The 72,089-nt window shown below is 46.5% G+C and overlaps 1 protein-coding gene across 1 annotated transcript; it reads right to left on the bottom strand.

Annotated features, from left to right (window-relative positions):
* Positions 1-19,064: 19,064 nt before the first annotated feature.
* On the bottom strand, positions 19,065-71,602 carry DPYSL3 (dihydropyrimidinase like 3). The gene is made up of 14 exons (XM_007666397.4): positions 71,478-71,602; positions 49,529-49,617; positions 43,569-43,753; positions 39,035-39,199; positions 38,296-38,357; positions 37,003-37,083; positions 29,981-30,049; positions 28,687-28,807; positions 27,579-27,735; positions 24,511-24,652; positions 23,346-23,516; positions 22,065-22,244; positions 21,518-21,680; positions 19,065-19,764 (listed from the first exon to the last, which is right to left on the bottom strand). The coding sequence occupies exons 1-14, from the start codon at positions 71,514-71,516 to the stop codon at positions 19,676-19,678; spliced, it is 1,713 nt and encodes a 570-aa protein (XP_007664587.1). The 5' UTR covers positions 71,517-71,602; the 3' UTR covers positions 19,065-19,675.
* Between the last annotated feature and the right edge of the window lie 487 nt (positions 71,603-72,089).

The raw sequence follows: 72,089 nt of genomic DNA, 5'->3' as shown, positions 1-72,089 counted from the left end.
TGTGTCTATCAAGTCTAATGTACTGTACTCTCCTTAGTGCTTAGTATAGTGCTCTGTACATGATAAATGCTGAAGAAATATCACCGATCGATTGATCTAGTGCCCGGGAGTCTGCTTCTTCCTAACTGATGTTTGTTTAGCGCTTACTGAGTGCATAACATTGTACTAAGTGCCTAAGGAACACACAACAGAAGCAAAACACATGTTCCCTGCCTTCTGAGGAATGAGGAATTTACAATCCAAGAGGACTCCCCCAATTGAGTCCTCTTTCCCCCTTCTCCCTCTTAATAATAATGATAATGTTGGTATTTGTTAAGCGCTCACTATGTGCCGAGCACTGTTCTAAGCGCTGGGGTAGACACAAGGGAATCAGGTTGTCCCACGTGGGGCTCACAGTCTTAATCCCCATTTTACAGACGAGGTAACTGAGGCACCGAGAAGTTAAGTGACTTGCCCAAAGTCACACAGCTGACAAATGGCCGAGCCGGGATTTGAACCCATGACCTCTGACTCCAAAGCCCGTGCTCTTTCCAGTGAGCCACGCTGCTTCTCCCTCTTCCTTCTCCTTCCCCTATGCACCTGGATCTGTACCCTTTAAGCACTTGATATTCACCCCACCCTCAGCCCCAAAGCTCTTACGTACACGTCCTCAATTTATTTATTTATATTAACGTCTGTCTCCTCCTCTCGACTGTAAGCTCCTTGTGGGCAGGGAATGTGTCTACCAACTCTGTTGCATTGCACTTTCCCAAGTGCTTAGTACAGTGCTCTGCACACAGTAAATGTTCCATAAATATCGTCGATCAGTCAGACAGTCTATCATATTTATTGAGCGCTTACTGTATGCGGAGAACTGAACTAAGTACTTGGGAGAGCGCAATTTAACAATATAATGGACACCACGAGCTTACACTGATTGATTAATGGGGGACACAGACAAAAATTATTCACAAATGATGGGAGCAGGAGGAGAACCGGGATAAAATAGTAGAGCATATGGATGAGGATGCTAAAACAGAATAAATAATTGAATTTAGAAATGAAGACACAGATAAAGGGAGCGAGGAGGGGTCTAAGACCTACTGGTGGTGGTTCTTGGGTGGATCTGGTTTTCTGTGGGAGAAGATCACGAAGATCAGATATGAACAGGTGTCCTGAGTGCCAGGGCAGTTATGAAATGATTAATCCCTTGGGGTCTGTGGTGGAGGTCCATCGCCTTAGGCCGTAAGCTAGTGTGTCGGCGGGGATCGCGTTTCCAACACTACTGAATTGTACTCTCCCAAGCCTTTAGTACAGTGCTCTGCACCCAGTAAGTGCTCCATAAATGCCATTGATGATGATGATGAAGATGATGATTTTGAAGATGACTCTCCCCATGCCATGTCTGGGTGTGAGCAGCTGGTGGTGGTCCCTTCCTCAAAGTTCTTGAAACCTCTTCTGCAGGAGGCCAAGGCTACCGGCTCCTGGGGGACGGGAGTTGGGAGATCAGTGTGGAAGGGGAGATGGGCATGTTTGGAATCAATCCATCGTATTTATTGAGTGCCGACTCTGTGCGGAACACTGCATTAAGGCACATAGTAAGCGCTTAACAAATGCCATTCTTCTTCTTATTATTATTATGCACTTGTGAGAGGACAATATTACAGAGTTTGTGGATTTGTTCCCTGCCCACAGTGGAAGGAACTAGGTGAGACAAGGCTGTCGGTGGCTTTTGACAGGTATTTCCTCACGCTGATGATCTGGAACTTCAGCTCCTTGTTACAGCCGTCTAGCAGGTTTCGATTGATTTGGGCTGTTTTTCCTGTCCCTTTTTTCCTGCTTTCTTCTTCACCTCTTCTGTCCATTGTCCCTTTACAAGCCTCAGGGCTGACTGACACTGAGTCCATCCTAACAGACTGGCCTAGTGGAAAGAGCATTGGTCTGTGAGTAAGGAGAACCTCTGTTCTAGTCCCAGTTTTGCCCCAACATGCTGTATCACTGAATTCCTCTGTGCCTCAGTTTCCTCATCTGAAAAATGGGGCTGAGAGATTATGAGCTTTGGGTAGCACAGGGACTATGCTTGATCTGTTAACCTTGTCTCTATCGTGGAGCTTAGTATATTGTAAGCCCTTAATGAGAAGTAGCCTGGCTTAATGGAAGGAGGGTCATGGATTCTAATCCCACTTCTTCCACTTGGCTGTGTGACTTTGGGTAAGTCACCGAACATCTCCATGCCTCAGTTACCTCATTTGTAAAATGGGGATTAAGACTGTGAGCCCCACGTGGGACAACCTGATTCCCCCGTGTCCACCCCGGCGCTTAGAACAGTGCTCGGCACATAGTAAACCCTTTACAAATACCATCATTATTATTATTGAATGCCATACATTATTATTATTATTATTCACAGTAATAATAATGATATTTGTTTAGCTCTTACTATGTGCCAGGCCTTGTACTAAGCCCTGGGGGAATGGTAGTCCCCATTTTATTCATGTGGTAACTGAGGCACAGAAAAGTGAAGTGACTCGCCCAAGGACACAGAGCAGACAGGTAGCGGGGCCGGGTTTAGCACCCAGATCCTTCGACTCCCAGGATCACGCTCTATCCATTAGACCATGCTGCTTCTCTTAATTAATTTGGGCAATAACAATAATCATATTCCTAATGATCAGGGGCACATTGGCGTATCCACCTAAGCTAAGAGGGAATTTTAAATCCTGAAAATGAACATTTTCAAACAGAAAATGATCATTCACAAGCATTCATTCCAATCATTCATTCGCAATTATTTATTCACCTTCATTTATTCATTCATCCATTTACATTCATTCATTCGTTCATCACATTCATTCACAATCATTCACAATGCTGTAAGTGTATAACAGTTAAATTTACTACATGTTATATATCGAAGGTCCATCCAGTGGGCTAAGCTGTCTCTGGGGTAGATATCTGTAACTAGATGAGACCCAGAACCTGTCCCATCCGAGACCCGTAGTTCCGAGGGTGGGAGAGCAGGCATTTTATCCCCACTTTACAGATGAAGAGGCTGAGCCCCAGAGTGGCTAAGTGACTTACGTGGCTAATTGATCACCCAGCAGGCCAGTGGAAAACCTGGGACCAGAACCTGGCTCTCCAAATTCCCATTCCCATATTTTTTTCATTAAGCCGAGCTATCTCCTCAAAAGGTAATGGAGTGGAATGACGGGAGAGAAGAGAAAGATTAATAGAGGGAGGGAGGGAGCCTGAGAGAAAGGGAGAGAGAGAGGGAGAGATTATGAATGGAGCTGATCGAAGGGAAGAGGTAAAGCTTATCTGACTTATTTTAGTCCTCTCAACTAATGTTTTGACATTAGCTATCTAATCATTTTTGGCCCCTGCCATGACCCGTGCTAGCATTTAAAGCAGGAGATTCACAATCCGAAAATCATTCTAAATCATATTTTTTTTTTAGGATAAGAGGGGCGATTGTGCTAAAGGAGGCCCATATACCCACTGACCTGATATCCTCTTCCAAACCTGATGTATTATTTGGAGAAATATCCTCTGTCAGGTGGATGGAGTGAGATTAATTAAGACCTGTGGTTATCCATGAAGCCAGATTGTAAAAAAAAAAAAAAAGATATGAATGAGAAGAGAAGGTGAAGGGGAGAGAGGAATATGAGTGCATGAGCCAAGCTTCCACAGAGTCCAGCCTGGGTCTGCCTCATCTGAAATTCCATCTCCCGCTATGACACGGATTGTTCGCTCCTCTAGATTGCAAGCTCGCTGTGGGCAGGGAATGTGACTGCTTATCGTGTGCTGTACTCTTCCAAGCACTTAGTAAGTGCTCTGCATGCAACAAGTGCTCAATAAATACGATTGAATGAATGAAGGAAAGGACATTGGGAGGGCATCCATCTTGACGTACGTATGATGCCCCCAACATCCCTAACTCTCCCCTCTAGAACTCTAACCTTTCCTCTAGTAGCAGTAAGACTCCCCTTGGGGAAAGTTCTCCCGGAGGTCCAGGGCAGTGATGAACGTGTGATTGGGCGGGCCGGGATACTTTGCCCCACTAGACTGTCAGCTCCTTGTGGGCAAGGGACAAGCCTACCAACGCTTTTTCATTCCCAAGTGCTTCGTACAGCGCTAGGCACAAAGTAAGCACTCCACCGCTTGCTTGTTTGATTGATAACTCGCTGTGGTTATTGATCGATAACTCGCTGTGGACCACGACCATGGATTTATCCTTGAACCTTCCACCGGCACGACTTCCCGTGGGAATGAATGTCATGCTGTTACCATCCACTGGGTGAAGAAGCATTTTCTTCCTTTGCTCGGAACCTGATACCTTCCAGCTTCAGTGGGCGTCCCCTCGCCCCGGTGTGGGATTCGGTGGGTAATTTCACTGCCTTCACGGTTTTAAAGACTCCAAACCCCCGTCTGAATCCTTCCAGCTGGATGAATCCTATTAACCTTGTAGTCTGTCCTCTTACATAGGATGCTCCTACCCCTTGATCGGAATATAGAAGGACTATCTCAAGCAAGCCTAGGATGGAGTAGTTCAAGACCAGCGGGGAAGCAGACCCTCTCACCGGTTTGATTCACCACCCCGAGCCCGTTGGTTGAACCTAATCCTTAACGTGGATTTTTAAAAAAATAAATAATTAAAAAGGACAATATCCCTCCGTTTACTGAATGTCATAACAAAGGAGTTGGGAGGAAAACCAAGACATCGTCTGCCCAAAGAGGAGAGCATTTGGACGGTGTAAAGTCACTAAATAATTCAGCACCTATTTGAAAATATAGTGGTTTGTAATTTCGACAGAACCATCTTAGTGTGACTCCATGTTGTGTGGAATTTTAAAAGGATGCTTTCGAGGAGACCGATTTCGAGGAGAAATGTGGGCATTGGGTGCGGGAGGTTGGCGGGGATAGGAGGGGGGAGTCTAATTAGGCTGCAGTGTTTACTCAGATTTGAAATTTTCATGAGGTCGCTGAAGGTGAGCCCCAAACGATTTTATACCACCTTCTAATTTCTCTCCTGTGGGCCTGATTTCTGGTGGTGGAGGACCGGTCCACCTGGAGAGGGGAAAATCTCGTCCTGTCACGTGCTGTCGAGCCGTCTCAGACCCCTAGAGCCTCCATGGACACATCTCTCCCAGATCGCGCCACCTCCATCTGCAATCGTTCCGGTAGTGGATCCATGGGGTTTTCTTGGTAAAAATATGGAAGTGGTTTACCATCTCCTTCTTCGGCACGTTAAACTTGAGTCTCCACCTTGGACTCTCTCCCGTGCCGCTGCTGCCCAGCACAGGGGAGTTTTGACTTGTAGCGAATCGCCTTCCACTCGCTAGCCACTGCCCAAGCTAGGCATGGAGTGGGTAACCTTTCCTTGACTCTTCCTCCTGTACTTGAGACTGATAAGGTACTGGAAAATCTCCAGGTGTGATCCTGAGAGGGGGAAGCGAAAGTGGGGAATATTTAATTATAATTCCAAGCTGGGCTCTGACATTGGCCAACGCAGTGGGCTTGGCTCTTGCTTTGTAAAAAGGACCGATGCCATTGCCCAGCGGCTCAGGAGATTCATCCAATCATATTTATTGAGCGCTTACTGTGTGCAAAGCACTGTACTGATCGCTTATGGCGGAATGGGCCCCCGTGCTCCTCACAAATAGCTCTCTCACTAAACTGTAAGAGTCTTCATCATAATTGGTATTTACTGAGCATTTATGATGTTCAGAGCACGCCTCTTCTCCCAAACTCTTCTGCACCACGCCTGACTTGCTCCCTTTATTTATCCCCCTTCCCAGCCCCACAGCCCGTATGTACATATCTGTAATTTTATTTATTTATACTAATGTCTGTCTCCCCCTCTAGACTGTAAACTCATTGTGGGCAGGGAACGTGTCTGTTATATTGTACTCTCCAACAGTGCTCTGCCCGCAGTAAATGCTCAATAAATACGTTTGACTGGCTGACACTGTACTAAGCGCTTGGAGAAATATAGTGCCACAAAATTGGCGGACATATTCCGTGCCCACAACGAGCTTACAGTCTAAAGGAGGAGGCAGACATTAATATAAATAAATAATTGATAATATATAATTTAAAGATATGCATATAAGTGCTGTGGGGTCCCTCCCGGACAGGGATCCTACTTACCAATTCTATTATATTGTACTCTCCCAAGCACTTAGAACAGTGCTCTGCACACGGGTAGTGCACAATAAGCAGAACAAGAAGCATCCTAGCGGAAAGAGTATGGACCCGAGAGTCAGTAGGACACGTGTTCTAATTCTGGCTCTGCCACCTGTCTGCTGTGTAACTTTGGGCAAGTCACTTAACTTCTCTGTGTCTCAGTTTCCTAAACTGTGAAATGGGGATTAAAACCTACCCCCTCCTACTTATATTGTGAGCCCCATGTGTCACAGGGACTGTGTCCAACCTGATAAATTGGCATCTACCCCAGCACTTAGATCAGTGCTTGACACCTAGTAAACGCTTAACAAATACCATAAAATAAAATAAAAAACAATAAATACCACTGATGGATGGATTGACCGGGTAGGACCTATCCTACTGGTGAGTGTGGGTAGACACAGAGAGTCTGAGGTGAGGAGATGGGTGGAGAGGGGCAGTATACAGGGGCGAAAGGGTGAAAGTGAGGTGGAGTGGGCTGGAATGGAGCTGTGAACCATCCATTCCAGTGTGAATGTTTTTTGTTTGCTTTTATCAGCGCCTGGACTGGGGACTTCACTTCTTTCCCATCCTTCACTCTTTGCCCTTGAGGAGCTGGCAATCATCTGGGGAAGACCAGAAATCTCAGCATCGAAACAAGAGTGAGAGCATTGCGATACGTGATTAAAAATCCAGAGTGGAGCGGGGATTCCTGTGGCTACAGTATAAGAGAGGTAAGGTGAGCAGCTATCGTGTCCCCATTTCACAGGTGAAAAACTGAGGTATAATGAGATTCAGTGATTTGCTCAACGTCACAGAACAGGCCAGAGGCAGAGCTGGGATTAGAAGCCGGGTCTCCGGTCACCTGGTTCCATGATCTTTCGACTAGGGCGAAAGCATTAGATGGGCCAAAATCCAAGGTCAAGCCCAACTTAGCCCACGGAAGTCCCTGCCCATAGCTGGCCTAGACGATTAAGATACCGTGACTGTGTGCCTTCAAATCCGAGTAAACATCACAACCTAATTAGACTCCCCCCTTCCCGTCCCCACCAACCTCCCACATCCAAAGCCCAAATCGCTCCTCGAAATCAGTCTCCTGGAAAGGCTCCTTTTAAAATTCCACACACCATGGAGTCGAACTAAGGTGGTTCTGTCGAAATTACAAACCACTATACTTTCAAATAGCTGCTGAATTATTTAGTGACTTTATACTGTCCAAGTGCTCTGCTCTTTGGGCAGCCCGTTCCACCTGGCTTTCACCCCTCGTTTCCTCTCCCCCTTCACCCATTTCCTCACCTCAAACTCTCTGTGCCTGCCTACCCCGTCCAGCACGATAGGTTCTAGCCAAATAATCCATCCGTCAATGGCATTTATTATTTGCTTGTTTTGTTTTATGGCACTTGTTAAGTGCTTACTATGTGTCAAGCACTGTTGTAAGTTCTGGGGTAGATACAAATTTATCAGGTTGGACCCAGTCCCTGTCCCACATGGGGATCACTAAGTAAGAAGGAGTTGATTTTAACTTGTTCCAGGTGGGTATGGTGACTGAGAGCCTGGAGCTGGGAGAGGCTTGAGAGGCCCTGTGGATCGAGGGGTCATGTTGGGGGTAGTGTGGGGGATAATGTGGGGTCAGAGGGGTAAACAGAACTGGGCAAGGAGCTAATGGAGCCTCCTCGTCCTCTTCCTCCTCCTCCTCCTCTTCCTCCTCTTCTTCCTCCTCTTCCTCCTCTTCTTCCTCCTCTTTCTTGTCTTCCTCCTCTTCTTCCTCCTTCATTCTCCTCTTTCTCTTCCTCCTCCTCCTCCTTTCTCCTCCTCTTCTTTCTCCTCCTCCTCCTCTTCTTCCTCCTCTTCCTTTTCCTCCTCCTTCATTTTCTCCTTTCTCCTCCTCCTCTTCTTCTCCCTCCTCCTTTTCCTCCTTCTTCATTCTCTCCTTTCTCCTCCTCCTCTTCTTCTCCCTCCTCCTTTCTCCTCCTCCTCCTCTTCCTCCTCCTCTTCCTCATTTCTCTTCTTCATTCTCCCTTCTCTTCCCCCTCCTCTTCCTTCTCCTCCTCTTCCTCCACTTCTTCCCATTTATCTTCTTCCTCATTCTCCTCCTCTTCTTCTGGGCAGCCCACCACTGCCAAGAACTTCAGAATATAGTCCAAGAACTATGGGCGTGAACACCGCTGAACTTTTTTCCTGATAGCAGAGGGCTCACAGTTCTCGAGAAAGCAACTGCTGCAGCAGTGGGAAGCAGGGTTAGAGATGGAGTTTGAGTCTCCAGAAACCTTGGGTCCAACCTGATCTAAGGGGGATGGAGAACTAGGGTTTGAATCTCTATTTTGCAGATGAGGAAACTATTTATTGAGCACCTACTAGTCATCAAAAACTGTTCTAAGCACTGGGTTAGGACAAGTTAATCAGGTTGGATGTAGTCCCTGTCCACAATGGTGCTCACAGTCTAAGTAGGAAGGAGAGCAGTTATTGATCTCCATTTTGCAGATGAGGAGATGGAGGCACTGAGAAGAACCCAAACTCACTCAGGAAGCAAATGGCAGAACTCACGCCCTCTGACTCTCTTCACTAGGACCCACTGCTCTCCATTAAGGCCAGGAGGATCCCCTCCTCTCCCCATGGCTTTGCTGGGGGAGAGGGGCACGTTGTAGGGGGGTTAATCAGGGAACTCCTCCTGGAAGAGGTGGCTTTTTGGAAGCCTTTAGAGGAGGAACTGAACAGGGTTTGGCTGATCCAGGTGAGGAGGGTGTTCCGTGCTGGGGGGAAAGCTGTGAACAACAGGCCCGTGACGGAAGAGAGGTGCATGACGTCAAGGTAGGTTGTTAGCTGGGAAAGATAAGTCCAGCCTATATTCTCCTCCTCCACGTAGAGGCTGGGCAGACAGTAGCTTATAGAAGCAGCGTGGCCTAGTGAGAAGCAACGTGGCCTAGTGGCCATGAAAGTCAGAAGGATCTGTGTTCTTATCCCAGCTCCGCCACTTGTCTGCTAAACCGTGAGCTTGCTGTGGGCAGGGAATGTGTCTGTTGATTGTTATATCGTAGTCTCCCAAGCACTTAGTACGGTGCTCTGCACCCAGTAGACGTTGAATACGTATGATCGAATGAAAGAAGCTTAGGCAAGTCACTTCCCTTCTCTGTTGCCAGTTGCCTCATCTGTACAATGGGGATTAAGACTGTGAGCCCTAAGTGGTACAGGGACTGTGTCTGACCCAATTATCTTATATCTACCCCGGTGCTTAGTACAGTGCCTGGAACACAATAAGTGCTTAAATTATATTGTATAATTTATTATAGAATTATATAGAATATATACATTATTATTATATTTATGTTATAGGGTAACATTTGCCCTCTAGACTGTGAGCTCATTGTAAGCAGCGAATATGCCCATTAATAATAATAATAGTAATTACGTTGGTATTTGTTAAGCGATTACTATGTGTCGAGCACCCTTCTAAGTGCTGGGGTAGATACAGGGTGATCAGCGTGGGGAAGCAGCGTGGCTCAGTGGAAAGAGCCTGGGCTTCGGAGTCAGAGGTCACGGGTTCGATTCCCGGGCTCTGCCACTTGTCAGCTGTGTGATTGTGGGCAAGTCACTTAACTTCCCTGTGCCTCAGTTACCTCATCTGGAAAATGGGGATTAACTGTGAGCCCCACGTGGGACAACCTGATGACCCTGTATCTACCTCAGCACTTAGAACAGTGCTCTGCACATAGTAAGCGCTTAACAAATACCAACATTAATTAATCAGGTTGTCCCACATGAGGCTCACAGTTTCAATCCCCATTTTACAGATAGGGTAACTGAGGCACCGAGGAGTTAAGTGACTTGCCCAAAGTCACAGTTGCCAGGTGGCAGAGCCCGGATTAGAATCCATGACCTCTGACTCCTAAGCCCGTGATCTGTATTGCGCTCTTCCACGTGTTCAGTACAGTGCTTTGAGCACAGTTAGTGCTCAATAAATACGATTGAATGAATGGTCACAGCTCCGGTGGATTTCTGCTCCCTCCTTTGCATGGCAGTCCTCGCCCTCCTGCTTTCCCGACTAGTTTTCCAGAGAAGGATGAGCACTTGCAAAGCCGGGGCCGAGAGAGGAAACAGTTCTGACACAGCAGCCGGGGGAAGAGCACTAATTATCCTGCTCAGCGTCCTCATGCCACACGGTCTCCTCCATAAAGAGGGAGGATATGATGTAGGATAAGATGGAGGACAAGGGAGAGCCAAGCACCTAAGCGCATTAATAATGCACACAGTGCCAGCAGCAACCAAGAGAGGGACCAGGTCTGGGGAACTGAATTTCCTAAAGCTTTTTAATGGTCTTTTTCTATTAATGTCAGGTGGTTGCCCCCTTTTTCAGAGGAGGAAGTTTACCGGAATTCCTGGGGCTCCGGGACAATAGCTTAACTGGTGAAGTGTGCTTCCGAAAGAGAAATGTTCACGGGTTTGGTGGGCATCGATCCTATGGGAGATGTCTTTTCTTCGGATGCCTCCAGTGAAGGCCCAGTAAAGTATGCTTGTCTGCAAGGAGGGAGGAAAAACATAAATACAGCATTTATTAAGGCCTTTCAATGTGCAAAGCACCGGACTGAAGATGCAAGGACACCAGGCGGTCCTCTGCAGTGTTTACTTTGGTAGAGAGGGGTGAGAACGATCTGCTTTATTTGTTTGCCTTAGATAACTGTAGGTGAATAGAGCATGGGCCTGGAAGTCGAAAGGTCACAGGTTAGATAAATTAGGGCATTGTGAGGAGACACATGATAAGGTTCTTTGTGGAAATCTGCAGAACCCGAATCGTTGCTTGGCTTCTTGCTTCATTCATTCATTCAACTGTATTTATTGAGCGCTTACTGTGTGCAGAGCACTGTACTAAGCACCCTGTTAGACTCAAAAATCAGAAATGACCAGGAACATTAGCCAATCTGATATGACTAGGACAGATATTAAGATACTGACGGACAAAATAATCTCTCTGTCTCTCGATCCCTCCATCCCCACGCCCGACCCCGGATTCCTCCTCCCACCCTTCCTTTGAAAGTGAAAACAGAAACCAAAAAAATAGAGAATAGTTTAAAAAGGGAAACGAGCAAAGCTGCCAGCCAAACCAATGGTTTGTTGTCCTGGTGTTGGTGATGAGATTGACAAGACAACATGAAGCTTTCAAAGGAAATCTGCCAGGCAGCACAACATGCCCGAGGCTCAGTCTGCCTCCAGGGCTTGCAGCAGGTAGGAATTGTGGCTCCCGTAATGCCCCACACGCATGCCTGCCCGGCTTAAAATCGCAGGACGTGATGCATTCCTCTTGCAGCAGCCAGGCCCATGATACCCTGGGCAGTTCAGGTGTTTCTGTCCAAGGGGAAGCCATTCATTCATTCAGTCGCCTTTATTGAGCAATTATTGTGTGCAGAGCACTGTATTAAGCACTTGGGAGAGTACACTAGAACAATAAACAGACACATTCCCTGCCCACAACGAGTTTACAGTCTAGAGATGAGCTTACAGTCTCCAGATGTTTCCAGGGGACCACCCAGTGGTGCTATCTGGGAGCAAAGATTTGGGTTAGGAAGGAGCTCTGAGGGTGTCAGTGATAATAATAATGGCATTTGTTAAGTGCTTACTGTGTGCCAAGCACTGTTCTAAGCACTGGGGTAGATACTATTTAATCAGGTTCAACACAGTCCCTGTTCTACTTGTGGCTCCCAGTCTTAATCCCCATGTTACAGACGAGGTAACTAAGGCCCGGAGAAGTGAACTGATTTGCCCAAGGCCACACAGCAGACAAGTGGCAGAGCCGGAATTAGAACCCAGGTCCCGCTGACTTCCAGGCCGGCGCTCTATCCATGAAGCCACATTGCTTCTCATCTAAGTCATACTGCTTCTCGGTATCGTAAGAGGCACAGCTAGTTTATAACAACCCCACTAGCCAACACTTCATTTGATTGTATTTACTGAGTACTTACTCTGTGCAGAGCACTGTATTAAGCACTTGGGAGAGTACCAAACAACAATAAATAGGCAATTCCCCATCCACAGTGAGTTTACAGTCATCTCCTAGCCCTGGCTCCTTGCCAAATTGGAATACGTCTCCTGTGGGGAGGGGCAGAAGAAGGCTTCAGTTAGAGTTCCCAAGATTTGGAACTTGTCGCCTGCAATGTGCACGGAACAGGGCTGGGAAGCTGTGGGTGCACCAGAGTAATAATAATAATAATGTTGGTATTTGTTAAGCGCTTACTATGTGCAGAGCACTGTTCTAAGCGCTGGGGTAGACACAGGGGAATCAGGTTGTCCCACGTGGGGCTCACGGTCTTCATCCCCATTTTCCAGGTGAGGCAACTGAGGCCCAGAGAAGTGAAGTGACTTGCCCACAGTCGCACAGCTGACAAGTGGCAGAGCCGGGATTCGAACCCATGACCTCTGACTCCATGGGAAAGGACTGGAGAGGGAAGGCTGGACGGTGTTTTGCTAACTGCCCCTCCAATTTTCCCGTGTTAACTTCTGCAGAAAAGAGTCAGCTGCAGTTGCTTCAAGTCTCTGCTCAAAGATCGAACAAGGGACATCCTAACCCACCCGGGCAATGGTGTCATCTTGAGGTATGGTGACTCTTCCAGGTAATGGCTTTGGCTCCACCGGCTTTTGGGATGGGATCCCGGTTGTATATCCACGATCACAACTGGAAGGAAAATACTGACCTGAGATGAGAGATGTCATTTAAATCCTGGGATGGAGGCAACTGATCCTGTGAGAGTCCAGGGAACACACCGCACAGCATTCCAGGAATGCGATGTTCAAAACGGCCACCCAGTTGAAGCTGGAGGGGGGGCATCTGGAAGCTCCTTGTCCCCACGGGGAGCGGCTGTGCGGATGAAATCCTGATTGATCCGTCTGTTGTCCATTTCTCAGTTTGACAGGAACGGTGTCCATGAAATTTGGAAAATTAATTGAGCTACGCGGTGTGTTCCCTATAAATTGTAAGCTCATTATGGGCAGGATACGTGTCCTGATTCTGTTTGATTGTTACTCTCTCAAGCACTTTGTACAGTGCTCTGCGCACAGTAAGTGCTCAGTAAATATGACTGATTGATTGATTGGAAATAGTTTGGATCCAGCTGCGTGGACGAAGCCTTTCTCATCATGGGGGAAACTCCGATCTGTCCATTCTCGATTGTCAGTCTCACACGGGAGCAGTGCCCATGAAACTTGGAAATCAATTGAGCTTTGTGGTGTCTTACTTCGAGGCTGTGTGGAAGCACAGTGATCTATAATAATAATAATGATGATGTTATATGTTAAGCACTTACTATGTGCCAAGCACTGTACTAAGGACTGGAGCGGATACCAGAAAATCGAGTTGGACACAGTCCCTGTCCCATACGGGGCTCACCGTCTCAATCCCCATTTTACAGGTGAGGTAATCGAGACACAGAGAAATGAAGTGACTTGCCCAGGGTCTCATAGCAGACATGGGGTAGACAGCAGACAAGACTAAGCCTTGCATTAGTCTCTTCTCATCCAACCGTTCCCTCTGAGCTGTTTTATTTCTAGTCCTATTTGATTGTCTCCTAATCACCTTGTTTAAATGAACAAGAGTAACTACGGTGAATGGAGAACACGATGGGCCTTTATGCCTGGACTTCATTTTGTCTGGCCAAGCCGCCATTTACTCAAAGCCGGAACATCACATATCCTCCTCTCTCTTTGTTCCGTCCTATTAGGAAGTTTGGTTTGTCAAAGTCTCGAGACAGCCAGGGCAGGATTCTTAACCTGCTTATCATTAGCATTTTCCCAACAGATCCTTAAAATGGAGGGAACCAGACAGGGTCTAATAATTGCCCCAAGTAGAATTTACTGCTGTGTGTATTAATGCGGCTTAATGGATAGAGCCCGGGCCTGGGAGTTAGAAGTTCATGCGTTCTAATCCCGGCTCTGCCACTTGTCTGCTGTGTGGCTTTGGGCAAGTCACTTCACTTCTCTGGACCTCAGTTACCTCATCTGCAAAACGGGGATTGAGACTGAGCCCCATGTGGGGCAGGGACTGTGTCCAACCCGATTTGCTTGCATCCACCCCAGCGCTTAGTACGGTGCCTAGCACATAGGAAGCACTTATCAAATACCATTATTATTATTACTATTATACACTGATTTGTGCTCTTCGTTCACATGTAAAGCTAGAATACTGTACCATCTGTATATAAATAAATTTTGTATTGCTTGAAGTTGAGCTGGCCTTGACTATTAGAGGAAAATCTGGCCATCAACCACCACTCCCTGCTAGTATTTAGAAGAAATGCTAGTAGAAGTGACCTTGTCTCTGACATATCCTTATGGACAAAATACAAAGTCCATGAAGTTTCCTTCCATAACTGTAAACTTGATATGGGCAGGGAACATTCCCGCTGATTCTGCTGTTTCAAACTCTCCCAAGCACTTAGTACAGTGCTCTGCACATAGTAAGAGCTCACTAAATACCACTGATTGATTAGAAATGGTCATGGGTAAAAAAAAAATGTTTATAATGGTGTGAGTTTATAATGGTGTGATAAGATCCAATCTTCTCTACTGGATTTTAGGGAAGCAGCATTGCTTAGTGGACAGAGCACGGGACTGGGAGTCAGAAGACCTGAGTTCTAATCCTTGCTCCTCCACATATACGCTGCGTGGCCCTGGGCAAGTCACGTAACTTCTCTGGGCCTCAGTTCCCTCACCTGCAAAATAGGGATTCAATACCTGTTCTCTCTCCTACTTGGACTGAGAGCCCCAAGTGGACCCTAATGATCTTGAATCTAGCCCAGTGCTTAGCATGGTTATTATTGTTATTATTATTACTATTATATAGCTGTGAGATCTGGATCTACTGCAAGGAGACATCCATCTTCTCGGACAGTCTCACCCGGGTCACCTAGGAACCATTCTCCAAATCAGATGGTAGGTCAAGATCAATCAATTGCATTTATTGAATGCTTACTGGGTGCTCTGCACTGTCCAAAACGTTTGGGAGAGCCCAATACAACCGAGTTGGTAAACACGTTCCCTCCCTATACCTCAATCTCTTCACCTACGATGCTACACCAACAATGAATGTGTTGATTGTACCATATCCTTCTACCCCCCCCGAAGTGGGCATGAATCTGAAACCCAAAATCAGTGATTCCAGATGAATCACAGCATTTTCTATCCCCTATAATGTGAGGAGTTGCTCCTCTCCCAAGAAGCAACATCTGCTCTTTTCAGCTTTTACTCACAAGGAGGCAGCAGGTACTTGGAGAAATCCCCTATTTGCTGGGTGGAATTGAGGATCTTACTCTAGAAGGGGCTACTCAAGGAAAAATTAGGAAAGTGAGATGGAATTTTTTGGGCCAGCGAATCTGAATGTCCAGGAGGGCAACTATTACAATGTTCCCCCATACATCCTGGTACCAATGGAGTGAGAGAAAATCCTGAGAGGAATTAACCACGGGGCTGGTTCCGTAATAATATCGCTCACTGTTTCATTGTCTGGGTTTATTCCCAGAAGGAATCCTGGAGGCTGGGCCATCCTTTTCTCTTCATGATATGAGATGAAGAGAAGCAGGATGATCTAGTGGAAAGAGCACGCTCCTGGGTGTTGAAGAACCTGGCTTCCAATTCCAGCTCCGCCCGTTGTCTGCTGTGTGACTTTGGGTGAGTGATTTTACTTCACTGTGCTTCAGTTGCCTCATCGGAAAAATGGGGACTATGACTGCGAGCCCTGTGCGGTACAGGGTCTGTGTCCAACACGATTATCTTGCGTCTTCCCCAGTGCTTAGTACGGTGTCTGGCACAGAGTTAACCCTTAACAAATACCTTGAAAAATTGACTTCTCGTAAAACATATTGTAGGCCAAAGCAGCTCCTCAGGAAATGAAAATACAGGTGTGAGAGCGGCAGCAGTAAACCAGTAAGTCCCTTCCTAAGGGTAAGCATTACTGCTTAGCCTGCTGAAGTCAGAACAGAAAGAGTAATGCAGCTGGAATAATAATAATGTTGGTATCTGTTAAGCGCTTACTATGTGCAGAGCACCGTTCTAAGTTCTGGGGTAGATACAGGGTAATCAAGTTGTCCCACGTGAGGCTCACAGTTAATCCCCATTTTACAGATGAGGTAACTGAGGCACAGGCACCTATAGAGAGGTTGATCCTGGTGGGAAGGACCTTTGGCCTGGCGGAAGGAGCGACCCTGCCTACGTGTGCCTTTTCCTTTTCTCCCACTCCCTTCTGTGTCACCCTGACTGGCTCTCTTTATTCACCACTTCCCAGTACTAACATAGATACCAGTAATTTATTTATTTAACGTCTGTCTCCCCCTCCGGACCATAAGCTCGTTGCGGGTAGGGAATGTATCTGTTCTATTGTTGTGCTGTACTCTCCCAGGTGCTATTACAGTGCTCTGTACACAGTAAGCGCTCAATAAATAGGATTGGTTGATTAATTGATGTATCCAGGTAGAGCAGGGGCTGCAGTGCCCAGAGGCTACCGTGGGAGTGGGCAGGGAATATGTTTACCATTTCTGTTGTATTGTACTCTCCCAGAGCTTAGTACAGTGCTCTGCACACAGTAAGTGCTCAATAAATATCATTGACTGATTCACCCAGGCCCTTCACTTGGTGGCAGGCTGACCCTTTGTGGGTGTAACAGCCCCCTACTCCATGTTTGTTCATTTAGTCATTCATTCATTCAATCGTATTTATTGAGCACTTACTGTGTGCAGAGCATTGAACTAAGTGCTTGGGAAAGGACAGTACAATAATAAACCGTGACACTCCCTGCCCACAACTAGCTCACAGGCTAGAGGGGGCGGGGAGCAGATAGCGATACATGTCGCTCCCTCTTGTAGCATTCTGATTAGAAAATGCTTTTATTTTCATCCATTAACTAGTCATAGTAAGGATAATTAATGAGCATCTACTAGGGACAATGCACTGTTCTAAGCACTTGGGAATAACGGGAGGACAAGGTAGATACCTTGTCCAAAAGAAGCTTACACTGTAATGGGGAGATAAGTGTAAAATTATTTAGACTCCCGTCACCTTTAAACCATTTACCCACCTCCCCCCCCAACCCATTTATATATGACACTATTTTCTGTTACACGAAGCTCTTCAAAAACTGCTTTTCAGACAAGCATATTTTAGAACTTCCAGCATTTACTGTTTGGCTCCTTATCCCTCCCTCTCCATTTTCATCAACAAACACCATAAAAAGAAGTAAAATCAATAAGCCGGGCTGCAGGCTATATTTCCGCCTGATTACATCCAAGCGATTGTTCGGCCCGCACCAGAACTTCATCCAAGGGAATTTCCGGTCTTCCAGTAAATCCCAGCTTCGGGGCCTTGGCCAAAGGCAATTCCATAGTTAGGCAGGGGATGTTTGGTGGTCTAAGGAATCCCTCTAGTGACACTTAGGAAGCATGGCAAACTGCCTAAGGATGGAAATAGGGAACACAGTTTTCTGGAAAAGAAGAGGTCTGGCGCCAAGGCCACTTACATGGAAGCCTGCAGCCTCGTGACTTCTCAAGGGGACGTTAAAACGATCCGTTCCACAGACTTTCAGTCACAGAAAGGGTAGAAATAATTTTTAAAAAATGATGTCTGCCATCTTGCCTGATCGCTAATGAATGGGGAGCCAATTGAGGGCAGGGTCTATCTTTTTTAATACGCCATAAAGTTAGCCAAGGCCACCAGCAGGTATCTGTGTGCATGGGGTTAATAGCTACTGAGGGAGAAAGCTACTGCCTCGTGCCTACGGGTGGCGGTCCGGTAACTGCAGAGAGTTGTCTTGTAATTCAGGGCTTCGTGTTCTTGAAGAGACTTGTGTTGTTGTTTGTAGTAGTAACAATAATTGTGGTGTTTGTTTAGTGCTTACTATGTGCCAAGCACTATACAAACACTGGATACATAATAATCATGTCCTAGATGGGGTTTACAGTTTAAGTAGGAGGGAGAATGTGTATTGAATCCCCATTTTACAGATGAGGGACCTGGAGCACAGAGAAGTGAAGTGACTCGCCCAGGGTTGCACAGCAGGTAAGTGATGGAGCTGGGATTAGAACCCACGTCCTCTATCTCCCAGGCCTAGGCTCTTTAAATTAGGCCAGTGTGCTTTATGGCCGACTGAATTGCAGGTTGAACGAGAGAGACGACTACAGGATCAAGCCAAGTCCCGGTCCCGCTTGGGGCTCACAGTTTGAGCAGGAAGGAGGACAGGAGGACCGAGGCACAGGGATGCTAAGTGGCTTGCCCAAGATCAAACAGTAAGCAATTGGCAGATCCTGGATTAGAAGCCAGGTCCTCTGACTCCCAGGCCCGTGGCTTCTTCCACTTGGTCACGCTGCTTTAGAGAAGCAGCATGGTGTAGTGGATAGAGCTGAGGCTTGGGAGTCAGAAGGTCATGGGTTCTAATCCTAGCTCCACCACTTGTCTTCTGTGTGACCTTGGACAAGTCACTTCACTTCACTGTGCCTCAGTTACCTCATCTGTAAAGTGGGGATTAAAACTGTGAGCCCAGTGTGGGACAGGGACTGGGTCCAACCTGATTATCTTGTATCTACCCCAGCGCTTAGAACAGTGCTTGGCCCAGAGTAAGGGCTTAACAAATACCATTATTTTTATTATTCTGGTTGCCTCGGCGGTGCCCGAGGGTCCCATTTAGAGAGATTTGGTGCCTCTCCCCTAAGAGGTGGTGTTTTCTATCACAGATCTCCAAAAGACCACCTGGATGGAATTCAAATGGCGGGTGTGGTTTGTACACAGCTTCCCCACATTTCCCTTGGTTAACCTGCCCGGTCAGCGGGCAGAGAGGCCGGACGGGTAGAAAACAGAAGTTCCCTCCGATCCCCTGTCCCATCTCCCCCAGAGCAACGGGGAAGACCCCGGGGAAAACAACCCAAGGGACCGGCGTGATCAAAGCAGACGGGAGGGACGATTGCTTTTTGTTTTTTAATAAAATGTACAAAGTAATAAAAGCGAACATGAGGCAATGTGACAAGGCTGTTCAAAGGAGACCCCGTCGGACTCTCGAGGGGTCTCGGGGGCCCGTGATGAGCTGACAGCCGCCAAGCCTGACCGGCATCAGGAGAAACAGAAGCACGTTGACACGATACACAACCTCCCCTTCCACATCCCCCAGCCCAGCCACCACCCCTCCACACCCCCCACCCCGCCCCTCGCCCCTCCCCTTCTGCTTGGGTTCCCTCATCCCAAGAGACCTGTTATGCTCTTTTTGGTTCCCGTTATCCCAGCTTGGTCCGTCCCCATCTTGAAATGTGGCAGTACACGAGTGCTCAACACGTTACAGACCCTGAATGAAGGACTTGACTGCATGCATGAAAGTGGAGAAATAAAAATGGAGGTTCAGCATGAACAGAAGAACAAAGCAACAGCGTTAAAGCGTGGCAGAGAGAAGCGTTTGAGAAACCTAAGGCTTAAGGATTCTTCAATCCGAAGTGTTTTCGCTTTCCTTCTTAAATACCCAGGTACCATTTTGGTTTTCACTCTTTCTCTTGTTCCTTTCCTTCTCCTTCTCCGGGATTTAACTCAGGGAGGTGATGTTGGAACGGCCTCCGGGAGGAGCTACGATGCGCTTGCTGGCAGCACGGACTCCCTCGTCCACTTGGGTACCTGGAGTTGGAGAAAAGAGTACAGGTAGGGAAGGGTGAGGGAAAAGCCAGGTTAATGTACGGGGTTCAACTCCCTTACTCCTCCTCCTCCTATTGGAGTATGCCTAAGGGTGGTTAAGAATTAATAATAATAATAATGTTGGTATTTGTTAAGCGCTTACTATGTGCCGAGCGCTGTTCTAAGCGCTGGGGTAGATACGGGGTAATCAGGTTGTCCCACGTGAGGCTCACAGTTAATCCCCCTTTTCCAGATGAGGTAACTGAGGCACAGAGAAGTTAAGTGACTTGCCCACAGTCCCCAAGCAATCAGTCAGTCTGTGCAAGTTCACTCAGTCCTCCTACAGTGCCAGGGTTACAGTCCTGATGAATCCACGTTATTTGTGTCCCTGGACCCAGGTAACGTATGTTCATAACTGTTCCCTCGGACCCTGCGTCTTGTTCTATCCAGATATATTCCCCAATAGCAATCTATCCAACACGTATGGAGAAAATAAGTGTAATGGAAGAACAGAATGCATTTATGCACTTAGGGGAAGCAGCGTGGCTCGGTGGAAAGAGCAAGGGGTTGGGAGTCAGAGATCATGGGTTTGAATCCCTGCTCTGCCACTTAACTTCTCTGTGCCTCAGTTAGCTCATCTGTAAAATGGGGATTAAGACTGTGAGCCCCACGTGGAACAATCTGATTACCCTGTATTTACCCCAGGGCTTATAACAGTGCTCTCTGCACATAGTAAGCGCTTAACAAATACCAACATTATTATTATTTATATTACTACCTGCCTCCCCCTCTAAACTGTCAGCTCGTTCTGGTCAGGGACTATGTCTGTTGATATACCGAAGTCTCCCAAGCGCTTAGTACAGTGGTCTACACACAGTAAATATGCGTTCAATAAATATGACTGTATGAATACTATTCTGCCTATTGGGTTCAAGCTGCCAGGTTGCTTATAGCGGGTTTTCTGGATGTGTCTGTCGCTAACCTCAACCTACTCTGAGTGACCATGACGGTCCTAGTCATTTTCGGGGAATGTGTCTACCAACTCTGTTATATTGCTCTACTGTACTTTCCCAACCACTCAGTACAGTACTCTGCACCCAGAAAACACTCGAGAAATATAAATGATTATTTTCCTTTACTTCTCCCACCATTTCCTTTTGGTTGGGGACTGGGGGGCGGGGTGGGGAGGCTCTATCTGCTGCTCTGTTTCCATAATCCTTTTCCTCAAATGATCAGGAACCCAAAATCCTGATTCCACAGGGCTGGCTAATGAGGCACTTGGCATGCTTAAACATTGGCTGGGCTGTCCCCAAAACCGTTACGAGCCCCCAGTGGCCCCAGAGGACTCTGGGCCACTGCAGCATTATGGCCTGAGGGACCTCCGAAAAGATCACCTTCTAGACTTCTTGTTGGAGCTTCTCACTGGACAGGAGCCACCCGACCGAATCAACATTTTCCCCAGTCTGGGAATAATAATAATGATATTTGTCAAGTGTTTACTATGTGCCAGGCACCTTACTAAGCACTGAGATAGACACAAGCTAATCAGTTTGGATACATTCCATGTCCCACATGGTGCTCACAGTCTTAATCTCCATTTTACAGATGAGGCCCAGAGATGTGAAGTGACTTGCCCTACGTCACACAGCAGACAAGTGGTGGAGCCAGGATTAGAAACCATGACCTTCTAACTCCCAGGCCTGTATTCTAACAACCAGGCCATGATGATGGGCAGCACTGCTGTTCTCACACTTACCCGATAGGCTAAATCCCGACTGGTGGAGATTCCTCACGGGGGGTGTCTGCCGGGTAGGAGACCCCTTGGTGGAGACCGCGGGGGTGCCTCCTTTAGGTGTGGTGGTCAGGTCAAACACCGGCCCGTCGTACATGCCCCTTGGGACCGCGTGCATCTCTGCCATCTGCATTCGGAGAAAGAGGGTCTCAAGAGCACACACGCTAATGGGTGGGGCCCCTAAAATCAGAGTATGGGCCCTGCCACTCTGACAATATGCCCAGTGGGTATGATTACCCCTTCTCTCTCTTCTCTAGCCCCTGAGGGCCAAGGACCAGAGAGGACTATGTTCACTGGGGAGAAAGTGGGTTTAAAGACAAGCTTTCTCAGAGGAAAAGGGGGACATTTGCGAATGGCTCTTGAACCACAAGACTCCTATGGCGTCAAATGATCCCGACTCAGAGAATGCAGACATTTCTCCCACTAGCACTGTCTCTCATAATCTCTCCCTATCCCAGACCCACCCCACCGCAACGATCGTCTCTCCCTGAGGAGAGCTAGGCGCTCTTACCTCCCTCCTGGCTCGGATGCGCTTGTAGATGTAGTCCGAGAAAGGGCTGCAGGGAATGAAGCGACCGGTTCCTTGAGTCACATGCAGGTTCCCATCTTCCAGCATGATCTTGCCCTGGCTGATGACTACCACGGGGGCTCCGCGCAGCTCCATCCCTTCGAAGATATTGTACTCTGCAGCCTGAAAAATGGGGAGATGCCCGTATGGGAACCTGGGGATTACCATTTTAGAGGGGCCCCAGTTCCAAGTCCTGCAGCTGGCCCTGATGACAGCTAGTAGCTTAGGAAAAAACAATCAAGAAAAGCTCACGATGCACCTGCCTTGGGGCAGTGAGGGGCCCTGGGATGGTTCTTGGCGCCAAGATGCAGATCTTGGGGATTACTGGTTGGAAAGTTCCAAAACCAGTTTGGGAATGATCCCTGCAAGTTGAGGAGGGATGACTTTATGAGTCTTCTCCCATGCTGGGGCTGCCTTGGTATGGAAATAGGTAGTGAAGTACCTGCTTCACTCTTCCCCCAACTTTGTAGCCCTCAAAATCCCTACCTGTCCAGAACTCTCTGAGTTGGGCTCCCAGATTGGCTTATATCAGGTCTCTGACCAGTCCTGACAGTTTCGGGATCAAGACAGACAGATTCCAAGTGGTGGCTTTCTAGCCCAGTTAGCTCTTTTTTTATTTATTACTGCCAGGCACCGTACTAAGCACTGAGATAGACACAAGCTAATCAGGTTGGATACGGTTCATGTCCCACATGGGGCTCACGGTCATAATCTCCATTTTGCAGATGAGGTAATTTAGGCACAGAGAAATGAAGTGACTTGCCCAAGGGTACAGAGCAGCAAAGTGGCAGAGGCAGGATTAAAACCCTGGTCCTCTGACTTCCAGGCCCGCGCTCTACCTACTAGGCCAGGCTGCTTCTGCAACTGCCATGCTCCGTCACAGGAACTAATTACACCAAACACTCTTTACTGAATTGCTGGGTAGACTCCATTTTGCTTGCTTTTTCCTGTGTAATTATTGTTTTCATTGTGGTATTTGCTAAACACTTACTATGTACTAATGCTGGAGTAGATAGAAGATTATCAGGTCCCTGTCTACACCATGAAAAGTCTGTCCCCTCCCACCCTCCGCACTTTCTAAGATCCCTTCCAGCTTTCAGACCCTTTACTCGATATGAGAAAACTGGCACTTATTAGCACACCCCCAACCTCATCCCGGGAGACCCTCAATCCTGCCTCGAGTCCAAAGTCCCCCTTTCTCGGACTCCCCCAAGCATAACTTACCGACTGGTGGCTCTTAGCTGAGACTATCTTCACGGCATCTGGATCCCATATGACCAGGTCGCTGTCAGACCCCACGGATACCCTCCCCTTCCGGGGGTACAGGTTGAAGATCTTTGCCGCGTTGGTGCTCGTCACGGCTACAAACTGATTTTCATCCATTTTCCCAGTAGCCTGTTGCGGGGGGAACAAATGACTGGCTATTAGCTCAGCAGGGAAACTACCACCAGGAGATGGGCCTGTGACATTTGTGAGAGTCTACCCTGATCAGAGACCACAAAGCCTTGGGATGGATAGCTGCTTTGTCCCCCACACGTTTTGAAACTGCTCAAAAATCACAAGGCTGCAGGGGAAACTCCAAAAGTCCAGGATAAATTGCGGGCGGTCACCTACTGTAGGTATCTGCTAAGGCTGTTAGTGTTCCCCAAAGCACTTATGTTTATATCTGTAATTTATTTATATTAACGTCTGTCTTCTGCTCTAGACTATAAGCTTGTTGTGGGCAGGGAAGGTGTCTGTTTATTGTTCTATCGTACTCTCCTTAGCACTTAGTACAGTCCTCTGAACCCGGTAAGTGTTCAATAAATATGACTGATTGACTGGACTCTTCTGTTCCCGGAGAAAAAGGATCCACTATAGAGTTCAACTCTGACCATTTCCTCCCAGGCACATTTTGAGAAAACAGACTCTCTCAGGGAAGACATCAGTAAGAGCCTTCTTGAAACCAGAGCTAGGCAGATAAGTGCTTAAATGACCCAAGAATTTACAATGTAGTGAGCACTGTGCTAGGATCTGGGGAAACCCCATGGGGCTCACTAACTGAGAGGTAGGGAGAGAAGATTATTTTATCCCTGATTTAGAGATGAGAAAACTGAGGGAGAGCAAGGTTGACTGACTGACCCAAGATCACACTGTAGCCAGTGGTAGTACTAATCTCCTGATTTCCTGACTACCTGACCCATGCTTTTCCCCCTAGGCCATTCTGCCTCTCTTCCGCAAGTAGATTCCTACAAAACGGTGGTGGTGGAAAGCCAACATGGTGCCCGTGTTGGGGGACAAGTGTGGGGTTCCCAAAGCCCAAAACCATACGTTCCCCACCCTGTCCCACCCGTCCTGTGCACTGTCCCCCCTCCCCTCTTGTCCCTTCCATCCAACCCGGGCCCCTCACCACTGCTTTGTCCCAGATGACAGACATCCTCTCCTCGATTCCATTCGTTCCCTCCGGGATTGCCGTGAAGTTGTCTTTTCCAATTGCCTTCTGGGCAGTGCTGAATGTGCAGTGGGCACTTCCTGAGATCTGCAGGTCACCGCTGTCCAGGCAGAAAGGCTCCAAGTGAGAGGCAAGATACAAGGCCAGGCCAGGGAAGGGGGGATGGCCTGTCCTTGCTGAGCCTATCCTGATCCGGGCCAGGCGGCCCCAGCAGGAGGACAGGGATAAGCATTCTGAGGCCCGAGCCAGGATATATACCTTAGATTTATGGACACGGAAGGAGGCCCATAGGCTGGCTTGGATGGAATAGAGGGCCTGAATCCTGTCCCTTCAATATAAATGGAGAAGGGTTCTAGTGGATGGAGCATGGGCCTAAGAGTCAGAAAGGCCTGGGTTCTAATTCCGACTCCATTTGTCTGTTGTGTTACCTTGGGCAAGACACTTCACTTCTCTGTGCCTCAGTTACCTCATCTGTGAAATGAGGATTAAGACTGTGAGCCCCATGTGGGACATGGACCGTGTCCAATTTACTAGCTGGTATCTACCCCTAGTGCCTGGCATATAGTAAGCACTTAACAAATACCACAGTTACTATTACTGTTATTATCATTATGTCTTTGCCCTTCAGTCTCTCTATCCTGACCCTGGAGAAAGCACTTGGACGGCAGGTCTCTGACCACTACCCTCTGTAACGGGTTGAAGAGCTACTGGGGTGGTTATTATGTATTATTATTATTATGGTATCTGTTAATTACTATATGTCAAACATTGTTCTAAGTGCTGGTGATAGATAGGCACTGAGGGAGGCAGCATGGCTTACTGGGAAGAGCATGGGCTAGGGAGTCAGAGGACTTGGATTCTAATCCCCACTCCACCACTTGTCTGCTGTGTGACCTTGGACAAGTCACTTAACTTCTCTGTGTCTCAGTTACCTCATCTGTAAAATGGGGATTAAAAGTGTGAGCCCCACATGGGACAACCTGATTACTCTGTATCTACCCAAGAGTTTAGAACAGTGCTTGGCACGTAGTAAGCGCTTAACAAATACCATCATTATTATTATTATTATACAAGTTAATCAAGTCAGAAAGAGTCCCTGTCCCATATGGTATGTCCCATACCCTATTTATATTGCACCCTATTTATTTTGTACCCTATTTATTTTGTTAATGAGATGCACATCCCCTTGATTCTATTTATTGCTACTGTTTTTGTCCGTCTGCCTCCCCCGATTAGACTGTAAGCCCGTCAATGGGCAGGGATTGTCTCTAACTGTTGCCACATTGTACATTCCAAGCGCTTAGTACAGTGCCCTGCACATAGTAAGCGCTCAATAAATACTATTGAATGAATGACTCAGTCTAGGTAGGAGGGAGAACAGATATTGAATCCCCATTTTACAGATGATGAAGCTGAGGCACAGAGAAGTGAAGCGACTTGCCCAGCATCACACAGGAGGCCACTAGCAGAGCCAGCATTAAAACCCAGGTTTTCTGATTCCCAGGCCCGTGCTCTTTCCACTAGGCAACACTGCTTCCCCAGTTGATGGTTTGCTGTACAGATCTCTGGCATTGAGGGGTCCCAGGCCCTTGCAGAGCAGGGAGAAAAGCTACCCGTTACTGTTTTTCTGATTCTTTTAGAGTATGGCACTGGCAGAGATGGTGAGGGGAAGGGGATGGCAAGGAACGGATGTATTCATTGTATCAATTTCCACTCTCATCCTGTCAGGGAGCTGTGGATCGGGGAGAGCAGGCTGAGAGGATGGAATGGACTTCGAACATAAGAAGGAAGGTACTCGATGGCTACGAAGAAGGAAACTGGCCCAGATCCAGGAATCGATATGGAATGAGTGCAGAAACAAGAAGGGAGCCCCAGGGACCGAAAGACAGGTCCAGATCCTCTCTGGGTTCGCCTGCCTGACTCCTGGGCAGTGATCAGAGGCTTTCTGCAAGTGAGGTAGAGGGGAGAAGCTCATTTATGATGAGGAGAAACCTAGTGACTACATTTCTGAGAGCCTCAATACCCACTTCAAAACCATCAGACAATAAAATAAACTCATTGTGGGCAGGGAACAGGTCTACCGACTGTTGTATTGTACTCTCCCAAGGGGTAAACACAGTGCTCTGCACACAGTAACTGCTCAGTAAATATGACTGCTTGACTGAAAACCAGCATCCTTTCCCGGCCCTTTGCTGAGGAACCGTGAGTTACGGTTGTCCCCAAGAGGGGAGGTATACAATGTCCTCACCATCCAAAATGTTTAATCAGGATGCTGGTAATTTTGACAGAATTCCAGGCGTGAAAGGCCTTTTCCAAGCATGAAGGAGCCAGATCCAAGCTCTATCCAGTAAGGCTTTAAATATTTATCTGTCTAGGATCTACTTTGGGTCAGCTCCACTCATACCACAGCAGCAATTCAAATCAAAGCTCATTCAGGTCCTCTATTCTATTACTCACTAAGCCATTTATCCCTCAAAGCATCGTTCTAGTGAAAGCCCATCCACTGAGTCACTTTCCACTGGCCGCCCTCTCACCTTCTAACTCCACGGTCCACTTTATATAAGTATCAGACTCTCCGAAACACTTAGTACAGTGCTCTGCACACAGTAAGTACTCAATAAATATTTTTGATGATTGACTGATAGATAGGAGTAGAGTCAGCATCCCCGATCTTTCTTGGCCTCTCGCCCCACAGTCTTCAGTCACCAGCTCGTTCATTTTTTTTTTTAATGGTACTTGGTAAGCATTACTACGTGCCAGGCACTGTATTAAGCTCCAGGGTAGACACAAGCTAATCAGTTTGGACACAGTCCATGTCCCACAGTGGGGTTCACAGTCTGTTCACAGTCTTCATCCTCTTTTACAGATGAGGTAACTGAGGCACAGAGAGAAGTTAAGTGACTTGCCCAAGCCACAAGTGGTGGAGCCAGAATTAGAACGTGGGTCCTATGACTCCCAGGCCCATTCTCTATCCACTAGGCTACACTGCTTTTTACTGTAGTAGAACTGGGTCCCCCGGCACCTACCTGGCCAGTAGGGAGCTGATGTAGTCAGGGGTGGTTGGGTCGGGGCTCAGAGGCGGGGAGGTGACGAATGCGGCCGCTTTGGCCCAGTTCTTGCTCCAATAGTGGGTCCCATCTGTGCCCAGGCTGGCTGTGATTGGTTCACCAAACACCACGTTTCCTGGAGGGAAGAAAGATGGATGCAGGGATGGAGGAGAGGTGTCGTCAGGCCTCCTGACCTGGCTTCAGAGCCAAGGAAGTCACAGGTCCAGCATCTTCCATGAAAGTAAAGGGACTTTCTGGTTTTCCAGGCATATAATAGAGCCTTCCCCAGCCCCTCAGTAGCCTTCTCATGCAGATTCCTTTCTCTGCTTGTTGGCTGTTTAGTATTTCTTAAGCTAAGGACTGGGAATCAAATCAAGAAGTAAGCCGTTTTGGAGGAGTCAGGACCAGATACAGGGCCATTGGCTGGGTGGAAACTTGGTCTTGTGTTGGTTGTGAAGACTTTGGAAACAGGTGTCATTTTGGATAAGGGGCAGGTAAGGAACTCTTACTCATTCATTCCCTCTAAACCTTGTCTGTCTCCTGGTGATCTATGGAAAAGAGAAGATCCTCAAACACCCTCCCAGAAGCTGAGGCTGCAAGGACTTCCAGTTTTCCCCCATAAAATACCAAATTCTACTTCAGAAACTTAAGAAATTCTAAAATACACACTGGCACCTTAAATGGCCCACAGATCCATTAAACAGCATTGGCAATCTTCCTAATTTCCTTGTGGCCTTACTCACTGCCTGAAGGAGTTTCAGGGTCAAAAGATACAGGAATTAGGAATTTCCTCTACATGACCATTTCCCATTCTGCCCTGCCGACAGAAAAGCAGAGTTTCAGAGAAGCATTTTTATCGGTGCCAAACAGGAAGTGTTACACTCATCCGTGGAAAGCGACTACACCGTTACTAACTGCAGAGACCTTGGGATGTGTGGTACAGGCCCAATTATCGGCAACTGGAAGGAGAGACAGGTCTTTCAGTGAACAATGGAGTTATAAGAGGGACTCTATTCTTAGAACAACTTTTGAGATAAATAGGCAGCAAGGGGCTTAGGGAGTGAAGGCAGAAAGTGGAGAGCCAGACCTCTTTTCCTGGCTTGTGAAATGAGGTCAGCAGCACTCTTGCTCATGACTTTGGTGATGTAGAGAGGGCAGTTGGTCTGGCTGGCAATGGTGATGGCCCGGAACACAGCTTCAGCCTCCAGCTAGAACGGGAAGAGAAATACATCATCAGTGAGAGCCGCAGCTAGGCGGGGTTGGAGGAGATCTCTGTAAAACTGTACTAAGTGCTGTGGGGGATATAGGCAAATCAGGATGGACACGGTCCCTCTCCCACGTGGGGCTCACAGTCTCAATCCTCATTTTACAGATGAGGGAACTGAGGCACAGAGAAGTGAAGTGACTTGCCCAAAGTCACAGAGCAGACAAGTGGGGGAGTTGGCATTAAAACCCATGACCTTCTGACTCACTGGAGAGAAAAGTTAAATGTGTTAGATAATACCTGGATCTGTAGCCTCGGAACTGTACCTTTTAAGCACTTGACATTCACCCCACTCTCAGCCCAACAACATCTATGTTCATTCCCAAAATTCATTTATTTATTTCTAATTATGTCCGTCTCCCCCTCTAGGCTGTAAGATCACTGTGGGCAGGAATCGTGTCCACTCACTCTGGTGTATTGTACTCTTCCGAGTGTTTAGTACAGTGCTCTGCACACAGTAAGTGCTCAATAAATACCACTGATTGACTGAACGATATTACAACCATAGCCTTGAGGAGGGGTGTCCAGGAGTCCTGATATACCGTCAGAGACCAAGTCCAGGGCCCGATGGATTACGGACCTGACTCAGAATGGCAAAGCTGCCTGATTCGACACATAAAACCACAGGCAATCTCCCTTTCTCCCATTAATGTAGTCGAACTTCGGGGGAGACTAGAAGAGTGAGAGCAACACTTCTCTTTGGCTCCCCTCCAATCTGGATAACAATTTAGCAAATGCCTTTCAGGTGATGCTTGGACTCCTGTCTGATTCTCGCACTCATCCAATCACCTCAATCTCCCATCTTTGTGGGTATTCCAGGAGATTTAACCACTCACTCTGACTGCATCACTAATAGGGACTTGAAAGAAAGGCTGCTTCCTTCTAGACTGGGAACCTGTTGTGGGCAGGGAATATGCCTATCAACTCCGTTGTACTGTACCTTCCCAAGCACTTAGTACAATGCTCTGCATATAGTAACTGCTCAAAAAATACGATTGAATGAATAATGGCTTCCAATAACTTCCTGCACTTAGTACTGTGACTACCAGATAGAAAGTGCTTAACGAATGCCATAAAAATAAAACCACCTGTCTCTGGGGCGACAGGTCCTGCTTACCTCTTCTGGTCTACTCAGCACGTGACCTTCTGGACCAGTGATTCCCATTTCCAACATCCTGGTTTGCTCCTAGATGAACGAGACAGAGAATGAACAGTTAACATGGGGAAAATCTGGAAGCGAGCTTCAAACTAAGAAGATGTATGAGATGAAGAAGACTAAGGCAGCAAATGGAGGAATTTTTGTCTTTTAATTTTTTTGTTTCAGAAAGCCAATCGGTGTCCTGAAGAAATACCAATAGGCAAATCTGAGACACTTAAGGTGGTTTCTCAGAGCAAGTGAAACAGTTCGCTGCTAGAGAAGATTAGACAGTGGTCTTTTATTTGGAGACTAGATCCAATTTTTCTGGAAATCATCTACTTTTACCCAACTTCTGCCATCTGTGGATGCAATCGTCAACCTTGCAGTGTGTGTATGGGGTGACTAGCTGTACAAACTTACGAACATACGCTTATAATCTATTTCCCCTATCTGTAATTTATTTTAATTTGTTTCCCCCTATAGACCGTAGACTGCTTGTGGACAGGGATCATGCCTACCAACTCTACTTTAATGTACAATCCCAAGTGCTTAGTATAGTGCTCTGCACATAATAGTGGTCGATAAATACCATTGATTGATTGATTGATTAGGGTTGTCTTGGGATCGGGAAAGGAGGTGCCCCAGAAGGACGGGGTGTACCTTAAACACCCCTCTCTTCCCTGGCCTTTCACAGACAGCAGGTCCACAGACAGTCAGAAAACCACTGAGCAGTTCAGGGGTTCAAAGAAATTGCCCTCCCCCTGCACTAACCCATGGAAAATCCTCCTCATTTAACCCATGGAAAATCAGTACAGAAAGTGCCTGTTTAGATCTGCCAATTATAATAAGCCAAGCCACCATGCTTCTCTGGATTCCTCCCTTTCTCCCCCTCCCGAGATTACATCAAAACACTCATAATGAAAAGTTCTCACCTAGGAATCATAATATCTGGTAAGCACACGTTACTGAAAGAGGAAAAAACATTCTCGATCAAGCTTAGGGGGCTTCTCCAGTCATGCTTTGAATTACATGGTAATTGTAATTGTAGTTTATCAAGAAATTGTTTGGTCTTGGAATTTCACTGTTCTGCTTCCGGCAAGGGGGGCAGAAAAAGAAGTCTTTCGTACTTGGCGGCTGGAGGCAGATTGGATTCAGAGACAGGATAACGGCACTCGCGGTCAGGTCATTTGCAAACTTCTGTTCTGGCTTGTCCAAGAGTACATTGGATCATTTTCCCCCTTGAACACTTGGGTTCTCTTGGTCCCCAAAATACACAGCTCACAACTGCTGATAAATAATCCCTTTCATTCTTTAGAGACATTCTTTAGGGTTCTGTTCTTTTTAGGAATTGCTAATTACGCATGTCACTTTGATGCTAAAAATTGGCCATCTGTCTCCTAGCCTTCTTCCACATACGGTATGCCTGCATTGAATTGCTAAGTAAACCCATCCCATCACCCCTAGCACACCAACTGCCACCGTGAATCCCATGTGGAATAGTGACTATGTTGGACCTGATTATCTCCCTGATTATCTCCCTCAACTGCTCAGCACAGGACTTGGCACATAGTAAGTGCTAGATGAATACCACAATCATCGTTATTTTGGAGGTTTAGAAGTCACTTTAGATGGTGCACATGATAGCAGAAGCACCTGATATTCACTAAGGGTGCAGAAAGTGGCAGCTATTATCTCTCTGGTGAGCAAATACTATAAAAATCCTTTTGACTGAATTTACAGATAGGAAACATTGCAAGTTATTTCTACTATCAATTGGATTTGCAAAGTATTTTTAAAATTTGTGCAATAGGGCATCACTTTCCAGGTGAAAATACTATTGATTTCTAAAATATATACTAGCATCATTTCCTTTTTGTATTAACTAGAGAAACCTTTATCCTAAAGAAAACCCTAGCTGATCCAGACTAGAAGGAGAGAGCGGGGAAAGCCTGAAGAATGGATGGAGTGGAAGATTTGTTTCCTAGAGATAGAAATCATGTTTTTGTCTTATTTGCTTATTCTTATGCTTATTTCAAATTCTGTCACAAATTATTACCACTACTAATAATAGGAATTGTGGCATTTGTTAAATGCTTACTATATTTCAAGCACTGAATTAAGAGCTGAGCCAAAATAAGATAATTAGGTTGGAAACAGGCCCTGTCCCATAAGGTGCTTTTAGGTGCTAATCTAAGGCAGAAGCATTAATTCTATCAAAGATTATGCACGGTGTTCTCCATTTAAGACATTCCAGGGGCAGATACCATTGGAGTGTGAGAAAAACACATTCATTTAACGCCCCACATCATCACAGCCATGTACAAACAGTGGATGCTATAACCAAACAGATGCTAAGATGGAGGAAATCATAACGGGTTGTTGGGAAAACATTTTCTTTTATAAGAAGATCAACCTGATGAGCTGAAGCTTTCCACACATTTCAGCTTATTATTGCATCGCAACCTATTTAGACTAGATCTTTGTAAATGATTGAGATGAAACAATGCAAGAAAATTAAAGGAAAATTTCACTAAAATCAAACATACAGCCTGCCATGCAAATGCTTCAGGATAGCATCAGCTAGAAATTGCAAATATTCGTTTAGGAAATATTTGTGATTTTTTAATGTAAAGATGGAGGGGTACAGGGGTGGGGAAGTGAGAAACAGTGTGGCTCAGTGGAAAAGAGCACGGGCTTTGGAGTCAGAGGTCATGAGTTCGAATCCCAGCTCTGCCACTTGTCAGCTGTGTGACTGTGAGCAAATCACTTTACTTCTCTGTGCCTCAGTTACCTCATCTGTAAAATGGGGATTACGACTGTGAGCCCCACGTGGGACAACCTGATTCCCCGTGTCTACCCCAGCGCTTAGAACAGTGCTCTGCAGATAGTAAGCGCTTAACAAATACCAACATTATTATTATTAAGTGGTGCAGGGCAGACAGGGGAAAGAGTGAGGGATGGCACTAGGCTGTTAAGATATTCAATCCCCCAAAGGGATTTCCCAAATTCTCAGCCCGATTAGACTCAGCCTCCCTAAATAGGCAGGAGCAGCTCACTTCTTTCATCACAGTCTCAGAAGGGCAAGTCTAACCATTATGTAGCCGGAGTTACGGCTCTCTTGGAGCCAGGCCTCACAGATGGAGCCACAGCCAAGCCGGAAAAAAAAGCTGATACGACTCCAGAGAACTTAACCCTACGTGGAGCTGCTCTTCAGTGCCAGACTTTGATGCTCTTCACAATGGCATATAAAGTCCAAAAGTTGAAAGACCTTGTCACCTTAAATCACTATCCCCTCCACAGTACTGTACGTCAATATTACCAAGTTTCACGCTCTATTCCGCTCATTTCTGTATTCCCACAGCACACTGGCCACACACAAAATGGACAAACCTTAGTCCTCAAACATAACAACACAGATCTACCTCCATTACTCCCCCTAACTCTGAACTGCCATTTTCATTCCACAAGTCCCTGTCTCGCCCACTCACCCACCCCCAATCCCTTTCCAAATCTGTCCTCGGCTCCCATTAAGAACTCCAGGGGTCTTGATCTTCTCCACTTAACCCAATCTATCTTGCCCCCTCGGGCACCCTGTTCCAATCCACTTCTCCCAAGGCTCAAGACACCTCTCTTCCCCCCGCATTCCTCCCCTAACTCTAACCCACCAATTCCCACTCCTAGATCACCCTATCAAGTCACTTCCTCCACTCTACCATTCCTCCAGTGACCCTTGCAGAAATCCAAAAACCAAGCTGACCTCTATCACTAAACATTTAGTCTTTCTGTCCTTTCACTTGCAAAATAACGCTACTGCTCCTCCCTAGTCGACTCCCTTGCCCACAGCTCCCCATCGACTATTTCAACTCTTCAAATCCCTCCTTAGATCTCTAGAGAGCTTTCTTCTCCCTCCTTAATTCCTTGGAAACAATTTCATTAATAAGATTTGAGGCCAATAGATTTGAGCTTCTCATGACTTGCTTTTCCTCCTCAACTTACCATATGTCCCCATTCTTTATTCACAGCTGCTTTCCCAAAGATCTCAGATCTACTTATGAAACTAACACATCTCCTTTCACCTATAAAAACCCTGGCTTCCATCCTCCTCCCCTCTTTCATGCTCTTTACAAATTCTTCCTCGCCTTGGCCTAATTCCCTGTTTTGTGATCTCAGGCAAGTATCAACTTCTCTATACTTCAGTTTTCTCATCTGTACAATGGGGATTAAATAGACTGTCTTCCTGTTCTCTTAGACTGTGAGCCCCGCGTGGAAATGGGACTCTGTCCAACCTGACTACTGTATATCTATCCCAGAGCTTCGTACAGTGCTTGGCACAGGGTAAGTGCTTACCTGATACCACAATGATCATGAATTCCCCTCTGTCTTTAAACGTCCCTAAGTCTCCCTTACACTAAAAACAGTCCTTGACACCAAAGTACTCTCCCCTTATCACTCCGGTTTCCCTTCCCCAACTCCTCTAGTAGTCTGATTCACCTCCTGCTTCCACTTCTGCTCTTCTAAATCTCTGCTAGACACCTTTCAATTTAGATTTCATCTTCACTCTACTGAAATCAGTTTTGAGTGTCTCCTGGTGCACTCTAATGGCCTCTTCTCTTTTCTAACCATCTTTGCTATTTTTGGTCTGGTGGATCATCCTGTCTGAAACACCTCACTGGCCTTGGTTTTAGAGATACAACTTTCTACTGGTTCTCATTCTAACTCTTCAACTGTTCCTTCATTTCATTTGCTGGCTCCTCTTTCTCTCCTTTTAACTCTGTTTCTCAGGGCTCAGTTCTGGGGCTCACTAGCCTCTTTAACTCTCTCGGGGCTCTCGGCAGCTCATTTGCATCTATCACTCAAATCTCCCGTTCCAGTCTTGACCTCTTGTTATCGCTCTACAACACTGTCATTAGTCCATCTCCTGGTGAGACTGGGTGACCCACTGGCATCTTAGATTGATGACCCATACTGGACTCCCTTCCTCCTCTCTTGAACCTTCTCCTTTCCCTAACTTTCCACCACAGTCATCAACACTACCATCCTCACGTGACCATCTGCCTAGATCTCTCAGGGCAGTAGAAGGGGAAATGACAGACTTTCCACCATGATGTACACCTGATTTGAGGGAAGTTTGTTTTATATGCCCTGGCTCACCAAGTAACATTTTCAAAACACCAAAACTCCTGTCCACTGTCTGCAATACTCTCCACTAGCTGGCTCTCTGTGATCTATCTGTTCCCTTTTCCTACAACACACTAGGTTGAGCTCTTCATTCTTTCCAAGGAAACCTGCTAACCAACCTTTCCTTTCGATTCTCTTACCTATCGCTCACCCTTTCTCCATGCCTGGAATACGGTCCCTACTCAACTTTGCCAAAACAATCCTTCCCTTCCAAAGCTCTCCTCCAGAGGGATTTTCGAGATTGATTCTCACCCCCAACTCAAATCTTCCCATTATACCGGTCCCTTAGCCGTCTAAGCTTTCTTATTTGTTGATTGATTTAATTCTGACTGATCAAATTTTGATCAATCTAATTTTGATCGATTGATATAATTTTGATCCATCAATCTAATTTTGCTCCAGATCTAATTTTGCTTGATTGATTTAACTGACTTTCCAAGTTATGATAATCATTCATTTCTACTCTATTTGTCAATTTATGTCTCCTTGTCTCACCCTACACCTCAGGGCTTGAGATCCAGACTTATATTTCTTCTGAAAGTTCCCAGATGTCTAGTAAATAGTTGGCACTCAATAAGTATCACTGAAAACGATCTACATGTTCAGAAACTCAATGGAAATCAAAGGAGAAGGAGATATGGCCCCCTTATTGGGGGAAATCAAAGGAGAAGGAAATAAGGCCCCAAGTTGGAGAAGAGTATCTTGCTCGAGATTTAATGAAGCACTAATTAGAGCTGTTACCCAGCTGGTATGGCCTCTCACATCTGGTCCATTCTTGCTGCCTCAAGGGATACATCAAGCTCATTGTGCAGGATGGAAATTGGGAGGGAAAGAACTCTCCTGGCCCCCTGAGAGATTATCAGATGTACCACGGGACCCAATATGTCATTTCTTTTCCACTCCGTGCTCCAATGGAGCTCCCCGCCATTGTGACTAGGAGAGGCAGTGTGGCTTAATGGACAGAGCATGGGCCTGGGAGTCAGAAGGACCTGGGTTCTAATCCTGGTTCCATCTGTCTGCTGAGCGATCTTGGGCAAGTCACTTCACTTCTCAGGGCTTCAGTTACCTCATCTGTAAAATGAGGATAAGAGTCTGAGCCCCAAGTGGGATAGGGACTGTGTCCAACCTAACTTGCATCTATTCCAGTGCTTAAAACAGTGCTTGGCACATACTAATAATAATGTTGGTATTTGTTAAGCGCTTACTATGTGCAGAGCACTGTTCTAAGCGCTGGGGTAGACACAGGGGAATCAGGTTGTCCCACGTGGGGCTCACAGTCTTCATTCCCATTTTACAGATGAGGGAACTGAGGCCCAGAGAAGTGAAGTGACTTGCCCAAGGTCACACAGCAGACAAGTGGCAGAGCTGGGATTCGAACTCATGACCTCTGACTCCAAAGCCCGTGCTCTTTCCACTGAGTAAGCACTTAAGATGTACCATAATAATTATTATTAGGAGGGGCAGACAGTTCCATAGCCTGTGTTCAAGACCCATTCCTGGACTGTCTGGGAACTGTGGGCTCTGCATCCAACTCCAGCATTTAAAGCTCCTGCTTTTTGTTTTTCCTCCATTCACTCTACAGAATGCCCTCCCACAAGAAACCAAGCTCAGATATTATCCAAATTCTTATCAGTAAGAGACCTCCACAATATTTTCTCCAATCGTAAGACAGGGTGGGAAAGATAGGAGTGCAGTGTTAGAAGGGATGAGGGAGAGAAAGTGGGGTGAGAGGGAGGGAGGTAAGTGGAAAAGCGGCGGTGAGGAGAGAGGAAGGAACAGATCGGGGAAAGATGTCAGGAAGGATAGGAGGGAGCGAATGTTACCTGTGCGATGATGTCTCCATTTTCAGCATGAACTTGGGCTATAGCACCCAGTTCCCCAAGGCAGCTAAAGATCTCATACAGCTGAAAGGAAAAAGGTAATAATAATAATGATAATAATAATGATGGTATTTGTTAAGCGCTTACTACGTGCCAAGCACTGTTCTAAGCACTGGGGTAGATACAAGGTAATCAGGTTGTCCCATGTGGGGCTCACAGTCTTCATCCCCATTTTACAGGTGAGGTAACTGAAGCACAGAGAAGTGAAGTGACTTGCCCAAAGTCACCCAGCTGATAAGTGGCAGAGCCGGGATTAGAACCCGCGTCCTCTGACTCCCAAACCCGTGCTCTTTCCACTAAGCAGCACTGCTTCTCTGATACCAATGACACCTCACAGCAGATCCCAAAAGAACATTCCCCTCTAGATTGTGAGCTCGCCATGGGAAGGATGGTGCCCGATGGTGTTATACTGCACTCTCCCAAACGCTTAGTACACTGCTTTGCACACTGTAAGCGCTCAAGAAATACGACTGAATGAACTTCAAAGACTCTTAGTGACCAAAGGAAGGTCTTTCTCCTTGAGGTTCTAACTTGTATCCCAATGCAACTGGCATGAGAAAGGAATTATTGCTTGAACAAAGCTGAGCTAGGACCAGGAAGAGGGAATGAGCAACCACAAGGGAAGTTGGAAAGTTCTCTCCAGAGCTTAGTGTTTGACACATAGTAAGCACTTAATATAACAGTGATAATAATAATACTTTTAAAAGATAAGGGAAAACCTGGGAATATATCACTTAATATAACAGTGATAATAATAATAATACTTTTAAAAGATAAGGGAAAACCTGGGAATTTGGCTTCTCCTTTCAGAGCTCTTCAGTCCCACGCCCTCCGCCCCCAAATCCATTGTCCACTGGCCCATCTCTGAGGCAAAGCAGTGGCCACAGTACAATCGATCCCATAAAGGCTGTGTTAGAAAGTAAATACTTCCTTGCTATCATCCACACTCAGCTTCACGTGGGCCCAAGATGAGACTCAGTGGCTGATTAAGGAGCAGTTCCTCTTTTGTTCAAAATTACAGTCACAGAGAGGAATGGTTCCTATTACAGGGTGCTTGGCTGGAGTCATGTAGAGAGGCCTGCAGCCTCCCTTAGCTACAGCGTTCTTGCTGTTTCTGGGTTTTCTCACAGTGACCCCAGCCAAATGATCTAGTGACTCTTGCAAATGGCAACAATTCGCAACAATTCGGCTCGGAAAAGACAAGCCACCAAACGCCAGAAAATAATGCAACATTACCTCTGTGTTGGACATCTGATACAAGTCCTTATAGGCCATGTAAACCATGAAGGAGTTAACTCCTAAAGGAGACAGGAAAACAGGGTAAAGGCCTATTAAACAAAATGATTCTCTTCCCTTCCCCCCCAAGTCCCCTTCTTCTTCCCGAACTCCAAAGCAGCTTGTGATTAGTTCCCAGTCTATCAAGCCAAAGGCTGATGGCAAGAGGTAGAGGGGAAAATCCATGAGTTTCTTGGTGTTTGCCAAGGCTCGTTTGGATCCCTCCCAATTCCAAGATAACTAAACCCCCAGCGGGTCCTTAATGGGGGAAAAAAAGGAAAAGAAAGGGTAAAGTTGTGGATGTTAAATGGTCCCTCTCTAAACTCTTCACGTTCCCCTCTACGTCCCCAACTTCTCTCTCAGACCCAATTTCAGACCTTTCGTCTTTGAGTCATTTAAACCCCTCTTAAATCTATTTTCAGCCTGCTCGGCTCCTTTTGCTTACTACAAAAACTGTGTTTTCTTGGACTGGGCCTAGTTTTTTGGTAATGTGTGAATAAATCCATATTCATACAGTCCACATCTTTCGAGGTTGTCCTTAACTCACAATCCCTCACTGCTTTACTCTCTCCACACCTTATGCTGCCAGAATTTAGAGATCTGGGACAGGCAGGGAAGTAGGAGGTTGCTGTAAAGGGCTCAAAAAGGAAAGGGGCTAAGAAGTCAAGGGGGCAAGGGGCAATAGCTTCCTACAGCTCACCTTTCTCTTTGATGAGGGTCTGCACTTCCTGTTTGGTCCTGTCGTTCCAGTTGGTGATGTCCACGTGCAGGGCATAGTCACAGCAAGTCTTCCCATCTGCCCACTCTCGCCACTTCTCATACGCCTCTGCCAGGCTGGACTCAGGTTCTGGGATCACATGATCAACTGAACAAGTACAAAAAAGGGAGAAAATGAGAATACACCCTTTCTTACAGCCTCCCTTACCACCCTGCTCTCTGGTGCTCATTTCCAGGACTTCAAATCAGACTTGCAGATACATTCCAAAAAGTTTAATCGGGCCGCTGGATTTACATCTATCCGCCTTTCACTTGGCATGGATTCGATGTATCTGTCACGTGCATCAGTAGCCTACAGAAATACAATATTGCTATACCCCAATTAGCACTTTCAATTGGTGCCATGAAAGTAGAGCATTATGTAAAATAATACTAAATAAAGCATGGGAAACTATGCATTCCAATATCACCCCAAAATGGACTAAAACACTGTAAATATATTGAAAAATAGTGATTAAAAAACACAACAAAGTCACACAATCAAATATCAACATAAACATCAATCGATGGTATTTATTGAGAGCTTACTCTGTGCAGAGCACTGTACTAAGCACTTGGGAGAATACAACAGAGCTAATAGACACATTCCCTGAATATACATCATTAATGAAAAAATTCTGAATTAAAGTGTTTTGGGAATAATGTTGGTATTTGTTAAGCGCTTACTATGTGCAGAGCACTGTTCTAAGCGCTGGGGGAGATACAGGGTAATCAGGTTGCCCCACGGGAGGCTCACAGTTAATCCCCATTTTACAGATGAGGTAACTGAGGCCCAGAGAAGTGAACTGACTTGCCCACAGTCACACAGCTGACAAGTGGCAGAGCCGGGAGTCGAACCCATGACCTCCGACTCTGAAGCCCAGGCTCTTTCCACTGAGCCACGCTGCTTCCCACATATATACAGTATTTAGTTTTCAAAGGTTTATCTTTCACACACTATTCAGCCAAAAGGCACCTTATATTAGCACTCTTTAAATTAACTACGCTAAATTGAAATGGATTTTAGTCAGTCTAGAAAGTCAGTCATAATACTTGAAAGAGAGGAGAAGGGAAGAGTTTAAGTCAACATTTGGAGTTTTATTTCCAAATGCTGTAGATCCGGCTGTAAAATTCAATAGCACTATCGAGACACTTAAAGAGTATCATAAAAGGGGATGGCTACACTAGTCCTATGGGGAATGTTTTCCATTTGTATTAATTTTTGACAACGGCACAATTTCACTTAGGTCTGGTCAAATTCTATCAAGACCATGGATACACGGGGCAATCAAACAGTAGTGTAAATAGAGTGCTGTACTAAGTGCTTTTGGAGAATACACTAGTAATTGTGGTATTTCTTAAGTGTTTACTATATGCCAAGAACTGTACTAAGCGCTGGGGTAGATACAAGATAATGAGGTCCCACATGAGGCTCACAGTCTAAGTAGGAGGTAGAACAGGTATTGAATCCCCATTTTACAGATGAGGTAACAGAGGCACAGAGAAGATAAGTGACTTTGCCTAATGTCACACAGCAGTTAAGTGGTGGAGTGGGGATTAGAACCTAGGTCCTCTGATTCCCAGGCCTGAGCTCCTTCCACTAGGCCACTGCTGCTTTCCAGAGGCAGCGGTACATTAGAGGCAGAAGATATGATCCCTGCCCTCAGGGAATTTTCTACTTAATGGGGGAGACAGACAACAAATAATGTACTTATAGGGGGAAGATTAGAATGGAAAGATAGGTCTGGAGAGAAAGCACTTGGAAAGTATACAAATCGCTATGTAGCAAAAATACTACAAGTGGTTGTGAGTGCTTAAGTGCAGCGGTAGTGCGAAAGTGCTGAGGTGATATTTGGGAACGTGTGCCCTGGGGAGAAGAAAAACTAATGTTGGAAGGTCTCCCAGAGGAGGTGGGATTTCAGGAAGGCTCTGAAGATGGGAAGAGGTGTGGTTTGGCAGTTTTGAAGGGGAGGGAGAAAGCTGTGAGCAAGAGGTTGGGAGAAAGAGAGTCAAGAACCAGGCAAGTGAGAAAGTGAATTTAGGAAATAACAATGATAATAATAATGACGGTATTTGTTAAGTGCTTACTATGTGCCAAGCACTGTTTAAAGTGCTGGGGGTAGATGCAAGGTAATCAGGTTGTCCCACGTGGGGCTAACAGACTTAATCCCCATTTTACAGATGAGGTAACTGAAGCACAGAGACGTGAAGTGACTTGCCCAAAGTCACACAGCTGATAAGTGGCAGAGGCGGCATTAGAACCCACGACCTCTGACTCCCAAACCCGTGCTCTTTCCACTAAGCCACTCTGCTTCTGAGCCACTGTTAATTTGCAAAGTTTCCTTTGACAAATAATCTTCCTGGATCATTCCAATAGTCTTGAAGCCTAGCACTCCCCATTCCGTGAAATCACCTTCGGTATTTACATATTCATTTATTTCAATCAAGAAAACAATCTTATTTATTGAGCACTTCCTTTGCAGAGAACTGTACTAAGCAGTTGGGAAAGGACAACGGTTGGTACCCTACTTAAAAATCACCTCCTCCAAGAGGCGTTCCCAGACTGAGCTCCTCTTCCCCCTCTACTCCCTCTGCCATCCCCCCTTTACCTCTCCGCAGCTAAAGCCTCATTTTCCCCTTTTCCCTCCGCTCCTCCACCTCTCCCTTCCCATCCCCACAGCACCGTACTCGTCCGCTCAACTGTATATATTTTCGTTACCCTATTTATTTTGTTAATGAATTGTACATCGCCTCGATTCTATTTAGTCGCCATCGGTTTTTACGAGATGTTCTTCCCCTTGACGCTGTTTATTGCCATCGTTCTCGTCTGTCCGTCTCCCCCGATCAGACCGTAAGCCCGTCAAACGGCAGGGACTGTCTCTATCTGTTGCCGACTTGTTCATCCCAAGCGCTTAGTACAGTGCTCTGCACATAGTAAGCGCTCAATAAATACTATTGAATGAATGAATGTTCCCTGCCCATTGTGAGCTTATAGTCTACAGGGGGAGACAAACATAAATATAAATTAATACATTACAGATACGTACATGTGGGGCTGAGGGAGGGGTGAATAAAGGGAGCAAAAACAAATGCAAGGGCAGAGCAGAAGGGGGTAGGAGAAGAGGATATGAGGGCTTAGTCAGGGAAGGCCTCTTGGAGGAGATGTGCTTTCAATAAGGCTTTGAAGATGGTGAGAACAATCATCTGTTGTGTTGCTCAGTGGAAAGAGCCCGGCTCAGGACTCAGAGGTCATGGGCTCTGCCACCTGTCAACTGTGTGACTTTGGGCAAGTCACTTAACTTCTCGGTGCCTCAGTTACCTCATCTGTAAAATGGGGATTAAGACCGTGACAACCTCATTACCTTGTATCTACCCCAGCGCTTAGAACAGTGCTTGGCACATAGTAAGCACTTAACAAATACCATCATTATTATTATTATCATAAAGAGAGAGGGCGTTCCAGGCCAGAGGCAGGACGTGGGCTTGTGGGACATTTATTTACAGTCTCCCTCAGTACTTCTGTACAGATTTATGCTCAACTGATAGTGTATAACCCATCTGTAAATATTTTCATGTTTGTCCCCCATTAGCGTGTAAGCTCCTTGTGGACAGAAAATAGGTCTTCTCCTTTTGTTGATTTTCCCAAACTCTTAGAACAGTGCATTGCATCCACTGGGTACTCAGTAAATACTCTTACTCTAAGTACTTGAAATCTTTTCCTTCACCCCAATCATAGGAAGTGAAATCATTTTAGATGGTCCCACACCAAAAGCATTCTCCACCATCCACAGTACCCCTGGTCTCCCCTCTCATTCCAACTTCCTACTTTTCTATGAATCAGTCAATCAATGGCATTTACTGAGCACTTACTATCATCAGATCACTGTACTAAGCACCCCTACTGTCTAACAAAGCAGAGCTCTGAGCCCAAATATCAGCACTGCACTTATCCAAAAGGAAATGCACCAAAACACAGTTTAATTAGTATTTGCCTGTTTTAACTCTGTCCAGCAGCCCTGAACAATACCACGATTACTTTTATGAGTCAAAAGGAACTCATTTATTTATTTATTTTATGGCATTCGTTAAGTGATTACCATAGGCCAGACACTGTACTGAGCCCTGGGGTAGATACAAGGTAAACAGGTTGGACATAGTCCACGTCCCTCATGGGGCTCACAGTCTTCATCTCCATTTTACAGATGAGGGAACTGAGGCCCAGACAAGCGAAACGACCTGCCCAAGGTCACACAGCAGACAAGAGGTGGAGCTGGGATCAGAACCCGGGTCCTTCTGACTCCCAGGACTGTGCTCTATCCACTAGTCCACACTGCTTTGAAATTAGAATGAGAGAGAGCCTTGAGGTATCTAGATGGCCAGTCAATCCAGGTGTTGGGCTGCCTGAGACAGTGGGACTGCCCAGCAGCATAGAATCTGCCTACAGAGCACAGAGAAAGGACCCATCTAGTCAGACTTACTGATCATGGTGGTTCCACCCGCCAAGGCAGCCTTGGTTCCTTGGAAGAAGTCATCCACTGTGGTCATCCCCCTGTATGGCATCTGCAAGTGGGTGTGGACATCTATGCCACCAGGGATCACCATCTTCCCATTGGCTTCAATGGTTTTCACCCCACCAGGGACGATCAGGTTGTCTCCAATTTGCCTGGAATGACAGGGACAGGATCAGCAGCTCGAAAGGGAACTCAACCAAACCACCCTCCATACCACTACCAACGTCATAATAATAACGATAGGCATAATAATAATAATAATATCTGTTAAACACTTAATATGTGCCAGGTACTGTACTAAGCCCTGGAGTAGACACAAGCAAATCGGGTGGGAAACAGTCTCTGTCCCACGTGGGGCTCACAGTCTCGATCCCCATTTTACAGATGAAGTAAATTTTATAGATGAAGGCAAAGAGAAATGAAGTGATTTGCCAAGGTCACAGAGCAGACAAGTGGCGAAGCTAGAATTAGAACCTACGACCTTCTGACTCCCAGACTCGTGCTCCATCCACTACGCTATGCTGCTTCCAACCCAAGTGAAGCTTTGAGACAATCATTCAAAACTTAACACTTTCAGCAAAGAATCCATCAGTGGTATTTATTGAGTACTTATTGTGTGCTGTACTAAGCACCTAGGAGAGCATAATACAGGAGAACACAATACAAGAGTTGGTATGTTCCCTGTCAGTCAGTAGGGCAATCATATTTATTGATCACTTACTGTGTGCAAAGCACTGTACTAAGCACTTGAAAGAGTACAATACAACAACAGACACGCTCCCTGCCCAAAACAAGCTTACGGTCTAAGACAATCATCAATGTTATGTATTAAGCACCTTGGGAGAGTACGCCAGGTGAAAAAGACATGATCCCTCTCCCCTAAGGGCATCCAAACTAATGAGGAGAACAGGAGAAGAAATGTATTTATAAATAACGACTTAAAAAGCCTACATGTAAAAATCACCTTTCAACAAAACTCAGTAAATAGTCTCATAGAGCCAAACTTGCCCAGGGTATATTCTCCTTTCTGGAAGTCTGTTTCTTTGGAAAACAGCATGGACATCATCCAGCCTCTTTAATACACGTTAGTGCATTTGCTCAGGAACATACTAAATAGATCTTACTGGGCCAACAGGGAAGCACTTTCACAATGGGAAAAGCTCAAGCTTTGTTCTGCTTATGAAATTTTAAAAAGAGTTTATCCCCTGCCCCCGGCACTCATTCTAAAACAAAGACACACTCAGACAGACAGGTGGGTTTTTTGTTCATTTTTACAGAGAAGGGAAAAGGGAGATCCAGAGCGGGTTGGTAACACCTTGGTACTCATACCAGATGGCAAAACCTGGGTGCCTTTGAGCCATGGTTCCAGTCCTTGCTCTACAGGGTGGTGATGATGTTGATGGTATTTGTTAAGCGCTCACTATGTGCCAAGCACTGTTCTAAGCACTAGGGTAGATACAAGGTAATGAGGTTGTCCCACGTGGGGGGCACAGTCTTAATCCCCATTTTACAGGGGATCTTGTCTTATCTTGTCTTATGCTGTCGAGTTGTTTACGACCCACAGCACCTCCATGGACATCTCTCTCCCAGAACGCCCCATCTCCATCTGCAATCATGCTGGTAGTGCATCCATAGAGTTTTCTTGGTAAAAGTATGGAAGTAGTTGACCACTGCCTCTTTCTGCGCAGGAAACTTGAGTCTCCACCCTCGACTCTCTCCCATTCCGCTGCTGCCCAGCATAGGTGAGTTTTGTGCCTGCCTCCATTTTTGCTTTCTCTTCTTGGTGTCACGATCATCTCTGCTCATGAATTACCCCATTTCTGATTGCTGTTCACCAGGCTGTCTTCCAACTATGTCAGATCTTCTGAGGTTTACCTTCACTGTGTTGTTAAAACATTAATCTCTGTCCATCCTGTTTACAGTTTCCCTTATTCAATTAACCATCCTTCAACTGTTTGGGTGTTTACTGTCATCCAGTCTCCTCACATGACATGCCCGGGGAAGATGTGATGCAAGGGGCTTTGCTTTAATGTCAGAGCCTTTCACTATCTGTGACATTAATAAAAACATCCTGGAATTTAGTTGTGTTGTCTGTGGTAAATCCAGGTGTCACAGATATTCATCCATTCAATTGTATTTATTGAGCACTTACTGTGTGCAAAGCACTGTTAAAGGTTGGACCTTAAAATTGCTCTCAGACTTCGATTTATCAGAATCATGGTGCCGTTTCTGCCCTGCCTTTTAAACAAACTGAATTTATTTTGGGAACAGAGGAGATCTTCTGTCTTGGATAGAAATCTGAGGCAAAGGGTATAAGGATAAAGAAGCACTTTCCAAGGTGGGGCTAGATATAGAGTGGGACTCTCTGAGGGATCAGTGGTTAGACCTATTCTATTTATCATTTGCCTAAATGAGATGGAGTGTGCAGTGAAATCTCTACACCCATAGAGGACACTGAGTGGTAGAAAAGTTTTGTAAGACTGTGGTATGCCCGCACTTGGAATAACACACGGGTTTCCTGATCCTGCATTTTAAGAAGGTCAAATTAGAGTTATCCTTTAAAAGCAGTTCCCTACACCCTTGGTTCCAACAGCCTCCTGGTGCTCACTGTGGGCAGGGAATCTGTTTGCCTCCCAAGCACTTAGTAAAGTGCTCTGCACACAGTAAACACTCAATAAATATGATTGACTGACTAACGGGTGCAGTGCCCCAGAGAAGCAGGACAGTTCACCAGCTGAATGAGCTCACTGGGGCCACAGCAGTGAGGATGCCCTTGGTGGGGGTCAGGGAGTTGGGGTGTAGGGGTGAAGAGGAGGAGGGGAGGCACAGGGACAGGACAGTATGCTCTAAAAAGCACCCACTTCAAGAGTGCCAGTCCCCCCTCTTCCTCTCCTGCCTGCACCTGATCCCAGACTTCCAAAATCTGCATTGCCCTTCAGGAAGCCACTGGATTTTTATGTTCTAATGCAGTTTCTTCAGGTGTCCTTGTTGCCCTTCTCCAGACCCTACCCTAAAGGGGGTGGGATGACCCCCAGACCCAACTCCCACCTTGCATGCAACCCACTAGTGGCAGCGTTTCTGCTAAAAATATTTTCGCTTTGCCTCGAATCCAGCCGTCCCAACGATAAGCGCTGCTCTGTTACTTCTCAGTTATTCCAAACATAGCGTAACCACGATTCTCAACCCACGCTCCAGGGGCAGCTATTTCCTGTTATAATGATAATAATGATGGTATTTCTTAAGTGCTTAAGATACAGTACCAAGCGCTGGCGTGGAGACAAGCAAATTGGGTTGGACACAGTTCCTAACCCACATGGGGCTCACATTTTCAATCCCCAATTTTCCAGATGAGGTAACTGAGGCACATAGAAGTGAAGTGACTTGCCCCAGGTCACACAGTGGACAAGTGGCAGAGTCAGGGTTAGAATCCACAACGTTCTGACTCCCAGGCCCCTGCTCTATCCGCTGTGACTTGCTGCTCCTTTGATTCTCAAACCACAATCCAGGGGCAGCTGTTTTCCTAGGCTCCTCGCTTTCACGTACAAACACCTCAGGGAGCCAAGCCTGTCCCTTCTGCTTTCTCCCTAGTTACCTTTTCTCCCACTAGACTATTCTAACGCTCAGGCCTCCCCTAGCTTTCACAGCCACTCATCCAAAACAGTTAGTGTATTTAATTACATCTTGCAGGGGAACAATATTTCCTCTCTGATCTTGTTCTAAACAAGTGACCAGAGTCACTGTTAGGAAATGATACCATCCTAAGTGAGGAGGGATAGAAATAATTAGAAATCTTTACGCAATACTCTCCGCTGCCCGACTCAGCAGTCAAAATCTCTTTTTGTGCGACGAGGAGAGCCTTGCTGACCTGCTTGGAACTGATGGGGAGGAAGTGTGGAAACAGTGTGGCCTAGTGCTTTAAAGCCCAGGTCTAGGAGTCAAGGGAACTCGGTTTTCTAATCCCAGTTCTGCTACTTGCCTGCTGTGTGACCTTGGGCAAGTCACTTAACTTCTCTGAGACTCAGTTACCTCATCTGTAAAATGGGAATCAAGACTGTGAGCCTCACGAGGGACATGGACTGTGTCCAAACTGAATAGCTTGTACGTACCCTAGTGCTTAGTACAGTGCCTGGCACATACTAAGTGCTTAACAAATTCCATAAAAAAAAAAAGCATTGGCCACATGAAAAGAAAACCAGTAGCTGAATTTAGAGTGGACACTAGTTTATTGCATCCATAATAATAATAATTCATAATTATGGCATTGTTAAGCACTTATTATATGCCAAGCACTAGGGCAGATACCAACAAATCGGGTTGGATACGGTCCCTTCTCCCAAATGGGGCTGACAGACTCAATCCCCAATTTACAGATGAAATAACTGAGGCACAGGGAAGTAAAGTGACCTGCCTAAGGTCACACAGCAGACAAGTAACAGAGTTGGGATTAGATCGATGACCTACACATTGTAAGCGCTCAACAGATGCCATTGATTGATTTATTGAAAGGAGGACCTTCAGATCAGCCCAGCTCGGTTTCCTAGGGGACTCTGAGACATCTAGGAGCTGACCAGAATTCTTGTGCCAGTCCCAAGTCCGTTCAAAGCTTGCTAGTGCCAATAAGTGTGTCAGTGCGTGGAGCACTGGATCCCAACAAAGAGAGTCATTCAATTTTTTGCTCTCTTTCTAGGGGCATTCCGTTCTCCCTGCCTGCAGCACAAGTGACTTGTCCTTAACCTTGACTTGGGAGAGAAGACTATCTGTGACACCCAATCCAGGACAAGACCGAAACCGGAGAAGCCAGATAACTGTGGAGGTAACAGAAGTAACCGTTCCCTCAGATACAGTGGTTTTACTTACTGAGTGGCATGCCTGATTATCATGCGATAACTGTTCTCCTCTCCCAGCAGGGAGAGGTGGGGTGAAGTTGGGTCTGAAATGAGGGCAGGCCTCTCCCTCCTAAGGATGAGCTCATTCTGCCTCATCGGCTGAGAAGCAGTGTAACCTGATGGAAGGAGTACAGGCCTGGGAGTCAGAGGACCTGGGTTCTAATCCCAGTTCTTCCATATGCCTGCTGTGTGACCTTGGGAAAGTCACTTTGCTTCTCTGTGCCTCAGATTCCTCATGTGTCTAAAATAGGGATTCAATACCCATTCTCCCTCCTATTTAGACTGTGAGCCCCGGGTGGGACAGGGATAATGTCTGACCTGATTATCTTCTATCTGCCTGTTTAGAACAGTGCTTGGGACATGGTAATCTCTTAACAAATGCCACTTAACTATTAACTTCAAGTTGTGGTATGGGGGCCAATTACATTTATATTATACCTCTAGACTGTAAGCTCCTCATGGGCAGGAAATGTGACTTCCATCTCTGTTGCCTAATTGTACATTCCAAGCGCTCAGTACAGTGCTCTGCACATAGTAAGCGCTCAATAAATACCATTGAATGAATGAATCTCTGTTATGCTGTACTCTCCAAAGCGTTTAGTACGGTGCACTGGACACAGCAAGCGCTCGATAAATTCAACTGATTGACTGATTTGCAGAGAGAAAGGCAATTGTGAAGCAGGAGATCTCACTCCAGAATCCACAAGCAAAATTTTTCCCCCAAGTCCACTGGGGAGATCAGACGCTGAGCCACAGTGGGGTTGATAGAACATTTATAGGTCTATTAATGTCTGTCTCCCCCTCTAGACTGTAAACTTGGTGTGGGCAGGGAATGTGTCGGTTTATTGTTACATTGTACTCTCCCAAGTGCTTAATACAGTGTTCTGCACACAGTATGCACTCAATAAATAGGACTGAATGAAGTGATTTACATACTTGATTAATCCATCTTCCACATAAATGTCAGCATAAACAGTACAGTGCTCTGCACACATTAAGCGCTCAAGAAATACAACTGAATGAATGAATTGATATACATACTTGATGAGTCCATCTTCCATGTAAATGTCAGCATAAAACGACTGGTCATCATTCACAATTCGACCTCCTTTAATAAGCAGACGGTCACTCTGGAAAGGAAGGAAATCACGTCACTGCAGAATCAGCAATTAAAAGTCTACCCGGTGACTCTCCCTGGCAGAACCCCATACCGTTTCAGCAATTTACTAGGAGAAATGCAAATGAAATCCCTAGGAGCAAGCTTCCAGTCAACAGCCTTTCCATCTGCTACTCCGCATAAAATACTTATTTAAAATGCCTGTTGTGCTCACGCCAACATCAGCACGTTAAAATGGGCTGAGAAAACTCACAGCAATTCGACACCCATCGTTGCCTTGTGATAAGAACAGTTTTTTTTTTTTTCAGGCTACACATTTCCTCTCATACTGGTAGCAGCAATCAGAAAGCATTTCACTGGGACCAACCCCTTGGGGAGTTTTCCATCAATCGACGGCATTTACTGAACGCTTCTTGGGGAGTGTGCAACTGAAATGAGGAAACCGTAGCCTTAAAGATGCCCCCATTTAAGTGGGAAGGTCCTGAAATTTTGGAATCTCACCTCCATTTTAGGGTCTTCGGGACTTATTTATGTACCCTCCCCCAAAAAGAAAGGATGACAAACAAGATGGGTGGAGATGTGAATGCTTGAGAGAAATCAAGAAAGAAGGGAGATGTTGCCCAACTTGACATCCGTCTCCCTCCCTACACTGGCTGGGGGCGTTGGGGGGACATACGAGACTGTGATTCCAGGTGGCCTGCAAATCACATGTAATGATAATACTAACAATAATGGTATTTGTTAAATGCTTACTCTGTGCCCAGCACGGTAATAAGCGCTGGGGCATATCAAGGTAATTGGGTTGGACACCGTCTTAATCCCCATATCACAGATGAGGGAACTGAGGCCCAGAGAATTGACGTTACTTGCCCAGGGTCACACAGCAGACAAGTGGCAGGGTGAGGATTAGAACCCAGGTCCTTCTGACTCCTAGGCTTGTGCTCTATCCACTAGGCCATACTATTTCTCTATGGGCCAAGAGCTGTTGCCCCAGAATCAGCCGGAGGCCAGAAGCAGGTAAAATTTTCCCTCGCTTCACTGCCCTCTTCTAATTCATCAAGCAGTGATATTGACTGAGTGCTACGTGCTGAGCGCTATACTAAACACTTGGGAGTCTTCAATACAGTTAGCAGGCACAGACCTTGCCCTCAAGTAGCTTATAGGTCTAATGGCCGAGGCAGATATTAACATAAAGGATACACTACCAGGATGATTGCAGATGGAGTTGGGGCGTTCTGGGAGATATGTGTCCATGGAAACACGATGGGGCAGAGTTGACTCAATAGCAAAAGACAAGGGAAGCAATCAAGTACGAGGATGTGTACGTAAGTGCTATAGGGGTGGGGAGTACCCAAGTGCAGAGAGTGGAGCTAATTGCATGGGAGGGACAGTACTAAGTGAAAATACGGTGGAGGTGATGACAGCTCAGTCTGGGAAGGCTTCCTGGAGGAGATGTGATTGCAGGAGGGCTTTGAAGATGGGGAGGGTACTGGTCAGACAGAAGCAGCATGGCGTAATGGATAGGGTATGGGCCTGGGAGTCAGAAGGTCATAGATTCTAATCCCGGCACCGCCACCTGTCTACTGTGTGATCCTGGGCAAGTCATTTCACTTCTCTGCGTCTCAGTTACCTCACCTGTTAAATGGGGATTGAGACGGTGAGCACCGCATGGGACAGGGATTGAGTCCAACTTGATTTGCTCGAATCCACCCCAATGCTTAGCACAGTACCTGGCACTATTATTATTATTGTTATGAGGTGAAGGAGTTTCCCCACTCCTGGAAGATTCATCCTTCCATTCGTCCTCACCATCTTTCCTCCCCATAACCCCTTCTCCCTTTCCCTTTTTTCATCCTCCCGTCCCCATATTCACTTGAAGTAGGTGCCAGCAGTCACATGGCCAAGGCTTTCTATTCCCTCCCCAAACCAGTAGGTTGATCCCACCATCTTAGAAGAGGTGAGGAGGCAGGGCAAAATCCTAATCGGGTGTCCTTGGGATCAGGACATTCTGTCTGAAAGGGTCCTAGCCTTGGGGAAGGTCTGCCCTGAATGGTGGAGCCCTGGTGGATTCCTTGAGCCAGATGGTCTAGGTTCTCAGAGCGGTGGATCTTGGGGCAGAAGGACAAAACACAAACGAAATCAATAGGGTATTTGAGAAACCCTTCTAAGAAGGCCTTGGGCACTGCACCTCAAGCTGTCAAGAGGAGAAAGGATGGTAGGATGTTATGGCTAGCGAGAGAAAATGCACAGAGATTTCTCCCGAGAGGTAGGAGACCAGCTTTTCTGGAAACCACCAAGCACTGGAGTCACTCAACAAATCTCTCAACCCAAACAAGAAGGGCAAGTTGCCTCTCAAACTATCTCCAGGTTTAGAACTCTGTGTTCCCTGAGATGATGACAGATAATGAGAAAACTCTGAGGGCACTTAAAAAAAATGCCCAACACAACAGAATAATCAGTGAATAAATGGTATTTATTGAATGTTTACTATGTGCAGAGCATTGTACTAAGCGCTTGGTAGAGTACAATAAAAAAAGTTGGTACACATGTTCCATGTCAACTAGGAGCTGGCTTCTCCACTTGTCTACTTTGTGACCTGGGGTAAGTCACTTAACTTCTCTGTACCTCAATTGCCTCAACTGTAAAATGGGGACTGAGACGGAGTTCCATGTGGGACAGGGACTCTTTTCAGCCTGATTAGCTGGTATCTACCCTAGAGCTCAGAACAGTGTGTAAGCGCTTAATAAATATCATTATTACCATTAGCAGCTTAAAACGTACAGCCCTTTCTCTCTCTCAAAACCCAGAGCTCCTCCTCACCCACTAAACTGGCCATTAAGAGGCCGGTTTCAGGCAAGGGTGCAAAACAGGCCATCTGCACTCAACTGCAGAGAGAGCGGAGATTGGGCTTGGCGGTGGGTCAGTCCACAGCACAACTGTCCCAGAGCCTGTCGAGAGAGAGAGGTTTCTCCAAAACCGAGCCGACGTAGCCAGCCAAATGTGGGGAAAGCTATTCTGGGCCATGTTTACAATGGGGAAAAAGCACTGGGGTGGATTCAAGTGAGATGTTTTCTTTCAACCCTAATGAATGTATCTCCCTCTGACTTTAGCCGCTGCAGAGTCAAACAAGGAACTCGAGGGATCCAAAATGAATTTTACATCAGTCTAAACCCCACCCTCAAACCTCTTCTTTTCTTAAAAAAAGAAAAGGTATTTGTTAAGAATTTATTACATGTCAGGCACTGTACTAAGCTTTGGGGTAGATACGAGATTATCAAGCTGGACATAGTTCATGTCCCAAATGGGGCTCACAGTCTTGATCACCATTTTACAGTAGAGGTAACTGAGGCACAGCAAAGTTAAGTGACTCAACCAAGGTCACACAGCAGCCTTTGTCAATAGATTCACAATCAAAATCTCATTAGGGGAAGAAAGCCTGGGAATAAACCACTTTAACACCATAGGCTGTTTATAGAATGCCCGTCTCTCAATCTAGCTCCGATTTCTTGGGTCAAAATCTGGTCCCAGTTGGAGAAAAAAAAGTCCCTCGCCTTTGTAGCTTCCAGTTTCATTTATCACAAACTTTACAAAAACTCTTGGATGCCACGGACATCTCACTGCAAACACAACAGTGAACATGAGACAATCTTTTGTTGCCTACCTAGGGCGAAAAAACAAATATAGAACTGTGGATAAGGGTGTGAATGCAATGCTGAGATAGCAGACAGTCTCCACCTTGGACAGGGCCCATTAGTGAGAAGAGGAAAGAAAAAAACTGAGAAGACAAATGCAATATGATTGAGAAGATATGAAGAATGATGTGATTTCTTGGCTGTAGGGTTGAAGAGGGGAGCTGAGGGGCAGGAGGGAGGCCCAGTCTTCTGGAAATGCCTCACTGTTTTGGGGGGATCTGCTTGCTTCTAAGCTAGCCCAGTACATTCTCTGCATCAATAAGCATTTTTTAAATGCTGTTAAGAGCTTATTATGTTCCAGGCACTGTACTAAGCGCTGGGGTAGATACAAGCTAATCAGGTTGGACACAGTCCTTACCCCATGTGGGGTTCACAGTCTTAATCTTCATTTTACAGATGAAGTAACTGAGGCACAGTGGTTCATACAGCAGACAAGTGGCAGAGCTGGGATTAGAACCCAGTTCCTTCGGATTCCCAGGCCTTTGCTCTATCCACTAGGCCATACTGTTTCCCCAGTTCCTGAGTACCAGCTGGCCCTAGCATTGCTCTTCAGAGAATTACAGATGATAGCCAAGCCGCAATCTCCGATGGATTTTGGTTTTAAAAAGCATATCGATATGAATTTAACAAATCAGTATTCCTCCAGGAAAGAGGGAAAAGACAGACAACCCCAACGATTTTCTTTCTTACGCTCACTCTCATTGCTAATTTCTCCCGGCTTCTGTTCGGAGAAGAAAAGAGATTAAAGACTGGGGTGGAAGAAGAGGGTAGCATGCAAGGGGGAAGATTATACTGGATTCCAGGATTTGGCTGATGGTGCACAGTCATTTCCTGGCTTCTAAAAGGCAGATAAACAAGAGGTCCAGAGAAGTTAAGTGATTTGTCCACGGTTCAAGGGTCCAGAACTGAACCACAAATGGCCGCTAGCAATCCTCATTCCGCTTCATCTGCAATCTTCGCTGCCTTCGGCGGAATCACAGACAACGACATTTTTCAGAACCAGATTAAAACCAAGTGGCTGTGTGTGTTAGGAGTAGGGAAGAAAGCAGCAGTCTGGAGTGCAGGAAAAACATCTCACCATGCGTTGGGAGTAGGGGAGGGGAAATGGGATGGGGTTGGGCACGCCAGGGATAGGAGTATTCCTGGGAATCTCGAAGCAGGGAGCAGGCAATGCAGGGTATGGGGCGGGGGGAGGGGTTGCTGGGAAAGAAGACGTAACTGTGAAGGTCCGGAAATGTGGCAAGTCTGGGAATGAACTGCTGCTAAACCGAGTGGGTGTCCTTTATGCTGCTTTGGCCCGGTTTTCTAAACAAAGCAGGCAGAACTGGCAGGGATGCTCATTCTTTGCTGTGTTGGAGAGGTGTCCGGCTCTTCTCTCCTCAACCCTCTTCTCTTTCTCTCTCTAATCGTCTTAAGGCCTCTTCTCTTTCTCTAGGTGTCCCCGCTCCTTCAAGGCCAATCTAGCTCAGAGTTGGGTAATTATTCAGACTGACAGGTAACATCGGATTTTTGAGATCTTGTTCGGGATACACATGAAGGTCACTGGCTGTCCCAGTGAAGAGGGGGATGTACGCAGATGGGAAGGCCCAGGGTATAGGTTTCAAGGGTCAGAAACATCTGTCCTTTCACCTGTGACGGCTCCTATCCAACTCCCAGCCTGCTTTAATTCTCCCCTCCCTGCCTTGCACCACTTCTGACCTTTTCCTTTGTTCTTCATTCATTTGATCGTCTCAGTCCCTCACCCCCCTCTGCTCTGTCCCCTGATTTACACTCTCATTTTTCTTTTCCTTTAAAGCACTTAATAAACTTGTCCCACCCTACCTCGCCCATCTCCTACTACAGCCCAGCCCACACACCCCGCTACTCTAGTGCCCGCTTACTCACTGAGTCCCAATCTCGTCTATCTCGCTGCCGACCCCTTTCCCACATCCTCCCCCTAGTCTGGAACTCCCTCCCCCTCCCTATTCGCCAGACCTCCACTCTCTCCACCTTCAAAGCATAACTAAGGTCACATCTCTTTCAAGAGACTTTCCCCGATTGAGTCGTCTTTTCCCAGCTCGCTCTCCCTTCTACATCATCTCTGCATCTCAATCTGTGACCTTTGGACACTTGATAGTCTCCCCAGCCCTAGCCCCACAGCACTTATTGTACATATCTTTAAATTATACATTATACTTTACTTATTTATTCATACTGTCCATCTCCCCATCTAGACTGTAAGCTCTTTATAGGAAGCGAACGTGTCTACAAATTCTGTTGTATTGTATTCCCAAGCACTTAGTACAGTGCTCTGCATAGAGTGAGCACTCAATAAATACAATTGACTGATTGATTTTCCTCCTCCACTCCTCATTTCCTCTGTTATTCCCATCCCTGACTTCTTCTGGGGCATGTGTCATTTTTTTTTTCCTTTCAGTGGCTTAATCCCCATGACCTCTCTACTCATTCCATTAGCCACCTCAGCCCTCATGTATTCTGTCTGTCCTTTAGCCATTTAAGGTCTAATATTTCTATCTTTTCACTCTTAACGGTGGTGTACTGTCAATTTCAGTCTAACTCCCATTCACATTGCCAGTTTCTTGAGGATGGAATTGAATCCATGGTATTTATTGAGCACTTACTGTGTGCAGAGCACTGAACTAAGTTTTAGGGGGAGTACAGTACAACAGAGTTGGCAGACATGTTCCCTGCCCACAAGGCGCTCAAGTCTAGAGGGGGAAGACAGATATCAATATATATTAATTACGGATATGTACATAAGTGCGGTGGGGCTGAGGGTGGGTGAATATCAGTAGCTCAAAGGAAACAGATCCAAAAAGGGACAGGGAGTCGGGGAAAAGAGGGCTTAATCGGGGAACCTTAATCACGCTTTGAATGTGGAATAAGCGGTGCACTGTCATATATGGGTGGGGGGTGGGGGGAGAGGAGGATGTGGGAGGAAAAGGATCAGAGGCAAGATAGACTACACAGAGGCAGAGAAAGCCAGTGCTAGAGGAGCAAAGTATGTGGCCTGGGCTGTAGCAGGGAATCAGCAAAGTAAGGTAGAAGGGAGGTGTGTTGATTGAATGGTTTTATGTCAATGGTAAGGAGTTTCCACTTCCCAAGGATCTAGTTCAGTACTCTGACCCCAGGAGAAGTTCAGTACTCCCGCCCTCTGCTCTACGCCCTTCCCCTCCCCACAGCACTTGTGTATATCTGTACATATTATTACTCTATTTTTTTTAATGATGTACATATATCTATAATTCTATTTATCTATTTTGATGGTATTGATGCCTGTCTACTCGTTCTGTTTTGTTGTCTGTCTCCCCCTTCTAGACTGTGAGCACGTTGTTGGGTAGGGATTGTCTCTATCTGATGCCGAATTGTACTTTCCAAGCGCTTAGTACAGTGCTCTGCACACAGTAAGCACTCAATAAATATGAATGAATCAATCAGTGGTAATTGAATGTTTAATATGCGCAGAGCACTCTACTAAGCACTTGAGAGTGCATAATTCAATAGAGTTGGCAGGACCATTCCCTGCCCACATCGAGCTTAGAGTCTAGAGAGCTTATGTTCAATAAATACTGTTGATATTGATGCTGGCTTGCAACCTTTCCCCCCGCTGTTTCTCCTTCACTCCCTTTCAGCTGGCAAAGTGTAAACCACTCATCTAAGCACTGGGGATAAATACAAACGACATCAAATCAGATGTGATCCCTGAACCCCGGAGGGCTCACAATCATCATGTGGGGCATTGGGGAGGGCAGATACACAAGGGAACGGGAACAGGCCAAATCGAATAACAACAACAATTCGACGACAGTGAGAACTGTGGTACGACACTACTGGGAACCGGTCAGTTCCTCAGCGGCCCAGACAGGGAGCTAGTGTCTGTTACAACTTTCGGCTGAGAAAGTAAGCTTCTGCCTGCCTTCTGCTCCTTCATGGTAAGATGCATTATCTTTCAAAAAGCCAAACGAACCTCTCACTGGAAGATGGGTTAAGGACTACAGGAAAAAGGAGTTAGATTACATACGCCAGAAGGCAAAGGGGCTGTTTCTTATTCCTAGACAGGAACTGGAAATGGCAAAGTCTCCCAGGTGAGCTCAAAAACTTCTGCTTGATACATTCTTTCCTTCGCTGCCTCCTCTTTGGGCTGCTGGTATTTGGCCAAACACTGTTGCCGGTTTTGCCTCTGGGAATAAGGCTTAATAAGTCCATCCACAGAGAAAGCTTCCCTTTAACCACCTTGTTAATGTTCTATGGGAAAGTTTAGGCCAATAGAATAAGGCTTTGGTCCTTTCTGTGAATTTCTTTATTTCCTTGGTGAATTCAAATTATTATTAGTGCAATTATTATCATTATGGTATTTATCAAGCACTTAACACTTACATCAAGTGCCGGAATCGATACAGGCTAATCAGATTGGACAAAGCCCTATCCCACATGGAGCTCACAAGTAGGATGGAGTAGGATGGAAAAAGTTACTCATTTTACAGATGAGGTAACTGAGGCACGGAGAAGTTAAATGACTTGCTGAGGTCACGCAGCAGACAAGTAATGGGCTCAGAATTAGAACTCGGGTCCTCAGACTCCCAGGTTCATGCTCTTTCCATTAGGTCAGGATGCTTCAAATCCTCCTCTTAGTAAATTACTGCTTGTGAATTTTTGGATGGTATTTGTTAAGTGCTTATTTTGTGCTGGGCACTGTAGTAAGCGCTGGGGTAGATACAAGCTAATCAGGTTGGACACAGTCCATGTCCCACATGGGCCTCACGGTCTTATTTCCCATTTTACACATGAGGTACCTGAGACACAGAGAAGTGAAGTGACTTGCCCAAGGTCACAAAGCAGACAAGGATTAGAACTCAGATCCCCTGACTCCCAATGGCCATGCTTTATCCATCAGGCCACACTGCTTCCTCATCTCCTTTTTAAGCTCCATCTCCTCTTGTTCAGTTCCCTGGTCCTCATCCACCTCATTAAAAGCCTTTAATAGGCTTGAAGTCATTTATTAAGTCACACTTCAGTTTCCTTCTCCAGGCTAAACAAAACTTATTCCTTAAAACTGCTCCTCACAGGACCTATTTTCTAACCCTTGAATGATTTTCATTTTTCTTTTCTGGACCCTTTCCAGATCTTTCACATAGGTTTTTAAATGTCACGACTCTAAATGGGCCCAGGTCCGAACAGGGCAGTTTAGCAGAGGGATTACTCGATATCTCTCCATCTCTTACGCTGGTTCAAAGAGAACCACGCTGCTGACTCACATTCAGTTTACCAGTTATACACTCTCCAGGCCCAAGCTCTATCCACTAGGCCATACTGCTTCAATTGCCTCCCTCCCAGCCATCCTAGGCTGTTAAGACTCTGTCCTGCAACTTGGGTTGCTATTTGACCTCCTCCCAAGCCCCAACTTCCATCCCAGAACCAGGGGAGAAATGAAGGAGAAGAAATATCCCGGCTCTGCCACTTGTCAGCTGTGTGACTATGGGCAAGTCACTTAACTTCTCTATGCCTGTTACTTCCTCTGCAAAATGGGGATTAAGACTGTGAGCCTCGAGTGGGCCAAACTGATTACTCTGTGTCTACCCCAGTGCTTAGAACAGTGCTCGGCACATAGTAAGCACTTAACAAATACCAACATTATTATTAACATTATTAAAAATGTCCCAGAGTTTAGAGCACAGGCCTGAGAGACCTGGGTTCTAATCCTGACTCTGCCGCTTGTCTGCTCTGTGACCTCGGGTCAGTCACTTCACTTCTCTGGGCCTCAGTTCCCTCAGCTGTAAAATGGGGATTAGGGCTGTGAGCCCTACGGGCAACACAGACTTTTCCAACCTGATAAGCTTGTGCCTACCCCAGCGTTTAGTACAGCGCCTGCCACATACTAAGCGCTTAACAAAATAGCAAAATAATAATGAAAAAAGGAATCAGAGGATTGTCCATCTCTAGGTCTTTTAGGGAATTGTGTCTGTGGAGCCTCCTGGTTCCTAACAGCAATTTAAACGGGGATCCTGGCTCCCTCCGCCCCCGCTCCCAACTGCACGGCACTTAAGTTCATACCTGTAATTTATTTCTTTATACTAATGTCTCTCTCCCGCTCTAGACTGCAAGTTCGTTGTGGGCAGGGAATGTGTCTGTATATTGTTTGTATCTCCCAAGGTCTTAGTACAGTGCTCCGCACACAGTAAGAGCTAAATAAATTCGACTGACTAGCTGGTTTTCACGGGTAGCAGTGGGGCTGGGAGTGGGGAGGTGGGAGGTGGGGTTTCCAGTACAGCAGAAGTACCTCTTTTCCATCTGGGAAAACAGAGAACTCTACCCCATCTGCCCAATCTGGAGAAGCTAGCGGGACGCCTGTTGGTCGTCAGACTGTGTCCCTGCTATTTCAGGGGGCCAGGTTACTCTAATGATCAGAATGACGGTTTAAAAAAAAGCTAGACAATTGTCAAATGAAAAGAAACTCCTACCTCTTCAAGAGAAATTTTATTTTCCCGTTCCTTTTTTTTTTAATGTACCAGGCTTGGTGTTTTAATTGGTATTTTAATTAATTGCCCGAAGACTTCATTATTAGAGTGTTATAACAAAAAGTATCATGTGTTAAATTGTCTAAGAAAGAAACTACTGAAAAAAATCTCACCCAGACATTCTCTCCTTTTCTTTTATGGTATTTGTTAAGTGCTTATTACGTGCCAGGCAAGGGAGTAGATACAAGCTAATCAGGTTGGACAGAATCCAGATCGCGAATGGGGCTCACAATTCTAATCTCCATTTTACAGATGAAGTAACTGAGGCACTAAGAAGTGAAGCGACTTGTCGAAGGCCCCAGAGCAGACGTGGTGGAGCTGGGATTGGAAGGTAGGTCCTCTGACTTCCGGGCCCATGCTCTTTCCACTAGGCCACACTGCTTCTCTTCCAACATTACTAAAGAAAGTTCATTGTGGACAGGGATCGCGTCTTGACATCTCTGTTATATCGTACTCTCCCAAGCATTTAGCACTTTGCAAACTGTACGTGCTCAATAAACACTACTGATTGATTGATAGGTGGGTCTATTTTCTGAATTAATTAATTAAGGTACTTGTTAAATGCTTATCATGTGCCAAGCACTGTTCTAAGTGATGGGGTAGATGCAAATTAACAGGTTGGAAACAGTCCCTGTCCCACATGGGGCTCACACTCTTAATCCCCATTTTAGAGATGAGGTAACTGAGACCCAGAGAAGTTAAGTGACTTGCCCAAGGTCACACAGCAGACATGTGGTAGATTTCATCAGGATACTGGTCATTTGGTTAGAAAACTGAACAGAGCCAACATGGGGAGCAAGGAAGGAGCCTTCTGATTAATCCCCCTATTTTCCTGGGTCCGCCATTTCACCAGTCACCTTAGCCCCCATGCATTTATCTCTCTGATGGTTATTCACATACTTGGGTTATTCTCTCGATTTTTATAGCTTCATCCATCAGGTGAGTGATGGAAGAAGGGGACTCAGAAGATTCCCAATAACCTTTGCAGTCCTTTTGTCCTCCCAGTAGACACTTGAGTAAGATCTTCCCATTTCTTCATTCTTGGAGCAAGTGGAACACACACTGTCAAGGTCATCTTTCCACTTGGGAAGTAATTTGGGCTAGGGGAGAGAGTGCAGCATTGGGACCCTGGAAACCAGGGTCCTAAATGTAAACAGCACCTGCTTTGGAATTTCTTTAAAGATTCTAAATGATTAAGGAACACTAAATTAGTGAATTCATAATTAACCTTAATTTTTTTTACAAGACCAAATACAGTTCTGACCTTGTCTTTTAGGTTGATGGCAATAGAATTTTTTCTTCTGTGACTTTTCTCCCATGCCGGCTAATTCAGTTTCCACTAATCCTGGCTCCACCACTTATCTGCTGTGTGACCTTAGGCAAGTCACTTAACTTCTACGTTCCTCAGTTCCCTCATCTATAAAATAGGGAATACTTGTTCTCTTTCCCCTTTAGGTTGCGAGTCTCATGTGGGGCGGTGACTGCATCTAATCTGATCATATGTTACCTTCCTCAGGGTTCAGCCTAGTTCTTGTCACATAGAAGCAGCATGGCCTTTTGGAAAGACCACAGGCCTGGGAGTCAGAGTAACTGGGTCCTAATCCCATCTCTGCTACTTGCCTGCTATGTGACCTCAGGCAAGTCACTTAACTTCTCTGTGACTCGGGTTCCTCATCTATAAAACAGAGATGCAATGCCTGCTCTTCCTCCAATTTAGATTGTGCGCCCCACATGGAACAAAAAACTCGGCCTGACTGGATTAACTTGCTTCTACCCCAGCATTTAGAACAGTGCTTAACACAGATAATACCATTTTAATAATAATCACTATTATTTTATTATCATTAAGATCAGATGGGTAGAGTGCTGAATGAGTGAGCAGGCAAGGGTCTGATAAACAATTTTGACCAAGCCCCTTAATTAATCACCTTTTTCCTCTCATTCACTGCTTTTCATTCAAAGGAAATGGAAGACAGTAAGGAGAAATGTCTGTTTGGTTGGAAATTCTGGTTCTAGACCAATGATCCGTTTCCTCGGCTACCGAAGTCGTCCCCGAGGACATGTTGCATTGTTTCCAAGTCCATACCTGGGGATAATCAGGAATTCCTTTCAGAAACTTGGACACTCTACATCTGGGAAGGGGACTGGGAGGGAGGAGGGAGATGGGACGAGGGAAAACCAGTTGTTCACAAGACACAAGTCTTCCCTTGACCCAGCAAGAGGACACAAGTCCACCAGTCACGTTAACCGTTTCTGCCATTGCTCCACTTCTTTCTGGATTCTGGTGGAGGGGAGGACTCTGGGGAGTTTGGAGAGCCGTGGCGGATGCAGATAACGGTAGGACTTCCTGCCACGGGCACTGCCATCACCATAATAATTTTGGTATTTGTGGAATGCTTACTATGTGCCAAGCACTGTACTAAGTGCTGGGGTAGAGACAAGATAATCGGGTCTGATACAGCTCCTGTCCCACATTCGGCTCACAGTCTCGGTAGGAGGAGAGCAGGTGTTTAATCCCCTTTCAACAGATGAGGAAACTGGGCCCAGAGAAGTTACGCGCCTTGTCCGAGGTCACGCAGCCGGCAAGCGGCAGAAGCGGGATTAGAACGTGGGTCCTCCGACGCCCAGGCCCGCGCTCTTTCCACTAGACTTACCAATGCTGTTTCTCGAAGCCTAAGGCTAACTGTGGCGACAGGGCCGAGGTTGAAAGGAAAGACCGAACCCCATCATCAGCTGGTAGCCATAGTGGCCATGCTGGGGCAAGACCGCAGAGGCCGAGTGGCTACAGCTTCTCTTTTTGCCTACTCCTGGCATTGTAGGCCAACTTTATGAACAGGAAGTCACCAAGGACACATGCCTTTGGATGGTCACCTCTCTTCTCAGGGGCTTGGCTGAGACCATGTACCCCCAGGACCAGACCTCTGCACACCTAAGCCCACCCTCTGCAGACTTTCAAGTTTTGTAAGGACTCTATTTCTTGAACTGGAGAAGGAGAAGAGGGGCATAATAATAATAATACTTGTATTTGTTAAGTGCTTACTATGTGTCAGGCACTGTACTAAGCACTGGGGTGGATACATGCAAATTGGGTCGGACTGAGTCCCGGTCCCGCATGGAGCTCACAGTCTCATTCCCCTTTTACAGATGAGGTAACTGAGGTACAGAGAAGTGAAGTGACTTGCCCAAGGCCACACAGCAGAAAAGTGGTGGAGCCTGGATTAGAACCCACGATCTTCTGTCTCCCAGGCCCGGGCTCTATCCACAACGCCATGCTGCTTCCCCTCCAAGGGAAGGAAAGGAAAAGAGGGAAGGAAAGGGGGTGGGGAAGTCCTCACGCTGCTCTACAGCAAGATTTCCTAACAGCACTTGTTTAAATGTTTTCAGTGTTTAATGTTAAACTATTCTTGGTTTTGGTGTTTTGTTTCTCCCTATCCCTAGATTAAGAGCTCCTTGTGGGCGAGGACTGTCTTGGATTCTTTGATGCTTGTACATTCTCCAGAGTGTAGAGAAAATGGAGTCTTCCCCTGGAGCCACAGATAAGACCGCTGGAGAAGAATTGATTAGAGTGAAAATGGTTTGCACTGTGCCACTTACGCCCTGCTTAGACCAGCATTACACAAACTGTGGGTCCTGAATAAATGACTTTGATGTTTGTGGATAATGATGATGTTAACACTGACCTCCCATCACAGAAAGCAAATTCTAGAAACAACTCCAAGAATCAGAGATCATTAAAGGCAGAGAAGCCACTCCAACTTCTAATCTGGGTATTAAAACGCGGTATTACAGCAACACATGCACTCTTATATTCCCACGCGACCATGAACAGAAAAGTGGAGGGGAGATTCAGGTTAGAAAAAGTGAGAAGTTAAGGACCTGGATCTTAGAACAGACTAGAGTCTGGGAGTCCAGTTCGGCAAAAGCCTAGCCAACATTGCAAAGTTTCCAATCCCAAGGTCTTGATTCTATTTATTTGCTACTGTTTTAATGAGATGTTCATCCCCTTGATTCTATTTATTGCTATTGTTCTTGTCCGTCTCCCCCGATTAGACTGTGAGCCCGTCAAAGGGCAGGGATTGTCTCTATCTGTTATCGATTTGTACATTCCAAGCGCTTAGTACAGTGCTCTGCACATAGTAAGCGCTCAATAAATACTACTGAATGAAAGGTTTTGGGCCTGACTTACCCAAACCCAAGTTGTTGGTGTTTTTAAGTCTGTTAAGCCTACGTTTAAAGAGAATGACTCTTCCTTTGGGAAAAAAATGGTATTTGTTAAATACTTAGAATGTGCTACACTCTGTACTAAGCACTAAGCACTGGGGCAGATACAAGCTAATGAAAGTGGACACTTGGGACTCACAGTTTTAATCTCCATTTTACCAGTGAGGTAACAAGCACGGAGAAGTGAAGCGTCTTGCCCAAGGTCACGCAGCAGACAAGCGGCAGAGCTGGGAGTAGAACTCAGATCCGGGTCACCCCCAGGCCTGAGCTCTTTCTACTAGGCCACACTTACTGAATGCCATTCAGTTGTCCTGGCTGCTCACTGGCAAACAGATAAAAAAATTCTCATTTCCTATTCTCTGTTTGGGTTTCACCAGCTCAAAAGAAAATGGAATGAACTAGAAAAGGACATAGACATGATAAATGCTGGGATTTAAAAACTGCTTATGAAGTGCATAGTCGTATACTGCCCATGGGGGTAATCAAGAGAGTCGGAAGGATCTGGGTTCCAATTCCAGCTCCGCCACTTGTCTGCTGTGTGACCTTGGGTGAGTCGCTTAACTTCTCTGTGCCTCAGTTACTTCGTCTGTTAAATGGGGATTAAGGCTTCGAGCTCCATATTGGGAGATGGATCGTATTTTATCTAAGTAGCTTGCATCTACCCCAGAGCTTAGTTCAGTGCCTGGCACACAGTCAGTGCTTAACTAATCCCATTAAAAAATAAATCAATTAAGACCCAACCCCTGTTCCAGAAAGGGCTCAGATTCTAAATGGGATTAACAGACATTCTTAGTTTTATGGGCAGACGTGAAGAATGATAAGAACAGAATCCAAACCATGGTGAAAGCAAGTTAAAATTCCACAGTCCAATAAATCAACCATCAAGAGAGTAAAATAGCAATATGTCAAACATTATTTGGTGGGGGTGATTTGGTGTATTTCACCGCTCCAGGCAGAAAGTCCCTTGGGGAGAAACAGCTACAACCTTCCCTGTGCCTTAAAAATCGTGGAGAGGCTCTTGTCTATCCTCTGCTCCTCTCAAGCCATCTCCCTTGCTTAGCTAAACATCGGGCAGCGAGGGGAGGATGAGAAAGCAGAAGACGAGGGAGGGGTTTTGGGATAGTCCCTCCTCGGCGGGATCCAGCTCTGGGATACCCCAAGCAGGTTCCACAGGACCCGATGGCTAATCCCAGCCCAAACAAAGCTCCACAAGCCAGAGACGGGGATGAGAAACAGCAGAGAGGCCGGCTGGGTGGGGATCACCTGCAGGGCAGTCCAGAGGGGAGCTAGGGGGTGGGATGAGCCCCAGTAAGGCAACAGCGTGGGGTGGACAAAGCAGAGGTCACAGCCTGGCCATGACCCCTGCCAGAGCTCTGACCCACACAGATACCGTGCCAAACAACATCCACAGGCTCCCCAGACGCACCAGCTTTAGCTGGCTGGGTCCCACAGGGACACGGTGTGGTAGGTAAGGGCCTCGGCCCCGGGGTGGAAACGGCTTAGCAGGCCCTCAGCTGCCCTTTCCGATCTGGGTGATTCCCTCCGGTAAAACCAAAATGGGTCACTGGAGGTGAGCGGGTCGGCTGGCTGACCGTGTGGCTGACGGGGATCTGAAGAAGATCGGGTGGCTTGGTGAAAGCGTGAGGAGCGTGGGTCGGCGTGGGGGACCGTGTCTGCGAGGTCCTGCCCGACAGGCGAGTCAGACGAAGGAAGACGAGGGTGGGAGGCAAGAGAATCGGAGGAAACGGGGAAGATGGAGGAAGGAGAGGGTTAGGGGGCGGGAGAGCATCAAAGACAAGGAGAGACAAAGGCGAGAGAGGAGGGAAGCTGGGTAATGATGGGGGAGAGGGGCAGGACAAAAAACAAGCAGAGACAATGAGGGGATAAATGACAAGGAGTCTCTGAAGAGCACAAGAGGCAGTTCCAATAATGGATAGGGGAGATCCTGGCCTCTGGGTCAAGCTAGAAAGGGGGCAGGGGATGAGGGGAGGAGCAAACTCCAGGGCCAAGCCTTTTTCTTATCTATTTCTCCTGGTGCTGGATGACAAGGAAATACGGTACTTTTCCGAGATCCTGTCACTAGCTGACAAGGACACTGTCGAGCAGCTGCCCCAGGCAGAAGCACAGAAGCCAAAGGCCTTGGGAAATCTGAAAGAATTAGCCCAGCCCTATGGCCCACACTTCCGCTTCTCTTCTAACAGGGCCCTGATGCTCCAGTGCGAAAGCTATTCTTGAGCCAAAAGAAACGTTCAGTCACTCATTCATCCATTCCGATTTACTGAGCGTTCACTGTGGGCAGAGCACCGTACTAAGCGCTCGAAAGAGTATAATAATAAAGAGACATATTCCCTGACACGGTTACCTTGGGTTCTGTTGAGATGGTCTGCTTTAAAGCACCACACTGGTAATAAATACTAATTAATTCAATGTATTAATTCAATTAATACTATTGAATGAATGGGAGCAGTCCTCACGGTTCTCACCGGTGGCCGGGCAAATCCACCCCAGTCGCGGCGGTTGCCGCCCCTTTGGAGACCGCAATCCCCAGGCTCAGAGATGAGGCTCAATCCATAATTGGTATTTATTGAGCACTTACTGTGTGCTAAGCACTGTACCAAGCGCTTGGGAGAGTACAGCATAAAAGAGTTGGCTCCCCGCCCACTACAAGCAGGCTCTTTCCCGGACTGCGAGCTTGTCTCCAGAATGTAAACTCATTGTAGGCAGGGAACGTGTCTACCAAACTCTGTTATTCTTCCAAGGGCTTAGTACAGTGCTCTGCACACAGTAAGCACTCAATAAATATAATTGATTGATTGCCTGGGATTGTATCTGACTTACTTATCTTATATCCCAGGACCTAGTACAGTGCCTGGCACATAGTAATAAATGCTATTATAATAATAATAGTTATTGTCATTTTCTTGAGGTCCTTAGTTGGGGAAGTAATAGAAAGAACTAGAAAAGGACTGTATCTGCATGTGTGTGTGTTCATATGTGACAAAAACTCTGCCTCAGACCAAATAACGTAAAAGAGGGTGCAAGGCTGGGGGCCAAGGAGCAGTCAGGCCTCCGGGGGCGGAGAACCAAATAATCCCGCACCATCTCACTGCAGGTTTTTAGGAAGTGTGGTTGCCGAGGGTGGGGATTTAGAGGGAAAAACAGCAGAACGTACTGGAAGCTAAATCCGAAATCCCTCTCCGCGTCACTTTTTATTAATGGGGGCCAGCGTGTGTGGAAATAAGGTGGATCTGCCTTAGTCTATGCTCTTTTTTTTCAATGCAGGGAGCTCTATTATTTTTGAGTAAACCAAACAGAATCAGGGGAAAGATATTCTCAGATGCCTCACTATTTCCCAGAAGGCATACACCCATCCTCTCATTTTTAACAAGTCTCATTATCCTGATGAATTCCCTAGCCACTTGATCCAGCTCACATAAAATCGTTGTGGGCAGGGAAAGCATCTATCATCTCTATTGCACTGTGCTCTCCGACGTGCTCAGTACAGTGCTCGGCACACAGTAATCAATGGTATTTATTGAGCGCTTACTGTGTGCCGTGCACTGTACTAAGCATGTGGGAGAGTAGAATATGAGCCAGTAGACATCTCCCCTGCCCACACTGGAGTGAGCGCTCAATAAATACGATTGATTGATTAATTGATGTGCAAGATGAGCGATCCAGCAGGCTGCATTTCAGCAGAAGACGCTTACATTTAGGGTAGAAACAGGCAGCCACACCCACCTCAGTGCTGAAATGATTTGGAAGGAGATGGGCACACAAATACAAATTAAGATTGGGAGGTCCTGAAGAATGGACCCAGGCAAAAACCTCCCCAACACAGTCTATCCTTGGGCTGGACAGGTGGACCATCCGAAGCTTCAAAGACGGTGCATCAGTCACACCCAGAGAAAAATGACTGCTCTCCTTGGTTTAGGCAAAATGTAAGAATTTCAGTGCAACAGGATTCCAAACATAAGGATGGGCAGGAGGCAAGCGAGCTGCAGATCCTGCCCTTAAATATCAAGAAAGCATCCCTTCCTGGGGCTAATCTTTAAAAGATTAAGCGTACAAACTGAGGACGTGCACGCCGATCATGCTCATTTTTAATACGTCCAACAGTCCCCTTTGATGGTGACAATTTGGGTGGCCCCTCTGGGTTGATGAATGGATAATGGCTAACGAAGCCCCCACATACTAATTCCCGGGGAAGCTGGCCAGAGAACCAAAAAGAAATGAATGAATAAAATAAAACGCACAAAGCGAGGGAAAAGGTTTTTATTTCAGAACTCGACCCGAAGGTTTCCACTTCAGCAGCGGAACTCGGCAATGCGAAACCACAGTGATTTGTTACTCCTTAGGCATTTCATTTTGGATCACACATAAACACCCACTCCCCACACCCAGTGCAGTCCAGGCATCTGGGGTTTGGCCTTAAAAATCATAGAAGGAGGCTACTGAAACGCCCAACCTCCTCCCTCTCAACCCTAAAAAACCATGCCCCGAGGTTTTGGAGAGTTAACACGCTTGGTAACAGGTATACGGCAGGATCATCCCTCATGGGCAACCAAAAAAAAAAAAAAAAGGCATTTCGGGCATCCCTCATCTGCAACAAAAGCAACAAAAAAAAAAGCCATTTCTGGTACACCCACACCCAGTGCAGTCCAAGCATTTAGGGTTTGGCCTTAAAATCATAGGAGGAGGCTATTGAAATGCCCAACCTCCTCCCTCTCTACCCTAAAAATCATGCCCTGTGGTTCTGGAGAGTTAGCATGCTTGGTAACAGGTACATGGCAGCATCACCTCTCATAGGCAACCAAAAAATAAAGGCATATCGGGCATCCCTCATCTGCAACAAAAGCAACCCCCCAAAATGCCATTTCTGGCATCCCTCATCTGCAACAAAAGCAACCAAAAAAAAAAAGCCATTTCTGGCACAACCACACCCAGTGCATCCAAACATTTAGGTTTTAGCCTTAAAATCACAGAAGAAGGCTACCGAAATGCCCAACTTCCTCCCTCTCAACCCTAAAAAACCATGTCCTGTGGTTCTGGAGAGTTAACACTCTTGGTAACAGGTACATGGCAGCATCATCCCTCATGGACAACTAAAAAAAAAGGCATTTTGGACATCCCTCATCTGCAACAAAAGCAACCAAAAAAAAAAAAAGAAAAAAGCCATTTCTGGTACACCCACACCCAGTGCAGTCAAGCATTCAGGGTTTGGCCTTAAAATCGTAGAAGGAGGCTACTGCAACGCCCAACCTCCTCCCTCTCTACCCTAAAAATCATGCCCTGTGGTATTGGAGAGTTAACACCCTCGGTAACAGGTACATGGCAGCATCATCCCTCATGGGCAACCAAAAAAAAAAAAAAGGCATTTCGGGCATCCCTCATCTGCAACAAAAGCAACCAAAAAAAAAAAAAAAAGAAAAAAGCATTTCTGTTACACCCACACCCAGTGCAGTCCAGGCATCTGGGGTTTGGCCGTAGAAGGAAGCTACTGAAACGCCCAACCTCCTCCCTCTCAACCCTAAAAATCACGCCCTGTGGTTCTGGAGAGTTAACACGCTTGGTACTCATCCCTCATTGGCAACCAAAAAAAAAAGGCATTTTGGGCATCCCTCATCTGCAACAAAAGCAACCAAAAAAAAGAGAAAAAAGCCATTTCTGGTACACCCACACCCAGTGCATCCAAGCATTTAGGGTTTGGCCTTAAAATCGCTGCGGGAGGCTACTGAAATGCCTAACCTCCTCCCCCTCAACCCTAAAAAATCATGCCCTGTGGTGTTGGAGAGTTAACACACTCGGTAACAGGTACATGACAGCATCATCCCTCATGGGCAACCAAAAAAGGGGCATTTCGGGTATCCCTCATCTGCGACAAAAACCAACCAAAAAAAAAAAAAAAGAGAAAAAAGCCATTTCTGGAACATCCACACCCAGTGCATCCACGCATTTAGGGTTTGGCCTTAAAATCGTAGAGGGAGGCTACTGAAATGTCCAACCTCCTTCCTCTCAACCCTAAAAAACCATGCCCTGTGAATTTGGAGAGTTAACAAGCTTGGTAACAGGTACACGGCAGCATCATCCCTCATGGGCAACCCAAAAAAAAGGGCATTTGGGGCATCCCTCCTCTGCAACAAAAGCAACCAAAAGAAGGGAAAAAAAACATTTCTGGTACACCCAGCCCCAGTGCATTTAGGGTTTTGGAGAGTTAACACGCTGGGTAACAGGTACACGGCAGCATCATCCCTCATGGGCAACCAAAAAAAAGGGCATTTGGGGCATCTCTCCTCTGCAACAAAAGCAACCCAAAAAAAAGGGAAAAAAGGCATTTCTGGTACACCCACCCCAGTGCATTTAGGGTTTTGGAGAGTTAACACGCTGGGTAACAGGTAGACGGCAGCATCATCCTTCATGGGCAACCCAAAAAAAGGGCATTTGGGGCATCTCTCTTCTGCAACAAAAGCCACCCCAAAAAAAGGGAAAAAAGGCATTTCTGGTACACCCACCCCCGTGCATTTAGGGTTTTGGAGAGTCAACACGCTGGGTAACAGGTACACGGCAGCATCATCCCTCCTGGGCAACCCAAAAAAAGGGCATTTGGGGCATCCCTCCTCTGCAACAAAAGCAACCCAAAAAAAAGGGAAAAAAGGCATTTCTGGTACACCCACCCCCCGTGCATTTAGGGTTTTGGAGAGTCAACACGCTGGGTAACAGGTACACGGCAGCATCATCCCTCCTGGGCAACCCAAAAAAAGGGCATTTGGGGCATCCCTCCTCTGCAACAAAAGCAACCAAAAAAAAGGGAAAAAAGGCATTTCTGGTACACCCACCCCAGTGCATTTAGGGTTTTGGAGAGTCAACACGCTGGGTAACAGGTACACGGCAGCATCATCCCTCCTGGGCAACCCAAAAAAAGGGCATTTGGGGCATCCCTCCTCTGCAACAAAAGCAACCCAAAAAAAAAAGGGAAAAAAGGCATTTCTGGTACACCCACCCCCCGTGCATCTAGGGTTTTGGAGAGTCAACACGCTGGGTAACAGGTACACGGCAGCATCATCCCTCCTGGGCAACCCCAAAAAAGGGCATTTGGGGCATCCCTGCTCTGCAACAAAAGCGACCGTTTCTGGCATCCATCTGCAACAAAAGCATCCCCCAAACTAGAGGGGGGAAAAAAGGCATCTGCGTGGTGGGCCGCCGGTTCCTTTGTTCACCTTGCAAAGATGGAGTAGCCACCCACCCCGGGCTGCCCACCCTTGCTGCCACGATTTGGGCAGTGGGACCCCAGGGGAGACGAGAGCGCGGCCCCTGCGTCTTAGGGCGAGCCCCACGACGACGACGATAAGGCCGGGGGGAGGGGGCGGGTCGCGATGGGTCGGGACAGGGCGAGGACCTGGGGGAAGGGAAAGGTCAGGCTGCGGAAGGACCGTCCCGCGACTCACCGTGATGCGGGGGATGTTCTTCTTGCCTTGGTAGGACATGGTGACCCGGCCGGCGCCGCGTCCCCCGCGCCAGGACCGGCCCGCGTCCGCACCGCCGCCCGGCCAGGTGAAACGGGCGCGCCCATCCACGCTCCGCCCCCCGCGCCGGCGGCACCGATGGTACGGTCCGACACGCCCCCCTCTCGGCCCCGCCCCCGCAAGGCCCCGCCCCCTCTCCCGCCCCGTCCAATGAGAAGCGAGGACCCGGCCGCGGCGCCCTGTCGCCGCTCGGCCGGCAGGGGGCGCGGCGCTCGGGCCGCCGAGGGCTTTGTTCCCAGCCTCGTCTGCGGACGATTTCCCAGGGAGGCGGCCCGGGGATTCGTTCCTTCGTTCGTCCGATAGTGTTTATTGAGCGCTTACTGATATTCAGTAGTATTTATTGAGCGCTTACTGATATTCAGTAGTATGTGCTGAGCGCTTACCGATGTTCAATAGTATGTATTGAGCGCTTACTGATATGCAATAGTACGTATGTAGAGAAGCAGCGTGGCTCAGTGGAAAGAGCACGGGCTTTGGAGTCAGAGGTCATGAGTTCGAATCCCAGCTCTGCCACGTGTCACAGTCACTTAACTT

Source organism: Ornithorhynchus anatinus, chromosome X1, assembly GCF_004115215.2.
Source record: "Ornithorhynchus anatinus isolate Pmale09 chromosome X1, mOrnAna1.pri.v4, whole genome shotgun sequence".
NCBI classification, from domain to species: Eukaryota; Metazoa; Chordata; class Mammalia; order Monotremata; family Ornithorhynchidae; genus Ornithorhynchus; species Ornithorhynchus anatinus.
Note: the sequence above shows the minus strand (reverse complement) of the source record. Positions and strands in the feature narration are given on the sequence as shown.

What these genes read in the sequence shown, in the direction of transcription:
- DPYSL3 (XM_007666397.4), bottom strand. Translation starts at nt 71,516, where the DNA reads ATGTCCTACCAAGGCAAGAAGAACATCCCCCGCATCACG. An exon ending in AGAACATCCCCCGCATCACG is followed by an intron (nt 49,618 to 71,477) that starts GTGAGTCGCGGG and finishes CTTCCTTTCCAG; the next exon opens with AGTGACCGTCTGCTTATTAA. An exon ending in GTCGGGATTTAGCCTATCGG is followed by an intron (nt 19,765 to 21,517) that starts GTAAGTGTGAGA and finishes CTCCAACTCCAG; the next exon opens with GTACCCAAGTGGACGAGGGA.